Raw genomic sequence first — 57,773 nt, forward strand, 5'->3', positions numbered from 1 at the left:
TATAGCATCAACTGTATAATCTGGGTTTACTATGTCTCATATTCTTATATCTTGAGACAAGTAGTGACAAGCAGGAGCCCTTCCTAGCTTTTCAGTCTGCTACTTTGGCTTTAGTGTTTACAGTGTCTGCCATAAAACATGAACTGTGAACAACGCATACATTGAATAAGGTACTAAGAAGCTCGATAAATTTTAAAATCTGTCTATGGTTATCATATAACTTTGAAGAATGTTGTGAGCGATTTAATCGTGAGAATGAGTCAGTTAAAGACGTGGAATATCAGGACATCCTTCGATTTAAAAACCTGATATGAGCAAAACATAGATAAACTTGTACGTTTAAAGCTTCTTAACATTTTATTCAGAAGAAAGTGACTACTTTCTGTAAATTTGTTAATACTTTTTACAATTATTTAAGAATATACTACCAATCTAATCTATCTAACTTCTCTGTTAAAAATATCTTCCTCAAATAGTTGTCTCATTCTACGATTGGTGCTCTTTATCTTCTTCATTCATTAGATGCTTTTCACTAGACTAATTTCTTTAGTTTTCATGCATCCTCATGAGGTATTCGAACCATTAAAGCGATTTTCCTCTAATCCTATCGACTACGGTATCATTTGCTTCTATGTGTGCTTTGATATCTTTATTTCTTAACCTTTATCCTCACATTATCTTACCATTCAGTATATGTGGTCCAAAACATTGGAGTTGGAAGATCGATTTCAATGAAAACATTCTTATTGGAGATTAAAGTGAGGTCTTGGCTGGCTTTAACCATGAGATAAACACTCAGAGCTCCCATTAAAAAGTGACGTACCTCCCCCAATAAAGGTTTGATAATCTAAATCGCACAAGGATACGGTTATTGTTTTCTTCAATCGTGAGGATGTTGAGCGTGAGAAACGTACTACCGTTCAGCTGTGTGGACTAAGTAACTCATTTTCTGATTCAAAAATCGATCAATAAGCAGTACAAGCTGCAAAGCAATACTGAATATTAACCCTTATTGACATCTAAACTTGATATAATGGGGGTTGTGAGCAAATGAAAAAGCGATCTGGAGATTGAGCTACAAGTGCAGGATGACTTCTAGTGAATATACATCCTTAATGGAATAGCTGGAGAAACCAGCCCAGAAGAGAAATTATGGTGGACTAGGTCCAGCAGTAGACCTCATCCTCTCTGTCCAAAAGTCGAGTACTGTTAATGATAAAGTGATCCATCTAATTTTCGATAAGTGACTAGACTATTTTTCTGATTTTGAAGGTGTGCAATTCATTTGATAATAACTAATAAAAAGTAGTTTCTGATTCTTATACTCGTATTATAAAGAGATCGCTGTTATTGCAATTACTTTCAACAAAGAATATACAGTTTATATGATAGGTTATATCTATCGAATCATCTTGTATGAATAAGGAAATTTATCATAAAGAAAATTGTATTGTGTGTTTCAGTTAAACTTTATGCTATAAAAATCAATTATTTTTTAATGAGAAATTCAAATTTATTTAGATTATTTTTGAGTGGATAAATATTTGGTTTGAATGTTAGGATTTTCTTATGTTTCCACCACGAAACAATTTGATATTTAGTAGTTCAATACTTAATTTTTTTTTTTCAGGAATCCTACTTCTGAACATCAAGATATACTTGGTATTTCAGAGTGGCCTACAGTAAATCCTGATAATTTCCTGTATTTGAATTTCAATAACACGCTCACAATTCAAAAAGATCTAAAACAGGACGTGCATCCGGCTTTAGTAACAATATATGAAAAATATGCGATTAAACCATTAGATACTTTTTAAAAATTATTAATAAATAAATGTTAAATATGAACATTCCGTTTATATTATTAGACTTTAGGGTGTTTATGTTCTTGTAGTATAATTTCTAGCTGAGTTAATAAGAACGACTAAAAATTCCACAAATAAAAGGTGTAGTAGAACCTTAATAACTACGTCTCGGTTTTTCGTAATGAATCATATTTACTGTAATGTTTTTCATATTTATTTCACTCCTATTCGTTGGGTGAATTAATAAACACTTTCTCTTACATTCTTAATTTAATTATACATTATACAATACACTTAACTTATAATAATTTACTTATAAATATCACTTAAACAATTTCTGCGATTACTTTTACTAATTTGTTCTTTTCGCTAGAGCTATTTATTTAAAAATTATTTAAAACTAGGTTACTGTGCTACATAAACTTTTTTATACGCCACAAAAAGAATTCTATAAAGTTCTAAAATAAAAAGAAGCACAAGAAATAAATGAATAGACTTTTAAAAGAAATACTGTAATAATCCGTCATTTATAAAAAAAAACTGATTAACGGCGGCGCGCGAATTCTCAGATTTTGAAAATTCCATTGTAGTTGGACAGGGCCGGCTTAAGGACCCATTTCGCGAGCATAAATAAAAAATGAATGACAATGGGGTGGGACAATAATTGTTATGAAAAAGTCTTTTTCTTCTATTTAAGATTTCGTCAGAAAGTCAAAGCTAGTACAATATATATTTATACAATAATAATATTTAAATGTGACACTATTGACGTTGAAGGACTACAAATCGTGTCTATGGCACTATGTCTTTTACTTACAATATCAGTTTAACGGATGAGAAACTTTTCAATGACAAAGTTTAACTCTATACATTTTGGCAAGCAAGTGTTTCCATATATTTATAGAATAATATTTCAGAATTACTGCCAAATACGCGTTTGTTCCTACCATTATCTCTTCATTACCATCACGCCAATAGAAAGTAATTGTCAAAATACAGAACAGGTGGTTATGGAGAGTTAGGCAATAAATCTCAAATAAGCAACAAAAATTACACCTTAATAATTGCAAAATAGTGTGACCATGACCTTATTGGTATTTTTTGCTTTCTTGGGTACGTTACTCAAAAATCCATTTTTTCGAAATTTTTATATTGGGGAATAATGATGTAGGTACCTAAGTGTCATACGACTGTGATATATTGACAAAACAATTCACTTGGTTTAAGTTTGACGATATGGAAACATTCGTTCTAACTCGAAATGCATTATGCAACAATCATATAGGGAATAGTTAATGTGGTTAAGTATTTAAAATATTTACAAGCACTCACAAATTATTTCGCGACACGTAACACATTCAGGATAATATTTATGTAACTTTCCATTATTATATTTAATTGTTTCTCTACAAAAAATCTATATATTAGGGATCCATATCACTAGGAACATTTCAAAAATATATTTTAAGTTCCAGCTGTCATCGTCTTCCCTTTTTCTTTGTGATGATGAACACATTGATGTTTTCATAACATAAAAGCAGTGCCAGCTTTTGTGTTTTTTTTATAAATATGGCTGTCACACCATATAGATTGAGATACCAAATTATTCTTTTTGAATTATGAGCCCTAGTTCAATTTTTATCCACCAGTGTTTAGCATTACTCCTAGGCTTTTGAAACCAAAATAGAATAGGATAGGTTCCAGAGAGTCATTAAAAAAGAAGGAATCATATATTAAATTCAAGCTATTTTGTTTCATTTAGCTCCCTATATTCTCTTTAAGTACATACAATATGGGAAAAACATCTACTTTAATTCTCATATAGATCCGTTTTTGTCCATCTTTTCTATTTGTTCTTCGCGCTATAGTGATCTAAAAAAAAATTGTTATTCAATTTTTGCTGTAAACAAGAATCTTTTACAAAGCATTTTATCTCTACATTTAGTTCTTTCGCTCACTTTCTATTTTTGAGATAAGCATAATTGGAATTGGTGGACATCAACTGGTATATAAAAATATTACGACCCTATTGTGTATCATTTACAATCCTTATAGAAAACAGAAAATCTGAATCAACTAGATCCATTACTCCGATTAATATATTTATATTTCTAGAATATTTAGAATTTATAAAATAATTTGACATTTTGACTAGTGATAAATACGAATGAGGCTGAGCGTCCAGATCCTTCATTTCATTTACTATAACTACTCCTTATTCTTCTTCTTGTGGTGCCGAACCGTGACGAATGCTGGAGATCATCATGGCAATCTTTATTCTGTCAGCAGCAATGAGGAGTTCAGAGGAGGTTGTACTAAACCCGATTCATAAGCCATTATGTTTGGCCTCTTCGTAAATGAATGATTTTAAAATTATAAAATTGAATCGTTTTTTTTAAACGGGTGTAAAACAGACTTTCGGAAAACTAAAAAGGACTGTTCAAATAAAAATATTTCTCTGTAAAGAAATTCAATCTATAACAGGATTAAAAATTTTTCACTTGTATCTTCATCAATAATTGCCCTTTAAAAAAATCAAGATGCAGGGAAAACCATTTTTTATTGTAAAACAATGCTCACATTTTACTAAAAAGATATTAAAATTACTCGAATGAATTTAAAAGAGGAAAAAAATTATAGATATAGATTTGAGACCATATTTCTGATTTATGGGTCATCGTTGGTTTCTCTCAGTTTTTTTTAAATCTTCCATCTTTGCAGTTTTTACTGGCACTTGATCTTGGTAAGCCTTAACCGAAGGTGGGAAGAGAGAGTCTGCTTTTGTCTTAGCCATAAAAAGTTGTGATGAATGGGGTGATGTAGGGTGGGCTTTATCACATCCTTCTAATTAAGATCCATAAACATAAAGAGAGTACTAATCTGTGTTTTTTCCTTTTGTTTCCTATGATATACACGATTTTTTGTAAAATCTATTTTGTCATTTCTTGAAATCTAAAACTATGTCAGATGATGTAATGTCATGAGCAGTGAACTTATTAAACCGTTATTTCATAAACATCAAAAATGCGGTCATATTTCTTTAAATCCTTAGATATTATTCCGAAATCCCTGTCACACGGGCGGAATCTGTGGCAGCGAACAGGGAAATACTGAGTGGTCGTCTGGAAACGACCTGAATCTGACCTGTTTTGGCCTGAACAGTTATCACAGTACAGACGAAGCTCAGTGTATTGTCTTGATACTGATTTTATGTATTCATTAATAAAAGAGCAAACCTCATTAGGGTTGCAGATAAAAAGCGAAAGTCCAGAAATCAAACAAAAGAAACCATAGAGGAAGTGAACTTACGCCTCTTCAAAAAAACGTTTTGGACTTGCGCCCTTTTAAAATAAACCAAAAAAATAAAAATGTTGATTTGACCAAATGCCACTCGTGATAAAATCGCCCTTTTAACAAAAATCGATGTATTCTGATTTTTAGAGTACAAAACCACCAAAACTTAAAAAAACCGATTCAATTAATATAAAATTGTGTGATTGTTTATAATATTTTGGTACTTGAAACATTTGAATTATCTCATCATTTTTATCAGGTTTAAAAAAAATCATAAACTTATTAATTTCACTTATGTAAATATTGGATTTAGTAAATTGAAAAACAAGGTACTTCTACTTTATCTATTAGTACTCCTACTTTGGAATTGATGATACCAATTATATCTTCTAACAACCCAACTGCTATTATACAGGGAGAGGCGGGAAGAGAGCACCAAACTCTAGGAGTGTATTATACACATGAAATTAATGTAAAAAAACTCATATGTTCTTATCCGATTTTCATTTGTTTTCAAGTTATAGCATATAAACAAATTATTAAATAAAAATTTTCTTAACCATAGTTAAGTTCAAAAATTGACATCTAAACATTTTCTTCTTCGCCTACGAAGAGCGTTTGTGCTTTCCCAATTGATTCATTTCTTTCTTCTTTAATGTGGGCTGCAGTATTCTCAATTCGTCCAATTAGTGCATCCCGTGTGTCCACTTTTACTTTGTAGACTTCATTTCTCATCCAGTCTCATGAACAAAAATCTAGTGGTGTGAGGTCTGAAGATCTTACAGGCCAATTTATGGGACCTCCACGACCAATCCAACGCCCTGAAAAACGTTCGTCCAAATGTTGCTTGACCTGACGAGTGACATGTGGAGGAGCTCCATCGTGGTGATCCAATATTTATAGGAACATCCTCTAGTAGGCTTGTAATTCATTTTGTAAAAAATTTAGGTAGTTGTCTCCTGTGAGACGACTCTCCAAAATGAAAGGGCCAATTAAATAACTGTCAACCATACCACACCACACGTTTACAGAAAACCGATGTTGAAAATTGCTTTCGACTGTTGCGTGGGGATTTTCAACCGACCATACATGATAGTTACGAGTATTATTAATGCCATCACGGGTAAATGTAACTTCATTCGTAAAGAGTATACTCGATACAACACGATGATTATTATTTATCCACCGACAAAACTCCATACGGTTAGCATAATCCTCTGGTTGTAGGTGCTGTACTTTCTGTACGTGATAAGGATATAAGCCTTGTTCGTGGAGTGTGTTTATCACCCTTTTTGTGGAATTCCCAATTGAGTGGCAATTCTCCGTGAGCTAGTATTTGTATCTTCTTCTTCTAGATGCAGAATATTTTTAACTTCTACCAAACCTTGTCGAGTAGCGCGCTCAGATGATATGTTAGCACTGGGAAGCTTACCAGTCTCGCACAATTTGTTAAAAACTCTAATAAATACGTGTTTATCAGGATATCTTTGGTGTGGAAATCGTTGACAATATTCTTCAGCAGCAGCTGTAGCATTTCCATTACAGAAACCATAACCAAACACCTTATTTGCATATTCTAAATTTGAATAAGTATCTGGCATTTTGCAACACTAACAATTACATAAATTCGAAATTAAACGTTCAGTTAGTGTTCACTGTACACCGACAGTTCACCAAAACGTCAGAATTATCAAATGCCTTTGAGCCTCGAACATGTCATACTTTGATAATGTTACAATTCAGATATAAGTGGAAAGCTAGATGAACATTTTTAATTACTCCATAACTTGAAAAATGAAAATCGGATAACAAAACAGATGAGTTTTTTATTTTATTTTCACGTGTTTAATAGAGTTTGGTGCGCTCCTCCCGATTCACCCTATATAAATAAAGTGAAATGTCAAGGGATTTTTATTAATCAACATTTGAGATAGGAGTATAGTAAAAAAGTAGAAATATATGAATAAAATATTTTGACTCAAATAGCTGTAAATACTTTACCATGAATTGGTGGAATCAAGAATGTCATATGGTCTTTTTTGATGGGGTGTACTTCTTAAGGAAATTAGTAGTAGGAGATTGATAGTTGCTATAAAATAGAAACGCCCATAATTCATTAACAAAAAAGGAAAATATTTGATGAAAAACGTAGCATGTTTCAACCAAATGGTTGTTTAATAATTTCTATACGTATGACTGCTAGTTGTGCATATTGTAGTTTCATTGATAATTTGAATAAGTATTTATGAAGAATTTTGTTTGAAAATGTTATCTGAGTCGTTTCTTTAGTTAACGTAATTACTGTTATTGAAATAATATCAGTCTTAAAAATATTGATAATTTTGATAGATACGATAAGTGCATGTTTTTGTTTATAACTAATCAATCGATGGTGTTAATTGATAGCCAATACAGTGAAGTTTAATTAAGTGCCGAAATGATTCTCAATATTTTGTGGTTGCTTCCAGTTTTCTTCTTAAGTGTAAGTTAAAACGAAATTGAGAAATACGAGTGTATGATATTTTTGTGAGAATCTGATACATATTTTTGGAATTATCATTGTGCACATAAATCATCTTATCTCAAAAATTTCTTGATTTTCAATATACAGAAAATTATTGTTATATGCCAGAAAAAGAAAAGTTGGTTCACAAAATAATTAATCAAAATCTCGTAGATACAAATTAATTAATAAAATTTTCTTCAGCTTTTAACTTCTTAGTCCTCTTTATATGTTTTTCGATTAACAGTATATATACTGTCATTTATATTGGAAAATATCAAATTACCGATTTCATTATTTTCAGTTACAAATAAAAAACATCTATTTCGCGACAGAATTTTTTACTACTTTGTTAATAAAAAAATTTACGCCACTGAATCAAGTTGTGACTATTCAAAGTTTCGAAAATCCCTTAACTAAAATTCACAAAACAAGACCATGTATTAATAGATGGCCATACCAGTGGAAATATTCAAAGTAACATCATTATTTTTTAATAGAAGATGAGATTAACATTCAACGCCTTTTAAAAACTAGGAGAAGGAGAAACAGAAATAAATAATTCATTCCAATTATTTTAGAAGTAAACCAAACTATGATTGTCGCTATTTGTTAACCTATCACCTCTACTGTATATCAAAAAATCGAAATTGGTGTCATGTACTAAGCAAACTGATTATTGGTTCTTTCTTTTATAAGACGATTTTTCAATATTCGAAAACCTTTATTGAAATGGGTCAATAAAGTCAGATTTAACATGTTTATATATCTTCAAGATAAATATAGTATTCTCATTATTCAAAAGACAACAATAAAGAAAGGGGGATTATGCTGCAAGAGTTGAATAATGTTAGTTTCACAATAATAATTCATTTGTAACACAAGGAAGTGTTAAAATGGATAAGAGTTGAAGAAGCTCTGCCGATCTGTAAAATAACCCAATAAGCAATTTAGTGAAACGTATCATGAATATTTTCTCATATCCTAAATATAATTAGAGAAGCCATAGCCATAAAAATGGGAAAAATATGATTATTTCGATTAGAAAATTGGACAAAATTTCTTGAATTATGAGAAAATATCGATAAGCGATTTTCCAGGCAGTGTATTGCATTTTTTTTTCAATTATTTAAAGCAAAAAATATGAAACTAAATCCAATTCGTTTGAAGGTTAGATCTTACACCACTGCTACTTCAGCCGAGAAAATGACAAATCATCTAAAAGGACTAATTTTAAAACAATCTTGTGATTATTTATGATTCTGGATTCTCATGGTACCCTTTAATCACTCCAAAAGAATCCAGAAATGTTTTCAATCTTATACAATTATTGAAAACAGTATTAATTAATTAATTAAGCAGAAGAATGAAACATGTTTTATATTTTTTTCCAAGATTTCGAGATTTTTAATACTCAAATGAGAATTAGGAAATTATGTGTCTATCATTTTTTAAATAACTTGAATGCAAAATAAATAGGAAAAAATGAAGTGAATTGGAACCAATATTTGAAAAATTCTATTCACGGTTTCAAGAAATCAAATCCCCCTTGGCGAAGTTTGTCCTAATAGATGTTTTGCTTCTTTACTTTAATTGAGGAGAAAAGGAGGAGTCTATTTAACTGTATGGGTATAGCTAAAATGACTAATAGTCATTTCGAATTAATCTTACGTTTGATGTTATTTCAAACAGAAACCCAACAATTTACTGTACGGAATGTAAACATCATATTCAGTTTTAATTTACTAAGTGTGAGTATTTTATGTGTAATGACCTCTAATTTGGTTAACTTTCGGATCATTTCTATTATTCATCATATCATTTTATAAAATTTATGTCAATTTCCTTCGTGTAGAAGACGTGACGGAAAAATATAAGGATCTCATATATCTGTCACCCATGAAAGAATAGTGCAATATATGTGATCCAACTTTTGACTAGCTGAACAATCTATGATACAGATAGAATATTCCATCTGTTTTCATCGATTTTTCATATCAAAACCGAATTCCCCGTATCAGCTTAATGGAAATTTTTCATAAGTTACACGTTTAGCAATGAAAATCTTTGATATTTGCCTGATATTCCCAAACAATGACTTCATTTTAAACTTGAAATGTTGCTGTAATATTAATGAATGATTTTTTTAGAATGCGCAGATAATAGTGAATACAACAAATGGCGTTATACAGGGAAGAGTAGAATATTCACAACGTGGTATAAAATTTTATGCTTTCCAGCAAATTCCATATGCAAAACCTCCTGTGGGACCATTGCGGTTCAAGGTAAATTTCAATAAATGTAGGTAAGGGTGATTTGCAGCACTATGTTTTTTAGGCTCCCGTACCTGTTGATAATTGGGAGGGTGTATACGATGCTACACAAGACAACAAAATATGTTTCCAGCAAAGTGACTCCTCCAGCTCATTGGAAACTGAAGACTGCTTATATGTCAATGTGTATACTCCAGTAGTGAGTCCAATTTGAATTTTAATTAGAATAAGCGCTTAAATTCCATGAAGTTTTGATATGGGTGTTTTCTATCAAATTGAACGACATGAGTAAAATTTCCGTGGCAATAGGGTTTGGATTTGCCGCTTTGTATATCGACCCAAAATAAGTCGAAAATGAAGAATAAAATTTTTCGATATCTTGCTAGTCGAAGCTCAAATTCGAAAACATTTAACCTAACCAATCCCACCGGGGCTTCGCCTTTGAAAGCATTCGGAGCGTACTTCTGGCTAGATAAGGCCGAAAAAGCTTATCTCTATATGTAATTATCGGTGAAATCTTCAAATTATTAATACTAAACAACAGACAAATATTTCTAAGAAAGTTGAATTATAGTTGTATTCATCGTAATATATCAAGTGACGAAGGTCAACTGCCCGTTTTGCTTCAGCAATCTATTATTTTCAATATATTATTGGAATATTAGGGCAAATTATAAAAAAATTGAATCAAAAACCTTTTGTTTGTTAAATTACTTATGTTGAATTTGTAGCCATAAAATCTTTATTTTAGATGAAATATTAAATGAATTAAAGCGAATCTCAAACTAACGTTTGGTTGTGACTTAAAGTATCGATATCTCGAAAACGAAGCGAGATATCGAGGAATTTTATTCTCCCTTCTCTTTTTATTCTAGCCTAATTGAGTTAAAGTAATTGTCAGTTTGTGACGCCACGGAAATCGTACTCTACCCTATTCAACTATAAATTACAAGAATCACTTCATTTAATATACGTTTTCGTTTAAGTATCCACCTCCAATTGAAAAACTTCCAGTAATGGTTTGGATTCATGGTGGTGGTTTTGTTAACGGAGGTGCAAATTTTAATTCTTTTGGACCACACTATTGGATGGAGCACAATGTAATCATAGTTACAATTGCATATAGACTCACTGCTTTTGGTAAGAAATATTTTTATTTATTATAAATTAAAAGTATTTAGTGCATTGAAGAGTGAATGGAAAATTCAACAATCTTGAAACTGGAGAAAATATCTTTTTGTTAGTATTATCTTTAATGAGTTAATCGAAATTCATGTTCTTCTCAGGTTTTCTAACAACTGGAGATACAGTTATTCCAGGAAATAATGGCTTGAAGGATCAAAATCTTGCCTTACGATGGGTTCAGGTTAATATTGAATCATTTGGAGGTGATGTAGATAAAGTTACAATCTTCGGACAAAGTGCTGGAGCCGCTTCAGTTCAATATCATTTGATGAGTGAAAAATCAAGAGGTAAAATCGTATGAATGTTGAGATTGGATGGAAGATTTTTTCCATTGCAGGTCTATTTAGGGCAGCAATATCTCTTAGTGGGTCAAATTTATGTCCTTGGGGTTTCCAAAGGAACTATAAATTTATTGCTTATCATTTAGCTTCCATTTTAAACCCATATTTTGATGTAAGTTCAAGTTCTGAAGAGTTATTGGAATTTTTGCAGAGCGTACCCGCTGAAGATATTAAAGCAGCGACACGAAAATTTCCGGTAAGTTATTATTCTATTGATCAGATTTTATGAGATTGAAGAAATGAGCAAACATGTTCAATTGATGAAGATAGGAGAAAAATAAAAAAACAGAATAAACTTTTTGAAGAAAAAAATGATATAATTACTAAAAATTTATATAAGACAATAGGAATTTTAGGAGACAAAAAATCAGTGACAATACAGAAGCCAAATTTGACTTAGAATAATTACAAGTTGCAAGTTGATTTTTTTCTTGTTTTAGAAAGAATGGTACGATTGGGAAATAATAAATGGATATCTATTTACTCCTGTAATAGAAACTGAACACGAAGATGCATTTATAACAAAGAGAATGTATGATGTTATTGAAAGTGGTGATATGTACCGAGTTCCAGTCATCATGGGAATAACTTCGGAAGAATTGGTTTGGAATGCTTTGGGTAATGATATTAAAATTATCAATTAAAGCTATAAAAACTTACAGGTCGATTTTCTTCAATGTTCTGTAGATCCCATATATATTTTTTAATAATACCATTATAGTTGAAGTACCATTATTGAAACTACCAGTAAATAAGAATGAAGAAATTTTGGGCATTAATGACTCGAGATATTCTAAAACTTCCAGTTCATTCAGTTATATACGTATATACCAAATATGTGTGTCGGGAAACAAATACTAACAGTATATATTTTCTTGATGACCAGTAATCCAATTGTTTCCAATATTTTTCATTATATTATTCGCTTCGTTCCATTTTGTTTTACTGCCACCTTCTGTTGTCTTGCTGCAGTCTCATTTTTCGTTAATTAGTTATTACGTAACTTCCAATACTCTGTTTTTTTGGTCTAGTGTTCTTTGTTCATAATAGATACCGGCACAACTTCACAAAGTATTCATTAGTTCGTAAGGAAATGCTGAAATATGTCGAATAGATATTATTAAGATATAGACATCTGCCATTTGTCAAACCCTTCATTACACTAGCCCAAATCCTTATTTTTAACCAGAGAATATACCGTGTGTGATAAATTATTATAAGAGAATCATTTAGATGAGGAAGAGAAATCATCAACGAGTTTTTTTGATATTTTTTAGGTTTTTCGGAAAAAAAGTATAAATCATGTAATTGTAAGTGCAACGCCTCTGCAAGTGTGTCATTTTTTTATCACAATAGGAGTAAATAAACAACAAATACCATGTTAATGTTTATGAATTTAGCTGTTTCTTGATTATTTATGAAATTGTTTATTTTATTGCAGAGTCAGTTGAAATTATTCTCATAAATTTCGAAAACATGTGCAACTAGAACAGCAAATTTGTATTTATATGTATATGTATTAGAGCTAGTGATCAAAATTCAAACAGGCCTAGTAACTAATCAAAACTTGAAACCGAAGCATGAGAAGTTCCATTTTAGATTATATCAATTCAACTCAGCAATCAGTGGAAAACAATTGGCCTATAAATCGATTTATAGCGCACTACTATTTGTAAAGTTTGTAACATCCTTAATTCGACTTCCCAAATACATTTAGTAAAGAAAATAAATTGAGATAACCTTAGCTTCTTAAATACTTCTTCTCGACTGCTTGTATCTTATTTTGTTGTCTTCATTACATGGTACATAACAGTTTTAATGTTGGTCATTTGCTCAATAAATGCATGAGTGCATCTCAAAACTATTGTGTCGCTCATTTCGCCTACCACTCTCTAATTTTAGATGTGGAATCATTCTACTGGACGGCGACTTGGTTGGATAGCAATCTCACTCTTCTTGTTAATGACAATATGAGAATAAATGATACCGATGAAAAAATGGAAATAGGCGAATCCATACGAAGAATTTATACAGAGGATTTATTCCAAAATTATCTTGGAGGTGCTGTACAAGTGAGAATTAGTGTAAAATTTATCATTAAAACACTTTACCATATAAAACAGTTGACGGTTGATTTAGAAATTAGGAAGATTAACCAAAAGAACCAAAATTCTATTCCTCCTGTTTGTTCGACCTTTATATTGTTACTTTTAGGTATTATATGGAACTTATCTACATAACTTTTTATGTTCATATTTAATTAAATAAATGACGCTCTCAATTGTATGTAAAATTTTCTTTTATATATCTAATGAGCTTCTATTATCGTTTCTCAATTTCACTAGTAATCTTGTAGTAGTTTTTTAATCAATTGTCTTCCAATTAAAATATTTTGTCCATAATTTCTTTTTCACTTTTATAATTTCATTCTAATTATGCTCATATCAAATTTCTTCTCCCAAGTATTCACTTCACTATTTTACCAAATATTCTCCATTATTCTTGTAAAGTCTAATATTCCCCGTTATTCTCTTTTTATTTAAATCTTCGTCTTGCAAGTATTTAAATTATCTCTATCTTCCCCTTCTTTTTGAATTGATTTAATGTTATCTTCAATGCTATAAGTTCTTACTTCGACTACTTTTTTGCTTTTACTTTTTCATTATTTCCATTATAGTTTATTAGATTGTCGACGCCCCTTCCTATCGCTACAAAAATTTCCTGATAACAATAATTATTAGATAATTTCTACCGCATAAATCGACTATATTGTTATAAATTTCCCTCCAACCACTGTTCATCTTTACGAACAATCATTATTCCCTTTTCTTGTTTCATATTTTTTTTCTAGTTCTATGTAGTATTTGTAGTAGTTTTTGAATGATTGCACATCTTTGTAGTAGTTTTTTTGTTTCCATTATTTTCATTCACAATTCTCAAATTTTTTATATAAATAGTACTTTTCTCCTCTGTCCACTGTATTTTGTTTTCGGCGATTTTCTAATATGTTAGTTTCACCACTCATTGAAGAAAAAGATGAAACAGAAAGTTTCTAAAGGGGTCCGCTAAATAAATATATTTACTCCTTTTATAGGTATTTACTACAAATAATTTTTGTTAGTTCAAGTTTGGGTCACTTGAATTTGTTTGTATATACATTGTTTCCATAATCTGTTGTGTGAAAGTGAAAATCATATTATGGAATATATTCCATAATATCATTCATAAAGGTGCAACTATTATAAGTTTTATTAGTATTAGAGCTATTTCTAAAAAATTTTTGTTAGTTTTACAGTGATACGGCTTTTGGAAGAGCCATCATACAACATGCCAAATTACAATCACAATTTAGTGATGTATATTTCTATCAGTTCTCATACACAGGTACTCTGCCAGGGGTACGTCCCTATATAGAAGGTAATATATCATAATACTAAGATCCTATATGTTATACTTATTATTTAATTATGATTTCTACAAGTAATATCTAATTTTAGGGGCTTATAACGTAGCGCACGGCGATGATATCAATTATGTATGGGTTTATGGTAACAACTCAAATTTAGACTCATACCCTAAAAGTGATGTTTTACAAAGCGAAAGGTACAGGATATTGTTGAGCAACTTTGCTAAAACATTGTGAGTAGACCGTTATGTCAATTCATTTCTTCCATTGAACTGAATATTTACCTGTAATAGGGAAAAAGTTATTTATCATCTAAACGAAACTTTTACGTACGAAAAGTACTTTGGACCTAGTGCGATTCTCAATGTTTCTCAACCAATATACTTCCATACTTCTGTATCAATAGTTTAATGTCTTTCTACTCTGACTGAAGTAGATCCAAGATATGCAGTTAAATGCGAAACTGCCTATTCTGATCTGCAGGATGCTTCTAAGAGGTGATTGCTCTTATGAAATTAAGATGGGTCTTAGAAATTTGATATTCTATTATTCTCTTGCACTCGCAAAAGACTTACTACGGGTATTTTTTCAATATTCCTGTTACATTATACGGGGGTGAGTCATAAGCATTTTACATCTTCATTGTTTTCTCTGCAGTTTTTGGTTTTGGGAAAAAATTTGCAAAGGATTTCAAGTAATAATTACATTTTATAAAATTTCATCTTGAAAAGAAGTTTTGATATGAAATGTAGCAAGTGTTGATAATTTCACCTAAATGTTCATTTTTATGAACTTCTTTGTTCACTATTTGTATAAATTCAGATGTTTATCTCCATCTACCTCTTTCCTGCCTTATGTATACATTTCTTTATCTATGCTCTCTCTGTAGCTTCTTCGTGGTCTTTGTCTTTTCTTTTGAGGTGTCTAGGTCTTTGGGACTTGTTTAAGTTTTCTTTGTATATGATTGCTCCAGATTAGCTGTTTGGTTTTGATGTCACTGATTAATGTGTGTCTGAGTTCCAGTATCTCCCTTATTCTATCTTTCCCCGTCTCTTATGAATTTGTCCGCGGCTCTTCTCCAGAACTCATTCCGGTCGTCATTAGCATTTTTTCTGTTGATTGTTTCATCTGTCACACTTCGATACCATATGTTGGAATGCTTTTGAGGATCGTATTATATATTGGTTGTTTGTTGGCTTTTGATATTGTTTGGTTACTTAATATTCCATTCATCTTATATAAAGCGTTTTTATTCTATATATTTTTTTCTTTGATTGTTTTAAGAATGGAAATTGTTCTAAAATCGTTTATTCATTATACTTTTATAGAAATCAATAAAGCCATTGTCAATATCATAATTAACTAATCCATATGTCATTTGTATCGCAGACCACAGTCCACGAGAATTATGATTCACCACTGAATGACTTTCTTCTATTTTAGGAACCCAGTTTCTTATAACACTGACATTTTGGGAATATCATGGTGGCCTACATTGAAGCCCGATGATTTTCAATATTTGGATATGAACGATACATTGAGTATTGAGAAAGACTTGAAAAAAGATACCCATGAAGGTTGGGTTGATGTGTATGAAACTTATGCTACCAAACCTTATGATACATTCTAATATGTGTATTTCTTAATAATAAATCTTAATAAATTCATTTACACCTTTCAACCTGTATTGATATAAATCCTGTATCCTGTATACTCTAAATATGTAGCAAACCAATAAAGGCCTTTCTCAGTTGTTGATATGAGGACTCATTTACTAAATAGAAGTATTAAAGTATAAAAAAAATTTAGTAAATTGAAGGCTATCAGCTTTCCGACGAAGCTAAATTCAAAAAAGTTTTACAGCAATAGTATATTTATTGAATAAAGGAAAAAATAAAAATTCGCATCAAGTACATATTCCAAAGAACAAAACAAATAATAGTAATTATAATAAAAGCTATGCTAGAATTTTTTTTTAATTTCTTTTTTTTTTACTGCAAAGTTCTAGCCATTGTCAAATTCGTGATATCTAAATAATGATTGCACGAGTGGAATGCAAGTATACAAGTATTGAGTTGTCAAGCTCTTGTTTGTATTTTGATCGATATAACTAATTTTTCGATTATCTCATATGGATTATGACTTTTTCGATGCGGATTTTTTAGATATAATCAGTGATTTTTTAAGAGGTATTGGATTTGTTTTGAAAAAAATATTTACACCGAAATCCTTTCGCAAAATTTTCCACGTTGTGAACGGCGGCGAATTGACATTTCAAGGTCATCAGAAACACTGGCAGATACAGCCACAATATTTTCTTCGGTCTCACTGAAGGTTTGCGTGTTAGTGGTTTAATGTCCAATAGTGTAAACTGGATTCGAAATTTAGTCACAAGCTTCTGAAGAGTTCCCTCAGTAGGCTGACCAAACTGCTCATAAATTAGAAGCTGTGCGCGTGAGCATGAATGAGAGTAAAATTCAATAATTTGCAAGCGTTGTTCGTTAGTAAGTCGATTCGTGATTAAATTGTAGACCAAACTGAACAAGTTTGACAGTGACACAAGACATGATTCACGCGTGACCTGTCAAAAACAGTGTTGCCAAAAAGATATCAGCAAAAAAATCACTCGTTTTTTTGAATCTCTGTAAGTAGTCAAACGTCCCAGCTACCAGTATGGCAAACACTATTGTTCTAGGTCCCCCTAGGACAGACAATACTTGAAGCAGCAGCAAGTACGAGATGAAATTGGTCACTTGTCAATTGTGACATAATTTGTAATATGATAATAAGAAACTGTCCAACGAAATATTGATACATTCTCCGAAAATTGTCTGCTAATTCAACCAGCAAGTTGGAATATGGCGATATTCATAATGAGCACACTTTTTACACTACCACAACACCAAGATTCAATATTACATTGCGTTTCGATAACCAAGTTAACGTCCTAAGAGACTGAAGGTAAACAGTTTAGAAAACACGCGTCACACACTGATTGTGAGTGTTGGTGTAGTGGTGATGTAAACAGTATTTTTAGTAATTCAACCACTTCCATACTTTGCTAGTCTTAATCTTTTCAACGCCATCTTCAAATAAAAAAAGTCATCAGTAGTAGTCGGACGGATATTCAGATTTTTATTCAAATTTATTTAGTTTTAGGAAAAGTGACAATTTCTATTTACAGAATTATCAAGTGATGATATTTTGTAGCCTAACATTTTTTTAATATGCCTGAAAAAGGTTTCATAATAATTTCGACAAAAGTGGTCAATTTGTTTCAAGGGGAAATTTGAATATCTTTCGAAAGTAATTTTTAAGTACTGCGTCCCAACGAAAATCTTATCATATTTGGTGATAAATTCTCGGTAATAAATAAGTAGATATATATGGAAGCCTTTTAAATAGATATCTATTAGATTTACTGATGTTAAGATATAATGATTTTGAATATTATATATTTTTTGTTAACAATTTTGTTATCTACAGTAAGTACTTAAATAATGAATTTTTTATAAATAATTTATAATAATTTATAACGTTACATGTGGTAGTAAATTCTGCTTAAGTTTTATGGGTTCTAAAATATATTCATTTTATTTGATGTTTTTTTCCTTAAAAGTGGTTCACAAGTAAGTGCAGACAATACTGAAAGAAAATTGTGGATAACTACGGGAAAACACTGAGGGACATCTTCAGTCTTCCTCTTCTAGCCTCGTTAAACAAACTATATCCGGAATGCTAAAGAGAAACTTCGCGTAAAATCCTCTATAATAACTATACAAGTGAGAGTAGCTTGGATTTTGCTAGAAAATACTAGTAGCTTAAAATAAATTTTAGTCCAATATGCGTCTTTATAGAATAAATAGCATATTTTGTCGTTAATATATATATATATAAAGGGTATTTTCATAAACTACGATCAGAGATCAGGTACATCATATATTAGCAGATAGTGGATTCTCACCCAGAGCCAGTCTGATAACATTTTCCGTCGCGCTTAATCTTCGGTGGATATTTCAAATTCAAAACATGGTCTCAAGAACTTCTAAATTAAATTCTATTATTTTTTATGCGGTAACTCTTCAATGAGATTTATTTAATTGTATAATAGACTCTAGATAATAGATAAATCTTTAATAATTGTTAGTGAACAGATTTTGCACTAAATTTCAATACTAATAAGCAATTTTTATGCTGAAATTCTGAAAAGTATAAGAACTGCAAAACCTCAGTAACTTATAAACTATGCTGCACATAAAATTAAAAGTAGACTGCCATTTAAATGGAATAAAAAAATTTCATTCGTTCAAAAATACATGAAACAACCAGTCAGCTGATTGCACTTCATTTACCCCCTGGTCTACCAGGGTAGAAAAGAGTACATTATATGACTACGGCCCGATTAAAAATGAACGTGTTCCGAGTTGTTTTCCGATTATTCAGATCATGATGGGGTTAACCCGATCATAGTTTGCGAAAAGTCCTGAAGTGCTTCTATACATATAATTATCCCATTTTCTCCTATCGTTTTGTGCTTCACACTCTCCATTGATCGATAAATTCCTGATGTGACGATTTAAGGTTAAGATAAATAATATTTTATATTCTTTACTTGTACCATTATTTATTATTTTGTTAGTTGGATCTTTTAAAAATGAACAGCCTTCAGTATTATTAAGCAATGCAAAAAAGTGTTTATTGAGTATTGTTTGTTTACTGGTAATCATTGATGCAAAGGCTTGGCTTGAAAAACATTATGGTCACTATTCTCCAGGAAAATCATCAATTGTTTAGTGGTATCCGGAGTGGCTGGATGCACTGATGATGCTTAACGATCAGGTATGACAACATAGTTGGTTACTTCAGAAACTTAAAAAAATCTGCAGATCTCGATTAAAAAAACGCTAAAGTGAAGTAGTAAACTTCACGAAAATATCATATGGAAGTGTTTACTACATTTTACATAAAGCATTTGAGTATAAAAAATCTTATTTCTAAATAGAAACAACGACTATCCAGAACACTGTTTGAAGTATTTTTTGCATCAATATGTGACCACAAATGAAATATCGATATATCTGATTCGCAAACGCCAGACATATGGCTGGAATGAATCTGGCAAAAAGTCCTCCAAAGCGAGCAAATATAACACAATCAGTTATGAGATATAGACCGAATATTGTTTATTGATTATTTGTAACATTAATTAACATTTGTCATTAATGTATATAATTGAAGTATAAAATAAATTACGCGACCTCTCACCAAAAGTATAAAATTCTCGAAATTACCGTATCACAATTTGATAAACAAATATGGTTAAATTCAATTAATCGAACTTCAAATGTTATCGCAAAATTCATATTCTCCAGATCTAGCTCTCAGTGACTACTGGAAAAAAAGTCAATCAGATAAAGAAGCTGAATGCCATTTTGAGTCCAAACACAAATTGTTATATAAAAATAGCAAAAGTAATTGGAAAAGAAATTCTATGACATTCAAAATAATTTATTGTGTTTCTATCAATGATTACAGAATGGAGAAATATTGGTAACTACGCCTAATGGAGCTGTTCAAGGAAGACAGGAATACTCTCAGAGAGGAATATCGTTCTATGCGTTCCAACAAATTCCTTACGCAAAACCGCCAGTTGGAAATTTCAGATTCAAAGTATGTTGTTGACTTGTGATTCGATATTTTCATTTTTTTCTTCAACAATAAAGATTGTGTGTTAAATACTTATCAAAGTTAGATCCACTGAAATATAAACAAACTCTTAGTTTTAAGATGAACAAGTAAAGACATCGATGACCTCGCTATTTCTGCGATCTGCGGTAATAAGAAAAAATAATTAGGTGCCAAACATGGATTGTACTGCGATGAACTATCATTTCGCTATTGTGAGGGTTCAAAAATGTTTCTGTTTAAAACTAATTTGTGAGAGCTTGCATTGTGATTGTGGAGAATGATTCGTCTTCTATGGATGGTTTCCTTGATTTTTTCGAACACTTCTGGTATACCATGCAGAATTGACCGTTCTACGTTTTAATGGAACGGTCCATTTACTTCGAAGTACGGGAATAACTTTTGTTGTATTTTGCTGGTCTTGAAAGACCCTTATAGATTGTTGTTTAGTTACGGGTTCATGTGCATAGATCCATTATTCGTCTCCTGAGACGATCTTATAGACGTCTTTTGAAGCAACGTGATTGAATTTTTGAGCATTTATCTGCATCAATCGACACGAGCTTTTTTTTAGCGAATATCAAATTATGCGTTCTCCAATGGGAACATATCTTTTTGAAATCCAAATGTTCATGCAATTTCGAATGTATTAGAGTGGGACTAATGCCTATAACTGTCACATGACGATCTTGCAATATCACTTTACGCACTGCACCGATGTTTCCTGGTACGTTTATGTTTTTTATATTAATTTGAAATAACCAATTAGAATAAATTGCTCAATATTTATGTTACATAATATCGTATTTTGTTTACGAAAAAGAAAAGCAAACTAAGAAGGCTTTGATTCGTTCATTTATAGTTTTTTAAACTATTTATAAAAGTATGATAAATTAAAAAATATTAGTTATCTATTTTATCAAATTTACCGTAATTTTGCTTTATTAGAGCAGAGTAATATTGATAGTGTATTGGCTTTGAAGAATTTATGATGTGTATCACTATTACATACTTTATAAAATCGCCTTTTTTTGTACTTTTTTGTAGAGATAACATTATTTTTACGTAACAAACTGTCCTTATATTTTTTCACTCCTTTTGAACAGAAATAGTGTAACTAACATTAATTCTTATTTTAATTAAATCATTAATTAATTCTAATTATTATTTCACAATTTTTTTAACATGAACGTTTACGAAAAACTTGGTCGATAGTGGCAAATATAAAAAAATTGTATGAAGCTAGTGAAGAAACGTTCGTATAAATAAATATTCTGAACAGAGAAAGGGTACACAATTTGCAACCAGAGTACTCCAACGCACAATCTTGTTATAACAAAGTTGCTTGCTGTGAGCGATTCTTCGTCTTCCAGTTTGTCTTTATTTCAGTGATTGGATCAATTAGTAACATCAAGGCATTAGAAATATACAAATAAAAAAAAAATACTCAATATAATTCTTGCTTACTATCAAGATAGGATTCTATAATTTTTATAATTAACAGGAACCAGAACCGGTAGAACCATGGGAAGGTATTCTTAATGCAACTTACAACGATAAATTCTGTTTTCAACAAACTAATCAGTTCTCTATCGACATATCATTACTTGAAAATGAAGATTGTCTATACTTAAACGTCTACTCCCCAATAGTAAGTAATTTTTGAGAAATATTGCCTTCACATTATAAGTGTATTGAACTTGTTCTTCCAAGTATCCATCCGAAAACAACTTACTTCCTGTTATGGTGAATATTTACGGTGGTGGGTTTGTGAATGGAGCAGCCAATTTTGATTTTCATGGTCCCCATTATTTGATGGAACATGATATTATTGTTGTAACGTTAAACTACAGAGTTGGTCCTTTTGGTAAGTGGTAAAATTGCTTCTTAGAGTATTTCCAAAAACGTAACCACCACTATCAGTTTAGTTAACGGCTTCTTGCTTTTTTACTTAGCGATTATTGAAGTCTTCATAACCTTTTGTGATAACCGTTATAGGATTCCTATCAACTGGAGATACGGTGATTCCCGGCAACTATGGTTTGAAAGATCAGCAGCTTGCTTTGAAATGGGTACAAGATAACATTCTGTATTTTGGTGGCGATAGAACCAAGGTTACTATTTTTGGACAAAGTGCCGGTGGAGCTTCTGTAACGTATCAATTAATGAGTGAAAAATCTAAAGGTAAAAGCGGAATAAACAATAAATTTTCAAATGCAAAAATGTATTTATAATTTTACTAAAATGTACAAAATATTCTGTTTAGGATTATTTAGAGCTGGTATCTCACAAAGCGGATCTCTACTTTGCCCTTGGGGTTTCCAAAGAGACCACACCAATATCGCATATAGGCTGGCTTCCTTAATAGACCCTACGTTTGATCTTAATTCGAGTTCCGAAGAATTGCTGCAATTACTCCAAAGTATTCCTGCAAAACAACTAAATGACATTTCTAAAGCTATGTATACAGTAAGTATCTCAATTACTGCTGGTGCTCGAATCTTTACAGACCAGAATAACTTTACCACTTGCTAATCTTCTAAGGCACAATGTCTACAAATGATTTTGGTTCAACGAAGTTTGAAGAAACTTACTCGATGTAAAACTGAGATCAATAATGAGGGATTATTATATATGAATATAGACAGTTTTTTACGAAGTATTCAAGATTAATAAAAGATGGATTGAGGTTCAAGAATATTATATTAAGATTAGATTGCTAATAACAATAAAAAACATATACTATACCAACAGTAGTTGGTTAAAAGTTTTTCAAGAAATTGAACGAATCAACACAAAGAGATGATGTGACGAATATTATTTTAGTTAAAGTGGTTAATGTGCATTTATAAATATTTCTATAACTATCAGAGTGTGTTTATTTTGGTTTTGTTAGATACCCCAATTTATATTTGTAAAATATGCAAATTAATTGGAATACGCATTCAATTTAATGAAAAATCATTTACAATATCAATTTATACACCTATAAAATAGTATAAAAGGTAAAATAAATTTCAATGTTCAAAGATTATTCAATATTTATAGTGGTGATTTAACTTTGTAGATTAATATACATGGATTTGATCATTTATAGTCATTTTGAAAACTTTTAATGTGGAGTTGGACCACTATAGTTTTCAACAGCTCATATAATAAATCTTACGGACAGATACTAAATTTCTTTTTCTATGAAAATAATTCATAATTTTTTTTCAAGCAAAATGAGATATACAATCAGATAATTCAAGGTTATCAATTTACACCAGTCATTGAGCCCGAACATGAGAATGCATTTATCACCGAAAGGATGTACGACGCTCTTGTGGATGGAAAGCTACAGAGAGTACCTCTGATTATGGGTATTTGTTCGGAGGAAATGATTTGGGACGCTTTAGGTAAGTCGGTTACAAAGAATGTTCAAAAGGAAAATGACAACTTATTTTTGGTAATAGAGTAGTTAGTAGTCGAACAATTTTCTAATCCTAATTGGTTTCCGTTGATTGTTTCAATATATCAAAAATAGTTTTTTATAGATGTCACTCTACTTCATTTTTATAAGATGATAATGAAAACTAGATGGAAAAAATTGTAGAAATTAAAAATTTATAACACCTTCCAAACATTTGTTGGACAATCTCGCTTTTATTTAATAACTTTTTTGCTGAGATCGAATCTATTCAATCCGGTATTAAAATGAAGAATTTAATGGAGTACAGTGTTTTTAGAAGTTGTCTCATAAAATTCACGTATTTATGATGTCGGGAACGCAAAGGATTGCAAGCTATAGACTCAGTTCAAGAAAGGTCGAATTGTTGACCTTTAGGAAACTGGCGTGTTGTTCTGATATATTGCTGATAAAATGAACAGAATTGTGGTTATATATTATCGGGCATAGCATAGCGCGGGTAAGCAGGAAAAGATAGGACTAGATTGCTTCAAGATATCCTTTCCCTTTGCTAATGGCAGGCTCTTTGGAATACGAAGTGTTTATAAACGGATAAGACGGTTTCGATTTTTTCATAGAAACCTCCCATTTAACTCTGGAATATCAAAGATAATGACTAGCGTGGAATTATCAATTGCAAGCTATGGGCTTCATGATAATCGAGCGAAAGAGAATCGGGAACATCGCTTTGTCCGAGGTGTGGTATGAAGGTGTAATCATTTTTGGTACAAATTTATACTTAATCAAGGGGAAAATGGAACTTGTACATCGAATAAATATTAGAACCTTAGGAGACTTGAAGTATAACTTTTGAAAAAAGCCAAACAAGCATTGATCTTCTTCCATCAGTCCATCAGGCTCAAATCTATTTCATACCCTCGCCTGCGTGATTCCTTGATTTGTCTTGAGTATGAACTGTATAGTAGAAAATTTAGAAAGTTCTTCTCAAACTTGGATTATTATTTGACATGAGACAGATGTGGCTTGAAATAAAATACCGTAGGGAAAAATGTATTATAATGCATAGACGCAGTAAGAATGCTTAAGATATCGTTCATCTTCAATCCATTATAGAAATTAGTAGAAACTTGAGTAACTCAACTCAACTCAACTTGAGTAACTGAAATAGTGTGAGATTTTATCTGACTGAGTATAGCAATCAAATTGGCAATTATGGCACAATCAATAAATTTATTTTATCAAAAGTTGTTTCAAGATACTTTTAAATCATTCTACAAGAACAGCTTTGAAGAGAAAATTTGTACACGCTGTATTCTAAAAAATATGTATGTTATAAATTTGTGGCTTCTAATTTGATTCGCTCTTCTACTCACAGTTTCTTCTTCTTCTAGTGCCTGCTTTATTCTAAAGAAGGTTGGCAATCATCCATTGGAATTCCTCAAGATCTTCAGTCATGCGTATTAGATTTACGGCATCACGTAAATGGAACCAATCTCGAAGGTTTTACAACCATGAAAATCTTTTTCCTCCCAGCCCGCACCTGCCTTCTATCGTCCCTTCTATGATAAGCTGTAACAAGGCATATTTTTGATTTCTAAAAATGTTACCATAGTAGGAAGCTTTCCTTCTCTTTACAATGGTTAATAGTTCTCGTTCTCTGTTCATTCGTCTTAGCACTTCGTCGTTGGTCACCCGATCCATCCATGGTATTTTAAGGATCCATATACAGAACCACATTTCAAAAGCTTTCGCCTTATGCATGCTGGAGACCATAATACTAAAAGAGGTGTACTCTCTCTATGGGTTAGTTATTAATTGACAGCGACACATTATTAATACTAGTTTTCGATATTACCATGAATTTTGTTTTCAATTCAATTCAATACAAATAATATGATGAAGAAGTTTGAATGGTTTAGAGACCTTGATTCTGGGAAAATTTATGGTTACAATAGAGAGAGTATTTTCCAATTTATTAAGACATTGTCTTTTATTAAAAATCATTTGAAAATATGAAAGTTACGTTAAAAATGCTACAAAACAAAAAGTTCACAGTAGTGTGTGACTGGTTTTCGTAGTGTGATTGTGGCAAAATTAAACACCAAAGTGTACTAACTCCAATAATTTTACCACAATTCCACTACAAAAACACTTTTAATATGAATTAGGTAAGATGAAGTACTATAATTGTTTTTTCTTCAATTTTATCATAAGAGGGATTGATTTTAAGCATTAAAATACATTGATAGAGGGTTGAAAACCATAAATAAAATAAACATCATGAGATCTTTATTTTAATCCTACAAATGTTTTTTCAATTTAGTAAATTTCTTAACTTTCATTTTATCAAATTTTAACAATAAGAGGTGGTTTTCACCTCTTACAATAATATTGACATACGATCAGAGCCGGACTTAGAGTCATCGTGGCCCCCGGGCCAAAATACTTAAGGGGCCTATGTAAGGCGGGCGTTTTACGTGAATTCTTACATCAAGATGATTTTTCGGAACTTTTAAAATGATTGCGCATAAAAAAATTTATGTTGATTCTGAACATTGGCTATGGATGTATTTTTTCGCTTGCATTCATATGTTTAAAAATCAATATGGCTCGTCGCAAGCCCCCCCCCCCCCGCAGCGGGGGAACCCGGCGCACGCCCGGGTTGGCCCATGCCTAAGTCCGGTTCTGCATACGATAGATTTTGAAGTAGAAAGTAAATAGAACTTAATTCCAAAATTTCACGCAAATTCATGCGTCTGGATGGAATTCTGAAGTGATACCATATTTTTACCTTTGTTCACTCACCTAAATCGAAGAAGAGTTGTACTGAAATACTATCTAAACTTGTAAACATGTAATCTGATGTAAATTTACAAAATTATTGATTCCAGATCCCGATGGTTTTGTGTGGACAGCTAGAAATTTAGATAACAACCTCACTCTGCTTGTGAACGATAACATGCATTTGACAGAGGAATCTGAAAAAGAAAAAGCAGGTGCAGAAATAAGAAAAATCTATACTAATGGACTATTTCAAGATGAAATCGGCAAAGCAGTCGAAGTGAGTCTCCGATAATCAATTTCTTGGAATAATATTTTGTTTAACAGAGTTTTCATTGTTAAATGGAATTTCAAGTAGCAGAGGATCAATTGTTAATAGAAATCACGAACTTACTTTGAGTAAGTTTAAAAATAGATGAAAAATATTTATGAAGTCGTTTTTTCATTTCGCATGGAATATTACGTCTGCCTCGTTGCTTTGCCTTTCTTCAATATAATTTCGATATTATATCTCTCAAGCCTAATTTCTACATACAAGATAGGAAAAAAATTTGTATCGACTCCATTTAACACTTTTATTTAATTATAGAATAGAGTAGTAAAAATTGATTCCATCAAAGTCTTGAGTTTTATTATGCGAAATAAAATTTCGATACTTTGGTTTGGTGATATTTGGATTGGATATTTTGATGAGCTATTAGTTTAGAATTTTGATTTAGAAAGTGCGAAGGCCCCTAATTATCTTTTTTTTGTTTGGATATTCAGGATTGGTTTGTTTTTGAGCCCTCCGATTAGGTATTTGGTTGTCTGTCGTGGTAATGAACGAAAATCATAGGAGTTCGAAGAAATTGATTTCAACCTCAAATAATTCATTGTTATCGTTTGATCATAAGCATATATTCATTTTGAACAAGGTTTAAGTCTATAGAAGAGAAAAGAGAGTTTCATTCTTTCAAGTTTTGAACGACTACAGTAGGTGTTTGTTTCCCTACGAGGTCTGTTTCTTCTTATACGACTGAAGACGATTGAAAATCTCGAATTTGGATGGAAATTAGTTTTTGTACGTATTGAATGGATTCATTAAAAGCAAAAAAAGAATTTTATAATATTGTTTGAGTAACAGTAAAAAAATCAGATTTAGAATCGTCTGTAAAGTTAATGGATATGGCAACGACCAATTTGTGAAATATATTAAAATCGAGTCTTTTTCAATGGGATTGGAATTGTCTAAGCTAACCAAATCAGGGGCAATTCAAGATTCTTTGTAGGTTTTCAATGGTGGAAATTTGAAAAATAACTATTGAAATTTGGTTTCATGTTGGATTGAACTAATATTTATAAGTAAGTCTTCTGGGCTTGAAAAAAAATCGTCGTGAATTACTTGTTAAAGGCAAGCAGAATCCTCCGATATATTTGAATCGAATAGGAGCCTCAAGAATGATAAAATTGGGATTTGAGAATTTTGATGTTACGATATTTCTATATTATTTCTATATTAAACACTAATTTACTTATTAAATATTCAATCTAAACATTAATTGGACTGTGAAAACTTATCTTTTTATAAGCCATAAGTTATGGTAAAGCGACTGATTACATGTTAAAAAATAATCATCACATTAATAAAGTTTTATTCATATCTACATAAAGAAATAATTGTAGTTTTATTATATTTTTGTCTTATTATAATGATTTTTATCATAGTTTTTCAGTGATATGTCATTTGGAAGATCTGTAATCCATCACGCTAAGCAACAATCTAGGTTTAGTGACGTATATTTCTACCGATTTTCTTATTATGGTACTATTCCTGGAGTTCGTCCTTATATTGAAGGTATTTTTATGCGCATTCAATTATAAGTGAATGTATTCCAATTTTGTTAATTCCTAAACTTCCATGTTATAGGTGCTTATAAAGTTGCTCATTCTGATGATGAGAATTACATTTGGGTATCTTCAAATAACTCCAATTTGAATACATTTCCACAAGGAGATATTACAACAAGCGAAAGATACATAACATTATTCACAAATTTTGCAAAATATCTGTAAGTTACCACATATTTTATGCAACATATCTTAAATAATTTTGCTGGAAATATCCAATTCTATTTATGTGATATTAGTATAATGTTGTGATTCCATCCAATTGTTTATATGTATGATACTTATTTTAAACATCTGGCGTAAAGAATCTGAAAATGTTTTCAGATGCATACCGAAAATATGTGAAAATATGTCTTTAGTGTATCCTTACAAAGTTTTTCATCCTCATATAAAAAGGATGATAGTGGATCCTAACCTAGAACCAGATTTTGATCACAGTTTCCGAACGTCGCGTTCAATTTTCGGTGGAAATTTCAAATTTGAAATATGATCTACAAGAACTCTTGATTTGGTTTTCAATGCTTTTTTATCCGTTAATTCATCCATGATATTTATTTAGTTATATAATAGATTCTAGATGAATTTTTATTGACCAGCAACCAGCAACTGGTCTACCAAGGTAGACTACGACCAGATTAAGTTGATCAGTTTTCTAACAACAATGAACGTCATCCCAGTGAGTTTCCAGGTTAACCCGATCATAATTTAGGAAAAGTCCTGAATGAATGAATGAATGAAATTGTTAGTACGAAATGTCGGAAATTAACAAAGAACATTTTTCAAATAACCTTCTTTTGTAAATGTTGTTAACTCGATACTGTTACTGTAGATATTTCTCTGTTTTATAAATAGATGTTTTTATTAGTTATACCTCGTAGTATATTGCAGCTATTTGATCTTGATGAGATATGGTATGATGCGAATAAGGGTTGGAAATAAAGAATGTGTGACAAAAGCCATCAAATAGATTAGCACAATGATTCATGCTGAATAGACAGAAGGTTGGTTCATCATTTTCAACTAAAAACATCACTACCATCAGGATATCAAGATTAATTTCTTGAATTTGAATAAAAAATTCAGAAATCCATTTTAAATGGGAGGTTACTTTATAATAGTAATCTACTGTCTAGCATTCATAATCGTAGTTTCCTCTGGGTGATGATGAATCAGTCAATTTGTTGGTTGGGACATGTTTTATATGTTTAGATATATATAAGGATTGTTTAAAAACTTTCCAACTTTAAACCCAAATTTCAGCTAATTTGAAAGCTTAGTTTTTGATTGACATTCTTATAAGTGAAGATTTTTCTGAAAATGGGAGAAATTGAGAATACACCTGTTATTAAATATTTGTTTTTGAAAGGCAATACCCCTACGCAAATGGAAGAGTAAGACTGTGTACAGAGACTTTGAACTATAATTTACGGTGATGAAATATTAAGAAGCTCAGTTCAGACTTATTGGTATCAGTTTGATTGACGAACAGCATTCACGATAGTCCAAAACTGCGATAACCAGCGATATCATTAAAAAAGTCATACTTGATGACCGTCAGATTGAAGTTAGAGAGAAATATCAAATGATCGACTAACTGTGATAGTGGCCGTTTTTACGTTTTTTGGCTGATCATGGGATTATGTTCATACAGTACCTAACAAAAGGTGGAGCAATAACGCATCATTAGTTAATAAGGTAAAGGGAAAAACTAGAAAAAAGAAGAAAAAAGTGCTTTCCCGTCGAGAAAACGCATCTTCTCATACATTGATCCATGAATTGCGCTTTGAATTGGTTGATCACCCACTTTGTTCATCAGATCTGGCCTACAGCGACTTTTTCTTGTTTTCCTACCTTGAAATTTCCCTTAAAGGAAAGGTATCTATTAGTTAGAGGAATAAAAAATGTTGAAGCATCGATGTACTAAGTGTATTTAAACTTAAAATGTTCCGTTTTTTTGATAGATTTGGAACTTTTTAGACAGCCTTCGTATATCTAATTTTTATGCACGTCCCTGCTACCTTTTACTCATCTATTAGCAATTTCTGAGATTATTTATTGATTATTTGAATTTTTTTAGAGATCCAATAGCAAATGACAGTGATCTATTGGGTATCACTTCATGGCCGAAAGTAACACCAGATAATTTCCAGTTTGTAGATATTAATGAAACATTGACAATACAAAAAGATCTTAAAGATCAAGTTTATAACGGTTGGGTTAACGTTTACGAAACTTATGCTGTTAAACCTTTCGATACTTTTTGAATATTATGATAACATGAAATAAAATTGTACAAATTGTTGAGTTTTATTTAAATCCCAATATTCTGCCATTTGACTATTAAATGAATATCGAAACATTATCGATTAAAGATATCGATTAATAGGTGGGCAATCATGTCATTCCTTGTTCTGGTGTAATGAAAATCTGAATACGCTACTGATTTCCTCGGTCTTTATTGATTTACGCCTTAATACTATCAGAATACACTAATTGGTGTGTGTGTAATATTAAAATCGATTGGTTTGGTCGATAGAAATCGACAATGCAATCGATTTTTATTGCCTAGGCATTAAAGTAATTGGTCTGTCATCCGCTTCATGTCCGTCAACCAGCTTACAACCTTTTAACAATAATAATACAATAATTTGAGCTGTTCCATTACCATTAATATAAATAAATTAATAGAAATAAGATTTGTATGCCGTTTTTTAAAAAATTTTCTTTTTATTCAACTGTGTAACGAAACGCTGCACCTATTCTGCTCGCCTTAATTCCAAATAATTTCGCAACTATGTTTGAATTTGTACTATTTAAAAAATATATAATTTATAAGTTTAACTGAAAAAATAATTGTAAGAATTTTTCATCGATGAGAGTATGTGGGTAATTTTTATTGATGAGAGATGAGAGAGATTTTACGCAAGAGAAGCGATTTATTTGTGTATTAAAATCAAACACATATAAACACAAATCAGATAGAATTGTTGTTAATATTAAGTACAGCCGTAATTTGCTACAATCATAGCTCCTACATATCAGAGCAGTCTTTTGCATGTTAGGAGTGTATTTTCTGGTGATATTTTCAATTAACTGTTGTTTCATACCTCGTTATATAAGCTCTCAAGGTTCTATATGAGGCTCACATTAGAAGAGTTCCCCAGCCAGGGGAACCACATTCATCGAGTTGTGGCCGATTTTCTAGTACTTCTTTGTAAAACGGTACCACAGTGATACCTTTAGCCCACATAACACCACACCATGGCACTAACTGGATTTTAAAATTCTTTTAAAGGGAATTTGGATGGAAACGTTTGTCTCCCATAATCTGAAACGATTTTGTTGGAAAAGCAAACTTGTAAATGTTGTTTTTGATTCGATAAAGCTTGATTTTTTTAAACGTCGAGTTCTCTACGGTAAATCTCTTCCTAATTGTTCTTTTGGAAATGATAGCTCCTTCATCATTTATTAATGAAGTTCAGCACGCTACATTCTTATTATGATTTGTCAGATAACTGTTTTTTACACTACTCGCTCAGGAAGGTTTGTTTTTCTACAATTTTATTTTAAGTATGTTAGCTGCGAAATACTTTCCAGTAATGATGCAATTGATGGATAAAAGATCTTCATTTACATTTTTAGACACCCCTTTCGAGAGCCCTTCTCGACGTTGTTTTTGCAAAAGATTCAGGTCTTCTGGTACGTGTCTAGCATTGACTCGCTTCAGACCAAAACATTAACTAATATGTTGAGTCGATTTATAAGAGGTTACATGTTTTTGTATTCAAACTGCGTGCCCTTTTTGTTTGCTTCACCGATAATTTCTGTGAACTTTAATTACAGGTATTTAAATTTTGTTTTCATAAACGAATCTCCATTAATAATTGGTAAAAAACATAAAAAAATTTGTTAAAAAGTAGATGTATTATTTAACATTAGAAAAAGTGTTTAAATTTTGTAAATAACTTTTACGTATTTGTTAACAATTTAAAGATGTATTCAAAGAAGTGTTATTGTTTTGTGAGAAATACCTTTCTCACGGGTTAAAATAATAAAAATTAAAATCTTCACTTCTCGAAGGTTGACACACCGAAGTCTTAACTAAATTATGCAGCGTTGTCGGGTCGACAAAAATTATACGAAACGCACTGTATATATTATCTTTGCATTAAAGCAAATATCTACGTATTCATAGACGTTTGATGTTTTGTAAGATAGATTCGGTTTGCAAGTAATTACGTAAGACTTTTTTTGTATTTGTTTTGAAACTAAATATAGAATAATTATCTATTATGGAATAAATAAAACGCACTAAAATACAGTGATGAGAATGATACAGAAACTGAGATCTGTTTTATAATAAATACGAGGGCTACTCCTTAAATTTCTGAAATAATAATGTCCATTGTTCCATTTTGAAAATTGCTAGTATTAAAGATGATTAAACAGTCATCGATGCTGAAAGAATAATTCACTCAAAAATGTTTTCAATTACATATTTGAGTATATCATAGATACAAGAACTTAAGCCTATTATATAAGGAATTTAGAAAACTAGGATCGGTTTAACCTGATTATGGTCTACGTCCTTATCACTTAAATGATAAATGTGATTAGATGGGTAATTTCTTTTGTTTATATTTTTATAAAATAGCCGATTGGTATAGAAATTTGTTGTAAAACTAACGTGAATGTGTAAGTCACAAGTAACTATTCAATAAGAGTAAAAATATAAATACAAGTACAGAGAAAGACCTTGATCCACAAATGATAGTTTTTATAATATGACATTATTTTTGTCGCGCTTTCAACAAATCAGTGGAAAGATCATTCAAATACATCACAGAATAAAGTACAATTAATAATTTTTGACCATATTCCCCTATTATTCAATATATTTTTATTATGCCTTCGTATATTTAACCAAGGATAAAAGCTTATTGAGTCATAATATTGGTTGATCCTAGATACACATTTTAAAATTATTAAATACCTCATATATATCGCCGACCCTTATTTTTATACAAGTTTTATTGCCACCAAAAAGTAGGTAGGAAAAACAAACAATGAATTTTTGTTCCTATCGAATCTTCTCAGACTCCACCATGGACAATAGAAAGTACCAAATTCCCATACGCTAATCGAAGGACACTTTAATAACATACTCAATGAGTACAAACACTTTCTACATATTTACATAGACGCATCGAACTCTCAATACGGTACACCAACCTCCAAATATGTGCTAAGAGTATCTCCAACCCCATCCATTGTCCCTCCTGAATTATATGCAGTACATCGCACTACACACATCGCCGCTTCATCAAACGAACTCCTTGCTCAATCCAAACTCTTCAAAAAATTCACACCACAAATCCCTTAGCAATGAAAATCAAGCAGCAACTGAAATATATACAAGACAACAACAAAAAAGTAGCATTTTGTTGGATCTCCTCAAATACTGGAATAAAAGAAAACGAAGAGGCAGATCTGGCCGCTAAGGAAGCTGTAAATAGAGATAGTGCGGAGTGCGTGAACTTCTCAACTACTGCCGATCTTAAATCAATTCTAAAGCGTAAATTGCTCAATGAATTGGAAAGCAACGTCCACACATAAACTTCGTGAAGTGAAAGACTCAGTAAAACCATGGTAAAAACTACAAAAAAATCGCAGAAAAAAAGTTCTTCTAACGCGTCTTCGTCTAGGCCATACGCGACTGACCCTTAGCTACTTATTTGATGCGAAACCTGAACCAAAATGTAGCTGCAATTGCGAATTTACTATAAAACACATAATCGCAGAATGTCCATCTTTTAACTCAGAAAGATCCTCATCAAATCTACCCTCGGAACAATACGTGTGAAATCTTAGGACCTAAATATTACTTACCTTAAAAATAACCTTAAACAGATCTCGATAAGAACTTAATTTAACAAATATCTGTAGATAAAAGATTTTTACTGAATCGCTAATAACCAGTATACGGTTGATACGAATTTTGTAATAAAAAAAATGCATTTTTGTGTTTACAATCACAAATCTAACCCTTTTTAGCACATATATTTTGCTTTAGCTTTTTCCTCTACTTACTATAGTTTTTTCCATAATAATATTTGGTTATTGGCTACTGTACGTTATTAAATATATTTTTTCTTTGTTTGAATATCGACAGAATCTAATGTTATTAGTTAAGTTGAAAATAACTCCCATACTATACAAAATCACATGCACTCTATTATAGTATATTCTGATCCGGTTCAAATCATCCTGAAAAACTGGATAGTTCGCGAAAAAAAGCTATTTACTAGGCATCTATCTAGTGTATTAGGCTTTGCGCTAGATTGAATGCAGCCAACTTTTCCAGTTAAACACGCGACTATTTTAGACTGCCGGGACTATAGCACAAAACATCGTAGGTTTGGAAAAAGTGACAAAATGATAGGTGGTGGGAGATGATTTTTAGATAATTACCGATATTTTTAATTAAATAAAATCATATTAATATTAATGGTATCCTGGAAAGTTATTCAATCCATTTACTAAAGTCTATTTTGATGCTCTAGCTCAAATTTCTTATCGATCTAAAAATATCTCCTATAACTGATGATCTATTTAAAAAAGTTTCAGTACCTCAATAAATTATCGAAGAGATATTCTAAAATGTCGCATATCAACACATTTTCGAAATAATTATAATTTGCTAGAAGTTTTGTTGATTTGAATATCTACAATTTCGTGAATCGATGAAATCTCTTTCGTTTATGATGTTAACAAATTTTGTAATATTTCATTGATAAAAGTTGAAAATTATGATTTTATATTTTTAAATTTCAATTTACGGCATACTTCAGCATTGCTTAATTTAAAAATTGTGAGATAAATATTACGTTTTTGTATAAATATGAAAAATAATAGCAAATTGACACTATTAGTTTCATATACTTGGATAGTTGAATCATTTTCTTGTGAAACATTTAATTCAAAAAAATGTATTTTATAATTAATTTTGGTGTTTTTTTAAGTATTTTATTATGTGTGGTGAGTGATTTTTATATTCAATTATATAGAAATTTTCCAATTGAAAATAACAATAATTAGAAATATTCCGAGTTTCAGTAGTCACAGTAAGAAAACTGTTGGGTAGTTATAACAAAAAAATTCGAGGGAGTGCTAATTGAACAATTTATAAGTGTAAATTAAGATAAATTGTGTATGTATTCGACTACAGCCATGTTTGGAAAAAATAAATCTGTTACCATACTAAAATATAGAATGTTACACACCGAGGTGGGATGAATTTCATTACTGTCGAGAGATTAGATATAGATAACCAAGACGCGAAGCGTCGAGGTTAGCTATTATCTCGTGAAATGAGGGCGGGAAGTAGGGGTGTGTAATAAGACACTTTCTAGCTTTCAACGACGTTAGTAATGACAGCATTGCATATATGGTTGTAAATAAAATATTAAAATATATTAAGGCAGATAGAATTAAATCATTACCAAATTCTCAAATGTATTGTGATATTTGATCTGACATAATTTTAAAATGCCGACTTCAGTCAATCTTCCACTATTGGGGCATCTATAGGGCTTTTAGTAAATTATGATCATGGAACAGATATACCAGGTGATTCCGGATACTAGCCCAGAACGAAATTTGTATCAGTTTCCGAATATCACATTCAATTGTCGGTAGAAATTTCAAATTTAGAACTCAAGAAATATTTCATATTTATAATTATAATTTTGTTAAACTTTTCTTTCTTAGAACTTTTTATATGTTTTTCTTGATAAATCGTCTTGATTTTAGTTGTTATTTGATAGATAATTAGTTTCAAAACAGAGATAAAAAATTGAGGTTTCAATCTATTTCGGTATTTATAAAAAAAACTACGGTGGATAGGCCTGATTTTTTACTTCTTAAACCTTTTTGTATGCTTCTTTTGATAAATAGTCTTGATTTTAGGTGTCCTCTAATAGAAAATTAGTTTCAAAATACTTAAGTTAACTATATGAGAATTAGATACAATTACATGTATTTATTCTTCCTCATTTTTTGAAAAATTCCTGGCTTTCAAAAGTGAGATTATGAACATGTATTTCTGGAACCGTCATTTACTATAAATAAGTAAATATTTCAACCGAATGGATTTGTAATATTTTGAATAAAAGATTACACGATAAAAAGCTATCTGAAAGGTGGGTTCCGCAATAGCTTAGTACTGATCAGACGTATTAAAAATGCAAACGAATGTTTGTATATATTTAATCATGTGCATGTTTCCGTGAATATTTCAAAATAGTAGCAATAGACTTCATTCGAGGTATGCGGTTCCAAGACACCAAAAAACCGTATTCTCCAGCCACAATGTTCAATATAATGCTAATTAAATGCATAACTTTGTTAAAGAAAAGAGTTTTAACCTATCATTTTGCGTATGTTAATTCATCCAACTATACGCTTTGTTGCCAAAAACTGCGTCACAATTTATTGCTTAATCTGAGATATCCACTTATTTTGGCTCCCTTCGATTTCTTCCTGTTTCCAAACTTCAACAAATGTTGCTTGATGTTAACGATAAATTTTGTTGAACAATATTTCTTCATTGTCTATCTCATAAAATATAACCAAATCATTGAAAAATATAAAATTGTTTTTTTTTTGACTTTTGACTTATTTAGATTAAAACGTTATACGGCAGTTTATTATAAGGGAGATACTCCACTCCAACCTATTTGTAAAAAAATCATAGTGAATCAATCATAGTGAAAAATCAATTCGTGTTGAAAATTATCATTCACTGTAATCTGACAATTTGAGAATAGGGAAATGATTTTAATGCAAGAATAATTGAACCAAATTAATCTGCCAGTTTCTACGAGCCTCAGTTGTCAAATGATCAAAGATTTGCACATTGAAACGATGGATGAACAATCAACCAACTATACAGAAATATATAACCATAGACTAGACAAACATTTAATGAACTAGCAGCAAATCAACTTAAAAGGCAACCGCAAGACCCTGATTTAATAAATATATTTTAATACTTATACCAAAAGTGATCTCAATTTTAAATGATATGTAATTTTAAACCATAATTAATATCAATGAATATTTTATCTACAAGTCATTCTAATGTCGGAAAGTTTATATATATATATATATATATATATATATATATATATATATATATATATATATATATATAAAGTAAAAATCTATTGACGTATTTGAATTTATCGTAAAAAATGCAAATTTCAAACACAAATGGCCCCATTCGATACCTGGATAAAACGTATTAGGATTACGCAGGAAAAATAGCATGACCAACTTCTTTGAAGTAATTTTTGTTAAACTGCAGTTGTAACAAGTGATTATAATTACTAATAATTGCTAAAGGATTTATGTTCCTATATTCTAGTATGGTGAAAAAATTCTGCTACAAACTCCAAGTGGTCTAATAATGGGAACAAAAGAGTACGGCTTACATGGAACAACCTTTTACGCCTTTCAGCAAATACCTTATGCAAAACCTCCAATAGGAAATCTACGTTTTGCGGTAATATCTATTTATCATTATCTTCATAGCTATTGAATTAAATTTCCTCGATTTTAGGATCCAGAACCTGCCGAAAAATGGAAAGGTATCCTAGATGCTACCAAAAGTAATAAAATTTGCTATCAACAAAATAATATGTTGGGTTTAGAGCTTCTAGAAGAAATGGAAACTGAAGATTGTTTATATTTGAACGTATATACCCCAAAAGTAGGATTCTTATAACTTTTATAACCAATACTTTAATTGTGTATATGATATTTGGGGGATAGTGATGATTTTGAAGCTTTTTTATAAACTGTTTCAATTCAATTATACAATGCTCGAAATTCAATTTTTCAGTTTACTTTTTTTAAGAAATTGTGAATTAAAAAACAAATTAATTTACTTACTTTCAAACTCAAGCACAATTAGACCTTAGGCATGAATAATATTTTTTATGTATATAAACATGTACTTCAATTGTCATCTTGTTTTTCAGAATCCTTCAAACAACTCTTCACTACCTGTGCTAATTTATATCCACGGAGGTGGATTTGTATCAGGTTCGGGAAACTTTGATTTTTTTGGACCTCATTATTTCATGGAACATAATATTATTATTGTTACTCCCAATTACCGTTTGGGGCCGTTTGGTAAGTACGAATATGTAAGTATGGTGGGTAACTACAAAGAAATATTAAGATTATGGAAATGTTAATGATGAAGAAAAACAAGAGAACTAGAATTTATCTTATATTCTATTTTTAATTTTAAAAAAACATGACACATTTTACTTGTGCCAGTGACAAACCACAAAGCAACATACTGTTCAAACTTGTGAAAGGATATGTATGGGTTTATTATAAAGTCTGCGATCCATAAAACTTTCAATAAAAAAAGCAGAAAACTCGATAATGAACAAAAAAATATTACAAATCATGAATGAATACTTGAAAATTCATGTATTATTGTAAAACGCCGGACTCGAAACTTTGAGATAGTGTTATCATAGGTAGCTCTTTATCATTTTATCCATAATGTTCTACAATAAAGTATGTGCAGAATTTAGCAATCATATTTTTTATAATTTCAATTATGCATTATTTTTAAATATAAACAGTTATATACGAGAATATATTGAAAAATTCTTAGCCTACTATAGAACCAAACAAAATTTCAATGTCAAAATATTTTATTACTCAACATATTTTCCTCTTAATTAGATACATTTAATACAGCGAACCTGCAACGTCTCTGGACCTTTTAAAAACAATGTTTCTTCTTGTTCTGCAAACGAGACCTCCACAGCTTTTATTACCTACTCGTTAGAAGAAAATATACGACCTTTAAAACTTTTTTTCAGTTGAAGAAAGAGATGATAGTCGGACGGAGCCAAATCCGGTGAATAAGGGGGGTGTTCTAGTAATTCAAACCCTAAATCACGAATTTTTTGTATGGCAACATGAGATTAGTGTACAGGGGCGTTGTCCTGCAAAAACAAATCTCCTTTGGATAGCTTTCCGCATCTTTTCTCTTTAATTTTTTCTTGTAGAGTCGTTAGTAGAGTCGAATAGTAATCACCAGTTATTGTTCTACCCTTATCCAAAAAATCAAACATGATTACTCCATGGCAATCCCAAAAAACTGAAGCAAGAACTTTTCCAGCATATTTTTGGACACGAAACTTCTTAGGTCTTGGAGAACCAGAGTGTCGCCACTCCATCGATTATTGATTTGTTTCTGGACCGTAGAAATGTACCCAAGTCTCATCCATAGTAACAATTCGGTTCAAGAAGTCTACATCGTTTTCAAATCGAGCACAGATCGAACGCGATGCTTCTACCCTTGCACGCTTTTGGTGAACATTCAAACATTTGGGGATGGTAACGCAATATTTTGTTTATACATGGAACTGATCTAGGCTAACTAAATATCAATAAATCCTTGTATTTTTGTGTGTTAAATAATCTAAGATGATTCAAAATAATATTTCCAATTTTTAGAAGAGACCTCATTTTCTACTGAAATATTAGCTTCATATCCTTATTTGGTGATCTTTCCATTAATTAATTTCTCTTTCATCTAATTTCGGAAATGAAGAAATCACTATAGATGGAAATAAATATACGGATCTAAGAATTTATAGGATATTGTTCAAATTCCAAAAATGGATTGTTTCACATTTCAATTTTAGTTATATCTGCATTGAACTTTCATTTTTAGGCTTCCTGACTACTGGAGATGAGATAATACCTGGTAATTTTGGATTAAAAGATCAGCAGCTGGCTTTAAAATGGGTGAAAAATAACATTAAACATTTTGGAGGCAATCCTCAAGAAGTTACTCTATTTGGACAAAGTGCAGGTGCAGCATCTGTTACTTTTCATCTCTTGAATAAAGAATCAGCCAGTAAGTTCTTTTGTTAATAAATAATTATTATTCTCATTTTTTCTAAATGCATCTGTTCTTAAAAGTCACGTTTTGTTTTTTTTTTTGTAAACTTAGAGAAATATTATTTGAATCCTACGCTTGGAATTAAATGACAAGACATTCTTCATATTCTAAACATAAAAGTAAATCTATTCCAGTGTTGCATTTATTAATTGGTGTAGAAGTATCTTAATGTTAAGTATATTGAAGAATTTTAATGGTTTTATGTCAATTATATATATATATATATATATATATATATATATATATATATATATATATATATATATATATATATATTGACAATTATTTTATTTACTGAGAAATTTGATACACAAGCTCAATTTTCAGGTTTATTTAGAGCTGCAATAGCTCAAAGTGGCTCAATGTTGACTCCTTGGTCATTTCAAAGAGACCATAATGAAATAGCATATAAAGTGGGGTGTGGTTTAGATAAAACTTTTAAAAATACCAATACTTCTCAAGAACTATTGAAAATTTTAAGAAGTAAACCAGCTAGTGATATTAACAGAGTTGCAGCAAGTTTTAAGGTATAATCAATTTGTTCCTATTATGAATTTCCATTGAATCTGACAAATAATTGGAGCAGAAATATTAACACTATTCTGGATTGTTCTTATATAATATTAATATTGCTAGTATCTGTAATAATTCTGTAACTTAGATTGAAGTCCAATAAAATAATTTCTTGTCTATTTTATTACTAGGAAGTTCATTTATACTAATATAATTCTTAGGTCATAAATCAATATTTGAGTTTCTATTATTGAATAATTAAATGACATCTACTATTGGTTGCAGGAATCTATTGAAAACGACCAAATACTACAAGGATTTTGGTTTACACCTACAGTTGAACCTGCGCATCCGAAAGCATTTATAACTGAGAAACAGTTTATGGCCCTAGAAAATGGAAAATTGAGTAAAGTTCCACTTATGATTGGCATCACATCTGAAGAATTGATTTCTAAAGCTAATGGTGAGATATATAATTTTTTCTAAACATCGTCAAGAATATGAACTATTCCATTTTTAATAAAATTCAATCATGTAACATAAATTTTATATACAAATTCTACTATGATTCACAACATTTGTTCATAGAATATACATAAATTAAAATAAAAATTTTTAGCAAGTTTCATTTACAAAGAATCTGCCGAAAACTTCGCGAAAAGCAAATATTTTTGCTCGAAGGACCAAATTCTGCTTGCTTAGAATATTAAGTTACCATTGTTTAGTTTCGTTTTTGTTTAAACAATGTATTCCTTTTTTAGACCCTTATTTTCTGTCAAAGCTGCAACAATATGATAACGATCTTTCAATGCTTATTAACAAAAATATGCATATTGAAGACCGTTTGGCGAAAAGAGAAGCGGGTGACACTCTACGACGTATATACACTGACGGATTACTACATGATAATCCAGGACTCGCGGTAAGGGTAAGTATTTCTATAATTTGAACAGAATTGAAGACGAAATCGTAAACATGGGATTTTCTTTGTAATATACAAGTGCTGAAGCCCAACTACATTTATTACTCAATCGAGAGAGCGCATAGGGTCTAGTAAGCCGCAATGTCATTTGACGAGACTCAAGTAAACCATGCTCTATTATCTCGGCTATAAGAGAATCCATGTTTATTCAGTGAATATATGACAACAGCGTCTTCTACCTCTCCAACTTCAAGCTGGTTGTCGCAGTTTTGGGCCATCCCGAACGCTCGTCGTCAGTCAAGCTGATACGGCGACGTACAGAGTCTCCATACGCAAAATGTAACTATTCTTTTATTTGCGTAAGCGGATTGTTTCTCAAAAACAAATATTTGATGACAGCTCGATATTTAATTTTTTAGAAAAATATTCACAACGACGACTAACTTATACGGCGGAATCCAAGTAAATGTATGAGATTTTAGTAAAAACATCTGCAAACATGTTACTCAACATTTATTGATAAGTGCTGTCATCCTCAATTCGAAGTCGGAAATTTGGGACACAACCCTATATAAAGACAGTAGTACCTTTTCAAATTGACACTTTTTACATATTTCAAATTGCTACTCATAATTTGTATAAGAATGATTATAACATTTACTTAATTATTGTTGATTGAACTGTATTATTTGTAGCTTTTTAGTGACATATCATTTAATATGCCGATTATCACACACGCAAAGATTCAATCGAAATTCAGCAGAGTCTATTTCTATCAATTCTCCTACAGTGGATTGCTTGGTGGGATCAGACCAAATATAGATGGTGAGATTTCTCTTTCAACACAAAATTATCGCATAACCATCATAATCGGAGATTTATTTATATGTACATTTAAGGTGCTGATAGAACTGGACACTCTGATGACAATCATTATCTATGGACAAACTTCAAAAAAATCACGTTAGAGAATTATTCAGAGGCAGATGTAATTGCTAGTATTAGATTTCGAACACTTATAACAAATTTTGTCAAATATTTGTGAGTATTAATATATTTTTCAAGATTTTTCATACAAAAAAAAACTGGATCCATTAGCACCATCAAAAAACTAGATTTGTAGTTAAAAAATTGTGGTCTGATATTGTGTGGTAGACAAAAATGTAGTAAAATTTGGGAAGGTGATATTGCTATTCCGGAAAAATAATGATATAACTGCAAAAATGTGTCAAATTGGAAAATGTCTTCACACAATACACAGGAGAGCATGATCGTAATTGCAGTTGTACTTAGTACCGCCATAAGGTACTTGCATCAAAGTTGAAATAACACCTTTGTTCAATGAAACACCGTCGCATGGCTTAGCTGCGCCCAATTATAATTTCTGACAAAAACTTCAATTGACTTTCACTTGACGCCAGCTGGCCTTACATAAATGTATGCTTTTGATACAATACCTTTATAGTTATTTAGGTCCGGGAAGCGATTTAGTAGGGTACGAGATAGATGTTTATGGACGAGGCGACAAAGGAGCCGAGTCAAGAATATCTAATCAAGTACCGTAATAACAACTTCACGGACGTATATCGTAGTATGTTTTTCTTTCATATTACTACCGGTTTTAAATAAAAAGCAAAATTATATTAAAATATGAAATGTCATATTTGAAAATTTATTTAAAAAAATAAAAATTAACAGAAGTCACTAAGGTAACATTGTAAACAAAGATTTTTTATTTCTAATTATTTCAAACGGGATTGGGAGAATTTAAAAATACTGTAAAGTACAGGGATACCGTAAAGTGCCATTTTCCGGACTCATATTAGTACAGTACAGTATAAAAGTTTTTCTTTTTTTCCTTTTTATCTTTTCAGTCGCGCAAATTTTCTAAAATCGATGAAAATGGTAAACGACTACAGTTTTTGTCTACTAGAATAGAGTACAATTTTTAGAAAAAAATTGACGTATATGGACTAATGGTGTTGAAATTAGGGTAATTGAATACAAATCCTGCCAAATTTCTGCATTTACGTCACAGTTATTAATAACATGAGAAGTTGCACTCCTAATTGGGTGTAATAACTATAGTAATTTTTTCAGGAACCCAACACCCCAACTATCTGAACTTTTTGACAACGTCATATGGCCTACAGTTAACTTCGATGAATTCAAATATTTAGACATAAATGATACAATGAGTATCAAAAGAAATCCTAAAGGAGATGTCTATCCAAAGCTGGTGAATTTTTATGAAACAATGGCTGTGAAGCCGTTTGACACATTTTGAACAAATTTAGAGTAAATGATAACTTGTATTATGATAACCAGTATTGTATTTATTTAGATAATACCTTAATATTGATTATATGTACAATGTTAATAATTATAATTGAAGTTTAATTTTGTTTCTGTTTTTTTATGGATAGAATTCGATATTTGTTGACTGTTGAAAATAGTACTAACTACTTAGACTAAATTCTACATATATATATATATATATATATATATATATATATGGTGTCTCAATAACCAAACCTATCCTAACTGTGGAGGTAATAAATTTCCTCGGTTTCAAAGAGTGACAAATTCTGTCATGATACTTGTATAAGTATTCGTCTAAGATCCTAGTGGAAAAGTTCTAAGTTTATGTGGTATATAGTAGAAAACCAATTTTCTCACAAGATTATGAAGGGTTCCTCCTAATTATTTTAATTGAATTATTAATAAAATATTAAATAAATAAATATAAAAAACTTCACTTTAAATTATTAATAATTTATTGATTATCAAACTTCACTCATTATTTATATACATATCTAAAGGAAACCAGAAGGTTTACTTCAGATATATAAGAGAGGACTTTAGAAGGGGACAGTTGATAATGCGCACTTGGTCACAACCTAGTGGAAGTCACCGATAAAGAGATAATATTTTGTCACATTTTTATGTGTATAACGTATATTCATCATTTATGTTTCAATTTATTTCATATTTCATAGGAGATAAACCACTTTTGCATGTGTAAAAAGCACGACTTAATAATTAAATTTGGCGAAACAAATATATCCGAATTAAAACAAAAGCCAGAAGGCAATAATAAGGCCGATAATTTCCACTGAAATCATACTAGCTACAGCAAAGGCAAGGATGCTTAAGGGGATGGCAAAAATGGGAGACGACTTGGGAAGGGAAGGTGATAGACAGGAAGTGAAGCGAGACAATGAGAAGAACGTAAAGAAAGCGAATAGGGAATTTATCTGCAATGGACAATGAAGAAGATGACAATGAATATATAATACAACTCCAATATATTTACAAAGAACTGATTTTGATATTATTTTTATTTATGTTTATATTTGTCCCTTTTCCTCTTTTTCTTCAGCCCTTCAGCCATTATAATATTAAAGACCTTGATTGCAGATTTTTTCTCAGAACGGAGCATCCAGTCTGAATTAAAGGATACTTGCAACTCTCAACTATGGTCTAGTTTAAACGAGCTGTTACCATTGATGGTGGTGTAGACGTTGGTGATTTGGTTATCTTTTCATTACTCCAAACGGGGGCTGCAGAGATGTGGAACAAAATAAGAAATACGTATGGGAACGAGAGAAGAAACGGGTTTTGGTTACAAAAAATGCTAATACTATCACACATCCAAAAATTAAATTAACATCTTCAAAACCTATATAGCCACAGATGTGTTCAACTATTTTCTATTCCTTTATGTTACACAAATAAGATAAACATACAAATTTCCGGAAAGAGTAGTCAAAAATTTCAGTTAAGCAATTCAAAAACAAAAACTAGAAAAGCAACTATAAATATAAATTTAAAGAAGCACTTGCTTAAACATCACATATAAAAAGCAAATTCATACTAGTATTAGAAAATACTTATTGGCGAGTATAAGGAATAAAGTCACCAATCACAGAAATTTTGAAGCTCGAGACTGATATTTCAAACTCTTCAAACTGAGTGGCATGTCGATAACAAATTAATTTCTTTTTGAATTGCATAGTAGATATAAACTGCGTCACAATAATTAGGAAATATTGTATGATAAACGATGTGTGTTGACTTACGGCCGTTTGTAAAATAAATTCAAAGAAAGCTTCAATCTTTAAGTTAGGATTGTGACGCATTTCATAATTGTTACGAGATCTGGTTATGAAATAACGAACCTGTGTACCTAGAGAGCGTCCTAGATGGGTGGGGTAAAATACGAATAAGGCGTTGCGTATCTACATATCTTGTCTATGCACGTCCCAAAACACGTTTCCCACTATTATAGTATTTGTGCAATAGCGATTTGACACGAACGTGTTTTCTTCTCGTGGCAAAAACCATGTGTGACAAAAAACAGGAGCAGCGTATCAATCTCAAATTTCTCGTTAAATTGAAAAAAATTCCAACTTGTTTGAATGGTGTAATCGCTTTAGGGAGGAACGAGAGAGCACTGAAGATGACCAGCGCCCATGTCGCCCTGTGACTGCTTCAACTCCGGAAACAGTGACCAAATCAAACAAATTGTGCGTGCAGATCGTCGAATGAGCATCCGGTTGATTGCCGAGGCTGTAAACGCCGATAAAGAAACGGTTAGAAAAATGACACAATTACAACTAGAATTACACATGACAAAAGTCTGTGCGAAGTTGATGCCAAAAAATCTGACTCTTGACCAAAAGTATTTGGCCAGTAAGCGCACTCCGGTGCTCGAACACCCGCCGTACTCACCAGATTTGGCACCGTGCGGCTTTTTTTGTTTTCGAAGATAAAATCTGCTTTGAAAGGCACCCGATTTGAGTCGATGAAAGCCGTAAAGCAAAAACGGCAGAGCTCCTAAAGGCCCTCACCAAAGAACACTTCCAGCACTGATTCGATCAATGGAAAAAACGTATGGAAAGGTGTGTGGCGAGGGGATGGGAGATTATTGAAGGGGGGCATTCGAAAGTAGAATAATTTTTATAATAAAACCCTTTTTCGTAAGCACTCTCGTTATTTAATAGTCTAAATATTCTTTTAATTTGAAGTAAAGTCGACAATATTTCACTTTTGCACGTTAGTCTCTGTTAGCGGTGAACGTCGAATGTAAACATAAGTTATGTTTGAAATCTCAGCTGACCCTGGCCTCTTTTCAGAAATTTTGCATAATAAAAGAATTTATAACACAATGGCTAGATATCGTGCTACATTAAGTTTGAGTTCAAGCTCATCTGAAGAGAAAAATAATGTCTGAAGACGAAAAATAGATCGATATAGACAATGCTATTTATAGAAACGTGAAACAACTTGGCTTTTTTCGAAGGATTTTGAATAACTAAGCACACATTTACAGCATCTTTAAAATACAGCTTGGTTTATCAACTTTTTAACTCGTTTACATGAGAGACCATTACTAATCGATTATTGGACCATTTCACTTTAACAACTAGGCTAAAGGGTCCTTTCATTCGAAGTAAACTTCATTTAAAGTGCCAGTTAAGGTAGGATTATAAAGCCGGTCGTTATAACGATATTTTTCTTTTTTAAGTGTATCATTTCTATTTTATGGACAAATGAACCTAATTGCTCAACTTTGCTTTCGAACCCCCAATCATTCTATCTAAATTCAATAGACAATCTTTTTTAATGCTTTTATTAATTTTATACATTCTTATGTCTCATTTTATGTTCAAAATAATGAGTAGCTAGTGCCTCAGTTTTGCAGCTCACTGTAGTTCTGATTTTCATTTGCAATCAGAAATTTATTTTATTAGTTATCGCATTGCAAAATAGTTTATCATACATAAATTAAATTATGTTAAACTGATAAAAAATAAATCTTCAGTACTTATGAATATCAGTACTTCATATATAATCAGATATTCTTAAGAAATATCGCGAGTTGGTGATGAAATTGAAAATTTATATGGAAAATATGAGTTTCCAGGCAATTATACTCTTGTTGCAGGCTTTATTATGTGTGGTAAGTCATGGATAATATTTTTAGACTTTTCCTAAAAAAAATGTAGGTTTAATTCCAGTCTGTGGTTGACGCCAAGAATACTTCATTAAGTTACAAAAGTAGCGCTCCTATATTTTTATATTTCCGTGTTCTAAAATAACTACTATCATGTGGAATATTACCGTATATGATATGAAAGTTTATATAAATATATCATAATTTACATAGATAACATTGTGCCGCAATACATATCTATATTCAATGGATATGTGGAAAATTTAATTCATCTCATAATTGACCTAATGGAGACATAGAATAAAAAAGAATCTACCTACGTACAAATGTAGTGAATTATCTAATACCACAAAATTACCGCATTTTAATAAAAATGTTTGGTTAATTTGAAAACGCATGATATCATTTTTTTGGGTAGCGAAGATCTCCACACGGGTTTGTAAATACCTTATTTTGTGAAAAATATTTAGTACTATACACCATGATCAGTAAATTGGCAAACCATAAGAAATTAACCAATAACTGTGAACCTCAGTAACGGGAAACACCAAATAACTAATATGGAAAATAGTGTACTGTCAACATTAAGGAGTCACATTTATTTTAATAAAAATATTTTATGAGATTTTAGGTTAGGACATTTTCTTGAAATTTAATAACAAATATTCGTACAACTAAATTTATATGGTACCATCTCGTTTCACAAAAGAAATGCTAGTTTCCATTTTGGGTAATAGCCTCAAAAAAACTTGATTTATATTGTCCACAATTTCTATTCCGCTATAACATGTTTTATAACTTTTTACTAATTATTTGTTAAAATTTTCAATATGATTAATATTCGACAAACTTCTTGAATCTCAAATGCTGTAATGTTTCGCGACATATCCCTTCATTTGAGTTCATACTAGTTCAAAGAGGCTAAGTTTACAGAGTTAAAGTTAAAATTCTGTTCGCATAACATGGCTCTTTTTTGAGTAATTCCTCCTCTTTGGTTATTAGCCAAACGCAGATTTCTAATTTAGCATTTAGTGGAGCAGCTGGAGCGTTCATACATACAATCATACAAACCTCGGAATTTCGTTACAGTGGGTGAAAAATAATGGAATGTTTAGCTAATAACATAAATGAAAAAGTTTACCTATTGAAAATTTGTACTTTTGAATAAAAAAAAATGCATAATTGTGATAATTTAAATAGTATGAGGCATATTAGGCTTAATAGTGTAAGACATAATGAGTTGGGAAAGTGATACATTTCGCGTTAGTTACTATTTTGCACGAGCAGCGTAGCGGCGAGTGCTGAAACGTAACTTAGCATCACGTACAGTTAAAACATGTATACATAATTAAATAGCATTTCAAGTATTACAATTTCATTGCACTGATTTATTTGATAAATATCATATTCTACGGATTATTTATCAGAATTAACAATTCTGCTCATACAGTTTCAAGGCTATATAAACAGAAATGCTAATCGTAACTAAATTGATCTGCATAACACTTTTTATGGATTAGAAATTTTAAGGACTATTCAAATTGATCTTGAATTTATAATATCAGAGATTACATATTTATCTTTGGTTTTCAAAATTATTTTAAAATTTATGACAAGAATGTAGATTTTATAAATTGTTGGAAAAACTATATACTTTGTTTTGGAATTTCTCCGATTTATGATAATATATTGTAGTTTGTCCTCCAGGTTACAAAAATTGAGATTGTCTTTTTCAAAAAATATTAAAGATTGTGGTATTTCTTCTGGCTTTTACTACTGCATTAATTCTCCTTTCTCTCACTTTCTCGTAAGCTGTGCATCTTTCCCGATCCTAACCAGGCCATTTAATTATTTATTTCCAGTTCTTTCACAGTGTGGTAAAGCTAAATATAACACATCCAATTTCCATATGTATAATATATATTCCGAAATACATAGAATTTAAACTGCAATATGACATTTTTCTTACCTCAAATACTCAATCCGAAATTAGATCAATTTTTTAAATTGAAAGAGATTGTGGAACATCGTATGAAAGGTTATTGTGAAAATCAACGTAATCAAAAACAATCTGATAGAACTTATTCGGCTAAACACTATATTTTATATGTTTCAGACTTCTGCGGAAATTATAGTGAAGATCCCGAATGGAGAACTCATGGGTCGGAAAGAATATTCTTTGAGAGGCATATCATTTTATGCTTTTCAACAAATACCCTTCGCAAAGCCACCAATAGGAAATCTCCGTTTTGCGGTAAAGTATTCCATTATGGAATTGTTTCTAGCAAATTAACTTTTTATTTGCAGGACCCACAACCAGCTGAAAAATGGGAAGGTGTTTTAGATGCAACAAAAAATGATAGAATGTGCTATCAACAATCTGACTTATTTCATGTGAATCTTACGGCACTCCAAAATGAAGATTGTCTCTATTTGAATGTATATACCCCAAGAGTGAGTATTTTCTCTTTCGTCCCTATCTTATGTTTGAAAATATATTTTTTAACGTTTCTCGGCTAAAGGCATGTCAATGAAAATGTTTACTTAGGCACTGCAAATACTTTAATAACTATTACTTCATCTTTATATCGCCTGGAATGCCCTATATCGCTCGCTGAGTATTGCTGAGCTATCAATATTTAACTGCTTCTGCTGTAAGCTCCTACCTTTTATTCACTAGTGCGATGTCCAAGAGTATGCTACTAGAACCTCAGAATATTCAGTAAACTGCTTTCGGAAACACACCATTCGTTTATTGGTTCCACAGTAACTTAATGAGAGGCGTCGACAGATGGTGTACAGGGGTGTCCTCATCACAATATTTATGAAAGAATATACAGTTCTGATTCCAATGCTCTTTTGGATTGCGAAAAATGAAATGAACTACTCTAAATATGGAGGGTGACCGAAATTCAGTCACGGTGGCCTCAATATTGGGTATGTGGGTGATTATATTAACAAAAAGGGCAATACAAGATTCTCTAATATTATTCGTTGGACCAGAAAATTTCCGTGACGTTTCTACATGGATAACTAGCTAGCATTTTGGGTTCAAGGACATCTAATATTGAAGGGAATGAGTCCTTGAGTATGTATACGTAGTTGAGATTATTCTAAAGAATAAATAAAATGATCTTAGACCAAAGAAATTATTTTTGAAATAGTAGAAAAAATAAAATATATAATGTAATAATCACAGAAACGTGTAATCGATAGAAAGCAGAGATCTAAAAGTGAGGCAATTGAAATGCAATATTTTTTAAGAAATGGTGAGAAAAACAAATGGACATCAGTATATGATTGAAATAGGCCAACAAATGAACGTCAGAGAAAAATTTGGAGTAGATAAACAAAGAAAACGTGAAAGAAGTGAAAAGTAAGGCTAAGAAGACAAAGAACTGAGTGGAAGAGGACGCGTTTTTACGACTTTCTACTTCTTTTGCTGACAATTTATACATATTTGTATGAAAAAAGCATTTTTCATTCGTGGTAGATATACTTTTTTTACTCACCTCGTTTATCCAATACTGATGCAACACAAATTTTGATTCTGATAGCAAGCAATATACTTTTCTTTTATTGCCTTCTCCATGGATCTCATCCGTACTGTTTCATTGTTCTTGTTTTAAGTATTTCTCTCCATGAGTCAGAAAATTATGTTTAATATTTCATTTTGTAGGATCCAACAACAAATGCAGCACTTCCAGTGATGTTCTACATCTATGGTGGCGGATTCGTAAACGGAGCTGCAAATTTTGATTTTTTTGGGCCGCATTATCTAATGGAAAATGATGTAATTGTTGTGACAACCAATTATAGAGTTGGACCGTTTGGTAAGCTAACACTAAGCACTAAGCCTAACCAGAACATACTGCTGTTTTTTCATTAATATTCACGAACTTGAACCTTGAAATCAACTAAATCGCAGTCGTTTTAATTAAGTCACATCCCCTGTTACCTCAGAAAGTTCGAAAACTTTATTGTTTATAAGTATTTCAAGAGCTATTATGGAAAATAGACTTATCTATATTCCTCATATTCTCTAAGACGAGAGTTTTATAGTTGTGAAACATACTGATTGAGAATTATTCTATATACTAGCAGTTTTAATAATAATTTTTGAGCTTCGTCTAGTATTTTTTCTCATTATTTGCCTAAACTTTTTATAAGTTTATAAGTAAAATTGATAAGGGAAAATTTTGGTTTGTTTATTTCAATTCGCCATTTGTTAGTTCAGATAATTGAATTTTGAAGAAATTTCTTTGCTCCAGTAGAAATCTAATGAAATCAATTAATTTGAAGTCACCTGATTGAAGACAACCAATAGTACAACATTATACTGAAAACTGATCCCATGCGCTGTTTTACTTTTTCTTGTTGCCATGAATACATATTGATTTATTTCGATTCTGACGTTTCAAATATTTAATATTTCAATAAGTCACATTTGGTTGTGGTACTGACTGCTAATGAAATTATTGAATCAAACATCAAAAATATATAAAAAATTAGAGTACAGCGAGCACATCCTATAACGGTACTCTATACATTAAGAAAGTGTGGAAAAATCGGAAGTTTACACAATAAATAAAATGATTTACATAAAACAAAAATCAAAAGTGTTATTAAGACATGTCATTATTCTTTGTTTTTTCCTTTAGATCTATTAATACAATAATTAAAAAACTAGCTTTTACCGGCTTCGTTCGCATCGAATCCATTAAATAAGCATCAGAAATCATTATAATAGAAAAGATCGAACTCTGTAGCTAAATTAGATCTTTGAATGTAGAAAAATTGCCAAAAACCTACAAAAATCCATAACTCCACATTGAATTTCCGCGCCTAGCTCTTCTTCAACTCAACCGATTTAAGTGTTCAAAAACTTAAAAGAAAGAGGGTGTTTTAGCGAGTGTTCTTAAGCAAAAACGAAGTCTCTATCTTGAATAGAACCTGAGATATTGAGGATAGAACGTGTGTATGTGAAAAATTCCCATAAGTAATGAACAGGGGGAAATCGCATATGAGTTTATCTTGAGAATGGTGAAAATTAGATGAAATCCGATAGTTGATGGCTGATCTCTGCATCAATACCTTTCATTGAAAAAAAAAATTAAGCAAATCGGACTCGGAAGAACATGTCTCAAATGCAAATTCATCAGTTAGTTATCGCCAATTTAGTACTAAAAATAGTGAAAATACTTATCACCTTATTGATTATTTTTTCTACGAAATATTGTTGTGTTCCTTTGAAATGACTGAATCAATACTAAAATTAATTTTCAGGATTTTTATCTACTGGTGATGAAACGATTACTGGAAACTTTGGACTTAAAGACCAAAAATTAGCCTTGGAATGGGTAAGGGACAATATCAAATATTTCGGTGGGGATCCAGAAAAAGTTACTATATTTGGACAAAGTGCTGGAGCAGCATCAGTAGCTTACCTTCTGATGAATCCGGAACTAAATGGTAATTAGATTAAATTTAAAGCAAAATTTCTATTCTAGTATAGACCGACTAGCATGATAAATGACAAACTCTGAGAATCAGTTACTTCTATGTCGCCCACAAATTGATTGTGTTTTTGAGTTAAAGTAAATGTAGTCCAATACAAAATATGTCAGTAATATTTGCTGATAAAATCCCTCATAAATGTGACAGCGCAGAAGAGCAGCATCATATTATCTATTTTTCATCGTTGAGAATTATGAGCTACTGACATAAATGAATATGTTTGGTTTGAATTCTTTTCTGCGCAAAAAAACAAATTTTCAAAAGACTGAAGGGCAGAAATATATTCAAGGTAGCTTAAGTGCGGTGAAAATTGTAGAGCGTCGTTTCATTTTGAATTATCTTCATGCTGTAGGTTTATTTAGAGCCGCAATAGCTCAAAGTGGATCCTCGTTATGTCCTTGGTCGTACCAGAGAGAATATAGGAATATGGCGTACAATTTAGCTAAAGGAATTGATAGTAGCTTTAGCAATGAAAGTAGCTCTCAAGAATTATTGGATTTTTTGAGGAGTAAGGATGCCAATAATATAAATACAGTTGCAGCTAGTTTCAAAGTAAGTAACATCATTGATATTTGCTTATAGTTAAAATGTAGTATTTCAAAAACTAGTTATATTCATAGCCAGTAAAGTAAAGCTAAAGGGACGTGGTTCTGTAGATGTCAACTTTAAACTAGTATAGGATTGTGTGTATGCGCTGAACAGTTGGGCGATGTAGTCAAATCTCGGTAGTCTAGGTTTTGGGACACGAGGTTGATAAAGAAAACGCTAAAAAAACTACATCAATACCATTAAATGAACCAGAGCCTTACTGCGACGTTGTTAAACAGAAAACTACATGGCATGGTGAGCTAAATAGACATCTCAAGTTTATTGGCTCCTTGTGTAGATTCTATTGATTAGAGAGAGAAACTGCGATACACATTTAACTACAATTGTCTACCTATAATTGGTCATAAAAATAGGTTTAGATATATGTTCAGTATATGGTTCCAAAGATAGTTTCAAAATTCGACTAAGTATTGAAAACGAAACGAGACTATCAAGGAGCGTTATTAAAATAATTTCAACAACTACATTTTGCTTTTAATTATATTTCATACATTATCTATAGGATTCAAAATAAGCTGAACGGAAATGATGCAATACTGTTTAACGTAGAGTATCATAGACGTAATTAACGCTATCAGAGATGAACAGAAATGGATCACATAATAGAGGATTGAATGTTATGTCACTAATTTATTTAGATTGACTGAATTCCCTATTCCCGCATAGTTCCAGATTCCTTTACAATATTGGTTTAATGTGTAAAATAAGCTCAACATCGAATAAAGAATCTATTTACAATTTTGCATATGTATATGAATGAACATTGAAAAATAAATTGGAGAAGAATATTATTCTATCAACAAAATTGAATCTACAATCTTTAAAAACAGGGAATTTGATGATGGTCTTCTTCAAAATATAAGTAACTAATACACTCATAGTTCATATACTTACAACATATTTATTTTAGCAAACATATGGCAATGAACAAATTATTCAAGGATTTTGGTTCACTCCAGTCATTGAACCTAACCACGAGAATGCATTTATTATAGAAAATCAATATAGCGCTTTAGAAAGTGGGCATATGAATCGAGTTCCTCTCATGATTGGAATAACGTCTGAAGAAGCGATTGCCAGAGCTGCAGGTAATCATAAATATTAGAAAATGCTCAGTTCCTTGTATTGTTCTTTAAATATAACTACATTATAATCGTTTGGGTCGTTAACATTCAGTACCATTCAGAAATTATTTTCAAATTAACATTCTAGTATATTCAGTATACGAGTAGAATATAATTTGATAGATTTAAGATCTATATACTGATAGCCATATTTTCCTATGAAAATGTAAGTTATTGTGACATATTATTATGTTTAAAGATATTTCATTGTAAACTAATAGTGCTGGGAGCGAAAAAGTAAGAGTGGACGCCATCAACTTTTCAAAAAAACCACATTTAAATGAAGAAAAGGATGAAACAGTTATAAACTCTCTGCCAAAGTTAATATTAATTAAACAAAATGAAAATATTCCTAGGTTCAACAATGATATATCACATCCAGAAGACCATGATATTGAATACTCACCACACAGTTTATTATTTGAGCCTAGAACGATCATTTCCATACTTTTATTCGGGATAGGTAAATAATCTCGACTCTAAGCTGAGTAATGCATAATAATGTCGAATGTCGAATAACAGATTTGACCTCGTGGTGGTTGATTGAAGAGTGAATACAGTTCTTCTTGTCGACGTAACCATACTGAACACTCATAAAGTTTTCAACAATCTAAAAATCGGCGGGTGTAATTTGGGCGCTAACCATCCTTCTTTACCTGTCTGACCAAGAAGGGTAGATATTCCGACATGTATTTTCGGCGCTAAGAAGTGCAGGTAGGTCGAGTCATAAAATAACCCAATAGAGGGAAAGTTGATAGATTTTTAAGTAGGTTAGGTTAGGTTAGGTTATGTAAATCTCTTATTTTATATGTAATATGTACTTAAGTACTAAATAAAAATATAAAGAAATATAAAATTTACTTTATTCTGTAGGGTGTTACAAAAATGTTGTGAGGAATCTTTATTAAGGGCAGATTTTTCATTTAAAAAAAGTGCAAAGTAGCCTCCTCTAACGGTAAATTTTTTCAGACCTTAATTGATAATAGGTCATTTCTCTTATAGGAAAATCTAAAAATACAAAAATATATCTTATTATAAATGTCGGTGTTTTAATAAATAACTGTATTTCATAAATCATGTACTTCAGTCGGTTAGCGCCCAAAATACACATAGGATTAAAATGACCCTTCGGTCTTGGTGCAATAACAGAATATTCCCTAAAACAATACAGTAGCGGCCTACATTTATGGTGGACGTTTTGTATAAACAAAAACCTGTCTCCGTACAAGGTAACTGTCGAAGATGTTCCCAATTTTTTTGACTATACATATTAATAGAGGCGCAACTTATGGAACCCTAAATTCATACAGATTGGCCATATCTCAAATAGCGGAGCAAAATTTCAGACTTAAGCGTTTTTTCAAGGAACTTTTTGGAAAAAGACCACCTAGCGCCAGGTACGAGAACATTTGGGATCCCCAAATAGTATTGTCCTACGCTTAGAACCGAAGATATTAGCCTAGAGGCTTTAAGCAAGAAGACAACAGTTTTGTTAGCCCTGGCTACTAGCCATGGAATACAAACATTAGCCTTAATTAATATTAAGAACATTTCAATCCAACCTCATAAAATCATAATAAAAAATCAGAGCATTTGAAAACATCTGCAGTAAATAGATCTCAACCTCTTTTGGTTCTACCTTTCCTTGATGATGATCCACAATTATGTATAGCAAAAGCACTTAAAAAATATATTACCGAAACTGAAGATTTAAGAAACTCTTGCGATTGGCTTTTCATCACTTTTAAAAAACCCCATAGAAAAGCATCTGCTTTTACTATCAGTCGGTGGATCAAGCGGGGTGGTCAAAGGATTCGATTTACGATTTACGTATTTAATTAGTTACCTCGGTTAACCATACAGTTTAAAATGAAAAATTTTGAGTTTATCTGTTGTTGCAATAAACTTTAAACATCTAAATATTTATTATTTACAAGACTATAACTAATAGATCAAACAAACTTACCTTAAGTGATATTCGATCTTGATTATAATACGGTCTCGTTGAAGTAAAGTCCCTCCCTCCCTATAAACACCCCTTGCAACAACAATTTTAAAGTGACTCAAGTAAGTGTAATAGATAAAAAAACCGATTTCTTAGAATATTGTAGTCCAGGAGCGCCGAAACGGATTTACTACCTATTTATTATTTACTCCAACGAGACCGTACTATAATCAAGAACCAACCTCACTTAAGGTAAGTTTGTTTGATCTATTAATTATATCGCACTTAAGACCCTGTAGCACCTTCGCGAAATTTAGATGTGATATTGAATACTTATCACACAGTGTGCAAATTTATTTCGTAAACTGAACTAAATCCTTTGTATCAGGAATAGGTAAATGATATCATCATTAACATGAGTAATAATAATAAACTCCTCCACAAAATTTTGTTTCAGGTAGTTTATTGAAAGAAGTAATAGAAAAGCACCGATTAAGAATGAAATAATTAAATGACTAAATTAGAAAAATATTTGACAAAAAACTTAACACGCCGATTGGCATGGTATTATTATTGTATCATTTAGCTTTAGAAATGAAAATAAAAAATGAAATGAA

General features: G+C 31.2%; 4 protein-coding genes across 5 annotated transcripts in view; all 4 read left to right on the forward strand.

Annotated features, from left to right (window-relative positions):
- Positions 1 to 1,848, forward strand: part of LOC130444637 (juvenile hormone esterase-like) — a 13,845-nt gene extending 11,997 nt beyond the window's left edge. For both annotated transcript variants that reach the window (XM_056779887.1, XM_056779888.1), the window contains exon 11: positions 1,631 to 1,848. In XM_056779887.1, the coding sequence (XP_056635865.1) occupies positions 1,631 to 1,817 (187 nt within the window). In that variant the 3' untranslated portion in view covers positions 1,818 to 1,848. The remainder of the gene's footprint in view (positions 1 to 1,630) is intronic.
- Positions 1,849 to 7,456: 5,608 nt separating this feature from the next.
- LOC130444409 (uncharacterized) lies at positions 7,457 to 30,866 on the forward strand. The gene is made up of 22 exons (XM_056779530.1): positions 7,457 to 7,581; positions 9,753 to 9,887; positions 9,940 to 10,074; positions 10,862 to 11,015; positions 11,162 to 11,347; positions 11,398 to 11,597; positions 11,842 to 12,019; positions 13,304 to 13,473; positions 14,689 to 14,818; positions 14,899 to 15,040; positions 16,251 to 16,432; positions 18,240 to 18,292; positions 20,343 to 20,477; positions 21,997 to 22,143; positions 22,206 to 22,359; positions 22,491 to 22,676; positions 22,759 to 22,961; positions 23,713 to 23,890; positions 26,793 to 26,962; positions 28,387 to 28,516; positions 28,589 to 28,730; positions 30,647 to 30,866. The coding sequence occupies exons 1-22, from the start codon at positions 7,537 to 7,539 to the stop codon at positions 30,831 to 30,833; spliced, it is 3,342 nt and encodes a 1,113-aa protein (XP_056635508.1). The 5' UTR covers positions 7,457 to 7,536; the 3' UTR covers positions 30,834 to 30,866.
- A 4,627-nt stretch (positions 30,867 to 35,493) lies between these two features.
- On the forward strand, positions 35,494 to 44,407 carry LOC130444504 (juvenile hormone esterase-like). The gene is made up of 11 exons (XM_056779649.1): positions 35,494 to 35,607; positions 37,997 to 38,134; positions 38,192 to 38,341; positions 38,613 to 38,766; positions 40,337 to 40,522; positions 40,895 to 41,094; positions 41,366 to 41,543; positions 41,842 to 42,008; positions 42,698 to 42,827; positions 42,902 to 43,043; positions 44,103 to 44,407. The coding sequence occupies exons 1-11, from the start codon at positions 35,557 to 35,559 to the stop codon at positions 44,287 to 44,289; spliced, it is 1,683 nt and encodes a 560-aa protein (XP_056635627.1). The 5' UTR covers positions 35,494 to 35,556; the 3' UTR covers positions 44,290 to 44,407.
- Positions 44,408 to 47,780: 3,373 nt separating this feature from the next.
- Positions 47,781 to 57,773, forward strand: part of LOC130444505 (juvenile hormone esterase-like) — a 12,363-nt gene continuing 2,370 nt past the window's right edge. The window contains exons 1-7 of the mRNA XM_056779650.1: positions 47,781 to 47,967; positions 50,078 to 50,215; positions 50,269 to 50,415; positions 51,641 to 51,794; positions 53,248 to 53,433; positions 53,831 to 54,030; positions 54,998 to 55,175. Of these exons, the coding sequence (XP_056635628.1) occupies positions 47,893 to 47,967; positions 50,078 to 50,215; positions 50,269 to 50,415; positions 51,641 to 51,794; positions 53,248 to 53,433; positions 53,831 to 54,030; positions 54,998 to 55,175 (1,078 nt within the window). The 5' untranslated portion in view covers positions 47,781 to 47,892. The remainder of the gene's footprint in view (positions 47,968 to 50,077; positions 50,216 to 50,268; positions 50,416 to 51,640; positions 51,795 to 53,247; positions 53,434 to 53,830; positions 54,031 to 54,997; positions 55,176 to 57,773) is intronic.

The sequence above is a fragment of the Diorhabda sublineata genome, chromosome 5, assembly GCF_026230105.1.
Source record: "Diorhabda sublineata isolate icDioSubl1.1 chromosome 5, icDioSubl1.1, whole genome shotgun sequence".
NCBI lineage: Eukaryota > Metazoa > Arthropoda > Insecta > Coleoptera > Chrysomelidae > Diorhabda > Diorhabda sublineata.

Bases quoted from the DNA above. Each gene is read 5' to 3' on its own strand.
- LOC130444504 (XM_056779649.1), top strand. From the start codon at position 35,557: ATGTATTTTATAATTAATTTTGGTGTTTTTTTAAGTATTTTATTATGT. The intron at 35,608-37,996 runs GTGAGTGATTTT...CCTATATTCTAG, and splicing joins TAAGTATTTTATTATGTGTG to TATGGTGAAAAAATTCTGCT. The intron at 38,767-40,336 runs GTAAGTACGAAT...TTTCATTTTTAG, and splicing joins TTACCGTTTGGGGCCGTTTG to GCTTCCTGACTACTGGAGAT.
- LOC130444409 (XM_056779530.1), top strand. From the start codon at position 7,537: ATGATTCTCAATATTTTGTGGTTGCTTCCAGTTTTCTTCTTAAGT. The intron at 11,598-11,841 runs GTAAGTTATTAT...TTCTTGTTTTAG, and splicing joins CAGCGACACGAAAATTTCCG to AAAGAATGGTACGATTGGGA. The intron at 14,819-14,898 runs GTAATATATCAT...ATCTAATTTTAG, and splicing joins GGTACGTCCCTATATAGAAG to GGGCTTATAACGTAGCGCAC.